Below are 72089 nucleotides of genomic sequence, written 5' to 3' on the forward strand. Positions count from 1 at the left end.
CCAGAGGCCCAGGGCCCCAGCCATGGAGGCTGCGTGGGGGACCCGACTGACCCTCTGACCCGGGGCCCGTGGACACCTTGACAAGCAGGGGAGGCCTGCACGGGACCGACAGACCCCGGTCGCAGGCCCTTGGCAGAGCGGCAGGCCGGAGGACGGGGCCCAGGGCCAGAGCCCCCGGCCCGGGTCCCGGCGGGGCCCCTGGACCCAGCCCGGGCTCCCAGGCCTGGAGGTGAAGGGGAAGCCTCCCCGGGACCGCCAGACCCCATCCCGTGCACCCTGCCACGCGGCAGGACCCAGGACGAAGCCCGGGGTGGGGAGGCCGCCCTCCACGGGGCCCTCAGGGGCCCAGCCAGGGTTCCTGAACCCAGACAAGCAAGGGGAGGCTCCTCGGCCACAACGGAACCCCGTCCCGGGCCTTTGGCAGTGCCGCAGGCCGGGGGACGGGGCCCATGGCCAGAGCCCCAGACCCGGGGCCTGGCGGGGCCCTGGACCCAGCCGGGGCTCCTAGGCCCGGAGGCGCAGGGGAAGCCTCCCCGGGTCCACCAGACCCCGTCCAGGCCACCCTGCAACACGGCAGGACCCAGGACAGAGCCCGCGGAAACTCATTGGGGCAGCCTGCCACACGGCAGGCCTTGGTTCAGACCCAGGGCTGGGGCGGCATCCTGGCCTGTCCAGCTGCCGGCTGAGGACCGCTAGGCCGAGAGGGGTCCCAGAGTACCCTGTCCCTAGTAATCCGGAGGAAGGCTACCCCCCTTTCTGGTAAGCCACGTACTCCGATTGATGGAGGGGACCTTAGGGGCAAACGCGCCCGGCCTCCCGGAGCCCTGGCTGGGATCCGGGAGGCAAATGGGCCCTCATCGGGACTTCCAGGCCGACCCGGCCATCTGGTCGCCTCATTGAAAAGCATTGCACGTGACCAGGTGGCCGAGGGGAAAGGTGCGACCAGATGGCCGTGACCTGAAAGGACTCCCGTCTGCCCGCCCCGAGCCGAGCCATAGCGGTAGGACTCCCGCCTGCCCACCCACGCAGGGCTCAGGGGGCTCTGCTTCCCGGGGGGCTCGGGGACCCCGGCTGGGCCTCAGGCACTTGGAGGACCACTGGAGCTCTCAGGCCCGGGGGAGGACTGCCCGGGACCCGCGGAGCTCGTCCAAGGCACTTTGCCACGCCGCGGGCCGGAGGAGGGAGCACGGACGCCTGGGAGGATGTTGCTCAGGCATAGCCCATCTGGTCCCCGGCAAAGAACCACCAGCCCCAAGGGGTGTTCCGGCTTACCCTGCCCGGAGGAAGGCTACCCACCTTTCTTGTAACCCGTGCGATCTGAGTGACGGAGGGGACCCTAGGCGCGGATGCGCCCAACCTCCTGGAGCCCTGACTGGGATCCGGGAGGCAAATGGACCCTCATCGAAACTTCCAGGCCGGCCCGGCCATCTGGTCACCCCATTGGAAAGCATTGCGCGCGACCTCATGGCCGAGGGGAAAGGAGTGACCAGATGGACGGCACCTAAAAGGACTCCCGTCTGCCCGCCCTGAGCCTTCCCGGTAGGGCTCCCGCGTGCCCTTGCAGGGCTCAGGGGCTGCAGGACACGGACCTGCAGGGCTCGGGGGGGCTGTAGAGCTCAGGAGCTGCAGGGCTTGGGGGCTGCATGGCTTGGGGGCTACAGGGCGCCGGTGCTGCAGGGCTCCGGGGCTGCAGTGCTCAGGGGCTGCAGGGCTCGGGGGGGCTCGGAGACCCCACGCTGGGCCTCAGGCATGGAAGGCCCGCAGGAGCTCCCGGGGCCCGGACGCCCGGGGGACCCATGGAGTCTGTCCCGGGCACTTTGCCTCACCGCAGGCTGGAGGAGGGAGCACCGGACGCCGGGGAGGTGTCGTCCGTGCTTAGCCCATCTGTTCCCTGCCTGAGAACCGCCATCCCCAGGAGGGGCGTCCTGGCATACCCTGCCCCTAGTAATCCGGAGGAAGGCTACCCCCCTTTCTGGTAAACCATGCGCACCGAGTGACGGAGGGGACCCTAGGCCCGGACGCTCCTGACCTCCTGGAGCCCTGGCTGGGATCCAGGAGGTAAATGAGCCCTCATCTGGACTTCCAGGCTGGCCCGGCCATCTGGTCACCCCATTGGAAATCATTGCGCGCGACCAGATGGCCGGGACCAAAAGGACTCCCATCTGTCCAACCCCGAGCCTTCGCACTAGGGTTCCCGCCTGCGCACGCAGGGCTCAGGGGCTCCGCTTCCAGGGGCTCGGGGACCCCGGATGGGACTCAAGCCCGGGGAAGGACCACCGGAGCTCTCGGGGCCCGGACGCCCGGGGCATGACTGCCCGGGAACCATGGATCCCTTCCCGGGTACTGTGCCACACTGCAGCATCAGGAGGGAGCCCCAGACGCCTAGGGAGGTGTTGCCCGGGCATAGCCCATCTGGTCCCCGCCTGAAAACGGCCATCCCCGGGAGGGGTGTCCCAGCATACCCTGCCCCTAGTAATCCGGAGGAAGGCTACCCCCCTTTCTTGTAACCCGCGTGCACCGTGAGGCTCATGGGACCCTAGGCACGAAAGTGCCCGACCTCCTGGAGCCCTGGCTGGGATCCAGGAGGCAAATGAGCCCTCATCGGGACTTCCAGGCCAGCCCGGCCATCTGGTCGCCCCATTGGAAAGCATTGCGCACGACCAGATGGCCGAGGGAAGAGGTGCGACCAGATGGCCAGGACTGAAAGGACTCCCATCTGTCCAACCCCGAGCCTTCGCGCTAGGTTTCCCGCCTGCTCACGCAGGGCTCTGGGCCTGCAGGGCTCGGGGGCTGCAGGGCTCGGGAGCTGTAGAGCTCGGCGGCTGCAGGGCTCGGGGGGCTGCAGAGCTTTGGAGCTTCAGGGATCGGGGCTGCAAGGTTCCGGGGCTGCAGGGCTCCGGGACTGCAGGGCTCCAGGTCTCCAGGGCTCCAGGGCTGCAGGGCTCCGGGGCTGCAGGGCTCCGGGCTGCAGGCCTCCAGGGCTCCAGGGCTGCAGGGCTCCGGGGCTGCAAGGCTCCGGGGCTGCAGGGCTCCGCGGCTCCGGGGCTGCAGGGCTCGGGGGGCTTGGAGACCCCACGCTGGGTATCAGGCATGGGAGGTCTGCAGCAGCTCCCGGGGCCCGGACGCCCGGGGACCCTTGGATCCCGTCCCAGGCACTTTGCCTCACAATGGGCTGGAGGAGGGAGCACCGGACTCCAGGGAGGTGTCGTCCGGGCTTAGCCCATCTGGTCCCCGCCTGAGAACCGCCATCCCCAGGGGGGAGTCCTGGCATACCCTGCCCCTAGTAATCCGGAGGAAGGCTACCCCCCTTTCTTGTAACCCACGCGCACCGCGAGGATCAGGGGACCCTAGGCGCGAACGTGCCTGACCTCCTGGAGCCCTGGCTGGGATCCGGGAGGCTAATGAGTCCTCATCGGGACTTCCAGGCCGGCCCGGCCATCTGGTCGCCCCATTGGAAAGCAGTGCGTGCGACCAGATGGCTGAGGGAAAGGTGCGACCGAAATTACGCCAATCTGCCCGCCCCGAGCCTTCGCGGTGGACTCCCGCCTGCCCTTGCAGGGCTCGGGGGCTGCAGGGCATGGGGCCTGCAGGTCTCGGGGGATGCAGGGCTCGGGAGCTGCAGGGCTCGGGGGCTGCAGGGCTCCGGGGCTGCAGGGCTCCGGGACTGCAGGGCTCCGGGTCTCCGGGGCTCCAGGGCTCCGGGGCTCCGGGGCTGCAGGGCTCTGGAGCTGCAGGACTCCGGGGCTGCAGGGCTTGGGGGGGCTCAGAGACCCCATGCTGGGCCTCAGGCATGGGAGGCCCGCAGGAGCTCTCGGGGCCCAGATGCCCGGGGGACCCATGGATCCCGACCAGGGCACTTTGCCTCGCCGCGGACTGGAGGAGGGAGCACCGGATGTCCCGGGGAAGTGTCGTCCAGGCTTAGCCCATCTGGTCCCCGCCTGAGAACCGCCATCCCCAGGAGGGGCGTCCTGACATACCCTGCCCCTCGTAATCCGGAGGAAGGCTACCCCCCTTTCTGGTAAACCGTGCGCACGGAGGGGACCCTAGGCCAGGATGCACCCGACCTCCTGGAGCCCTGCCTGGGATCGGGGAGGCGAATGAGCCCCCATCGGGACTTCCAGGGCAGCCCGGCCATCTGGTCGCCCCATTGGAAAGCATTGCGTGAGACCAGATGGCCGAGGGAAAGGTGCGACCAGATGGCTGGGACCGAAAGGACTCCCAGCTGCCCGCACCGAGCCATAGCGGTAGGGCTCCCACCTGCCCTTGCAGGGCTCCGGGGCTCTGAACCAGGGACCCTTGTCCGGAGCAGATGGACACTTGGCAGGCCGCAGGACGTGGGCTCCCAGGCCGTGACCGAAACTCAGGAGGCCTGAGGCCGGTCCCTGCTTCTCAACGCAGCCAGGTCGGGGAGATCGGGGAGCCTGCCCAAGCACGAGGGACCCCAGTCCCGGGCACACGGTCCCTCAGGTTGTGCGCTCGTTTTCCACAATTTTTTTCAAAATTGTGCGTAGTTGCGCTAGGCAAAGTCCACCCAGCCCTACTCAGGACGTGCGCTCGTTTTCCACAATTTTTTTCAAAACTCTGCATAGTGGCACTACGCAAAGTCCGCCCAGCCCTAATCCTTACACAATATGATGGCACCGAGGCCATGGGTGTCCAGGACTCTCACTACTCACCATTTCTCAGTGCAAGGCATCCATCAACGTCAACACTATGTGTCTCTATTGAAATAGATACTGTGATACCTAATATGCCTTTGTATTATTTGTTAACTTGTCAAGTCAGTCTACCAGTTTGTGGTTACACTCTTTATACGACTTTCTGATTGTATAGTGATATTTGATCTTTAGTTCTATTGTAGTTTTCTCCATCCCACCTCTAAGCTCCTATGTAGTCAGGTTATTTACTTTATTTTAAATAGGTCAATGTAGTTTTTATGCTGATTCTTGATGGGATCATGTTCACTAATGCTGAATGGTGAATCATATTTCTTTCTACTTATAAATTTAATTTAAGCAGAAAGCATTTATGTTTGTTTATTTCCATTGTGACTGATGTTTCAAATTTCTCGGTCTGTAAATATAGTTTATTTACTGACCTACTTTTCTTTGTTTAAACTTATTTTTTAGACAGTTACTGGTTTGCGACATGTGACTTACCATTATCGAATCACATTATTTAATTTGCATTGTTATGTGCCCGACCACATTTGGCTGGCAGAGCTGGGCTACTGGGCTCCAACCGTGCTGGTTGTGTTTGTTTGCCAAAAGTGTCCTGGGGTCCAGCATACCATGGCTTTATAAACTGGCCGAGTACAATCCCTTCTGCAATTAACTCTCAGAGCAAAGAGGGTAAGCAGTCACAGGGTTCGTACGGAGATACTGTGGAAGGCAAGAGCTTGGAACTCAATAGCCAACCATCGAATACTATATCTAAAAATTGCATTCTTGGAGTATGTAAAGTACTAATACAGTAGTAATCGTTACAACATAATTCAATCCACAAACCCACAGGTCAAAAATCTCCAACGGCCCTATATTTTCTATGGGGAAATCTCTACACATGTAAGTTTACCACCAAGGGTCCCATTACGATCTCGCTAGGTAAACCCTCCGTACGACTCGATCCGGAGGGTTTTCCTAGCGAATTGCCCTCCGCGAGTCCGAGCAACCGATTCCGATGCACACGTATGGTGACAGACTCGATTCGCTCGGACTCCCATTGAACTCTATGGGAGCCTGTATGTCGAAGGCGTACACAGGCTCCCATAGCAAAAATGGGTGGGTGGGGAAAAGTGTGCACCTTGTGGCGGGCACTCCACGGTGCCCACCACACTGTATGCATGGAAAAGTGGGACCCATGGGTACCCCCACGGGACTGGTTCAGAGGGCCCCTGGTGAAGGGGGTCCTGCTACAGCCACCCAAAGTCCAATTCCCACAGCTGTTTCGTCTCGCTGAGACCGAGTCCATATGGTTGTCCGAATCGTTCATCGTACTCGCTCGTTCGGAAGCCGGCTCCATTGCGCGATGATTCGACTGCGAACGAGTTGGACTGACAGGATTGGGTTCGGAAAGGATTCGGTTGACGCAGATGAGATCTTCACATCGTACTTGGTCATTCGGAACAGAGGAAGATTCGGTTGGAAACATGTTATGTTGAGTGAATTTAATACATACAAAGTGAATTTAATACATAGGCTCCGAATCGGATTTGCTCATTCCGAAACCCATCTGGAGGCCTTCCTAACGAGATCGAAGTCGGCCACCTAGTAGTAAATATGGAGGGGTTTGGTGGAGTGGTGAAAAAATGAGCACCCACCTACAAAAGAGTAAACACATCACTATTCGCAAATGGCCCTTTTAATGTTAGTACAGACTTAAAGAAGACAAAACAGAAGTAAATGTACTACAGCTCAAACCTTGGAGTAAGTCAAGCACCAAGCATGGTCAATCACAGGTATTGCAACCCACTCCCATAGAAAATATTGGCCATAAAGTCACCCCATAGGAATAGAAAATAATATTAAAGAAAATGTATTAATTTACCTTAAAAATTATATTTCTCTATATATAATGTTTAATGTTACAAAATTATATAAAATTATTAAATACATATTTCATTATTTTAACATGTTATAATAAATTTAATATAAAAGTTAAATTCAACTTTTAAACTTTTGTTACAAAAATGGAAATATTACTTATTACTGCACTTGGGAACTATTTTTGTTATTATTTAAGAAATATTATGTATAAATTAAATATGTGTATATCAATTTATATCAATTATTTTTTAATACACGTTATTTAATGTGTACTCTGCTACAACGTTTTATCCTATTAGTCCTTCATTAATAATAAATATTTACACACACACATCATGCATACAGAATATCACTGGCAGACGCATCCAGACACTTAGGGCAACGGAATAACCTGTATATCATGCTTTCCTGTCCTAAAATCTGATGGCATTTTTGTTTCATTAATTCCTTATTGGTTTCATGTTTACATAGTATGGTTTGGCCTTTATATTACTTACTCTCTCTGCTTCAGTCAAAACGACTGAAGAATCAGTTGTAATTTAACTCTTATTCTTTGCATAAGTATATTTATTGCCAAAATCTAATCTCTGGTACCCCTTCACAATTGCCTCTTAAACATATAGCTTTAAAGAATAACATATACTGTGTTCCTTTTTAACCAAATTCTTTCTCAAAATTAGTTTTAAAATTCACCAGTTTACTTTCTGTTTTTCAGATTGTTTTATCATGTTGGCCAATCCCCACCAATGCAATATCAATGCAAAATGTTGCTTTATTCCATCACATTAAAACCACAGTCTATCTCTTCTGGTGTGATATGCTTGTTATTGCCTGAGCTGGATGGCAATGTCTTCCTCCCTTCAACAAGAAATACAAACAAGGGCGTGGCATTTTGACTCTTGTTATTCAGCAGTACATGAATGGAGACAGCGCTGTCAAGGGTTATATGAGCACATCTTAATGGAAATAGACATAGGACTGATAGACAAGACCACAACCATAGAGGCCTCTGATTTTTTTCAGGTCGGTGCCTATGAGAGAAGTCCACTGCTGATTTCAAATCATCCTGGTGAGAATAGAGGACTATATAACATTCTCAACTTGCTCCAGGTAAATGGGGTAGGAGAAGAATACCAGACTTCCTTCTCTCTTTCTTCTTCAGTTGTTGGAAGTGAAGAATAAATCATTGACACACTTTCATGCCCACAGTAGAGTTAATGATATTTGCTGCCTACCTTCACCTGCAAAAGAATGATTCATCCACCAATATGAAAATTGTTCAATTTCCTTGTATTTACAACCGGTTATGAATCTTATCCTGATTTTCAATTAATATAACATGGATGTCTGTATAACTTTGAGAGCAAAATCCCATTTTGTGGCAGACCCAGATGTTTCTTCAGCGTTTGCCTTGGTGGTTTGGGAAAAAAACAATGCCAAAGTTAAACAAGCATTGGCATAGGCAAAAGGTCTCGCTTTTTGGGACCTTATAAGTATTTAGTTATGCAGCACAATATCTTTGGTGCAACAACATCAACTGTTGCTGATGTTAGCGGATCAGACAGTTGGACTTTTCTGGACTTGTGCTTTGTCCGCCTCTTTTTCTGTGTTTTAATGGTATGGCTCCTTTATAGCAACACAGTTATTCTGCTCCTCATGGTACATTTTCTTTTACAGAAATCACATGTCGTCACGAAAATTATGAAAAATTAAATCCGGTACCCTCTCACTCTATGTAATTATGCTCTGTCAAACTTATTAACTTTTGTATTACTGAATCTATTTTGTTTTAACCTTTTTTAATTATCAGAGTGTTTCTTATTGTAAAGATTTTAATTAATCGAACAATAAAGTTTTCTATATTTTCGGTAGAATGTGCGCTTATTGAGTGACCTAAGTGGGAAGAATTTGGGTGTTGTATCTGACTCTCGAATTGGTGCTCCAATAGTATCCCAGTCAACTTGTGTCTCTGCTTTATCATGATGTGAAGCAGAGAGTGATATGACTAATAGAGCCAGGTTTGTGTGTACCTAACACACTTGTCATCTTCTGCTCTCCGGTTGTTTGTGCTTTGTTGGCAGGGCGTGGATTTGTGATCTGGTCTAAGTGAAGGGGAGGGGGGGGGGCGATTTCATGCATGGGACCCTGCAACCCATTTGGAATTCCCCCAGCAGTCGAGCTACCAACCGATGGGTGCATTTCCAATCAAAACAAGAGTAATATGTCAATGGGGACCACCCAGAGCAGGTGGAAGACATGGAGTGAAATAAGGGTCTGTGGGATCCACCGACTATCAGCGAAGATGTCACCCACTGGAAGTCATAGTTGCAAAACTACCAAGAATGATAGGCTTCTATGAGCTCCACCCAGGAGTGGTGGAGAGGCAACACTCTAAAAGATGCAACGTTCCAGAAACGACACTCATAATTGTGATTCTATATTGGCTACCTGGGAGTGATAGATGTACATACCACTGGAATGGCAAGTACATTTTAAGTGTTGTTGCAGCTAAACAGCTGCTGTGACATAATTATAGATTGAGTAACAAGGAAATGTAAAAAGTATTCTTCTCTGTGTTTTACACAAGCACAGGAAAAGAACATTGGACAAAGCAGAACGCTCAATTCAAATGTTGTAATTTGATCATAGGAAGAACCCAGCCAAGTGTGTGCAAATTTAACATCTTTTATGTTGTTTGCAATGGTGTGGCTTTTCCTATATTGCCACCTAGTGGATGCTGTAAAATGAGACACAAGCATGAATCTTATCAGATGGAAGTAAAGTGGTTTTGTTTCAATAAGACAGACGAGTTAAACCCATAGAAAAAGGGTAACAGAGAAAGTGAATCCTATATATTAAATCTGTTTAAAGATGCTGTTGTCGACGTGGAAGAAGGCACATAAGAGTTACCACAGTGTGTCCTATTTGACATGCATATGTGATACCTTCACTCTTCTCATTAACAACAAATGTATGCCCTTCATGATTTAAAAAAAAAAAAAAACATGCTAAGCAAAAGGATTTGTGCCAATGAGGGATTTATAATTTAGGTCGAGTTTGGTTTGCAGCGTGTTGTGCATGTCTTTCTGTCAATAAATTATGACTCATACATAATACATCAGTAGTGGTGTTGGGTGAGCCACTGAAAGCTCAAGCCGAGCTTTCAAGTGGCTACTGCCTGCCACCACCCTCTAACCTCAGGCAGCAAGGACTACGGACAACGCATTAACTTTTATTTATTTATTTATATTTTTAAATTTTATTTAAGACTTTTATTACCCCGTGTGAATTCCACAGGGCAGGACACATTTCATACTGATCCATATTTTTTATACATTGTTCATTATTATTTCCTTAAATCTTTAAACAATACATACATAATCATATATTATATACATAACACAATATCTATTAATTATATTCTATCAAGATATACTAATTTGCACAACATTCTTTCCACTTAGTTATGGGCTCCCAAATTTGTCTACCTAATCTCCTTCCCTTTTTCCCCTTCCTTGCATAAATTGCCATCTCCAAATTATAAATCTGTGTTAATCTAGCTAACCATTGATGAAAATTCGGGGGCAGGGGTGTAAGCCATTCCGTAGCGATACACAGTCTCAGAGTTGCCATAGCAATAAATATAAAACAATCATATTCAGGTTGCCTGCCTCTGTCGTTGACTCCTAACAGTATAATCACTGGTGTTAAGCTACACTCAAATCCTAGTGACCTAGAAAAAAAAATCTCAATGTCTCTCTGTATTTTTTGCATATGCGGGCACGTAGCAAAGATATGGACAATATCAGCCTCTAAGCTTCCGCATCTCGGGCAATTAATACCTGTTGTCCCTCCCCATTGCGCTATTCTAGCAGGGGTATAATATAATCTGTATAGGGTTTTGTAATGTTGTGCCTGGAGGGCCGCGGAACATAATATATTCTGTCCCATTTCTAATGAATCAAGAAAAATTTCTTTCCCTACATCCAGCTTATTTGCCCAGTTTTCCGCCCATTTTTCTAGGTCATCCTGCTTAGATTCTATTCAATTCCGAATAGATTCTTTTAATTGTACAGTCAGTTCCTCCCTGAATAATCTCCATAATTGAGTTTTTATTAAATCCTACCGGCCCTCCCTTCTTTGTTACCATATAGCTTCTAACCTGTAAATATTTAAAGAAGTCTCTTAGGTCCAATCCAAATTTTCGTTGTAACTCGAGGAACTGCATTATCCCCTGCCCGTCCAAAATATCACCAATCTAATTTATGCCCTTCCTTCCCCAATCTTTAAACACAAGATCAGAGAAAATATCTTGAGGAAAGGAGGGATTCTGTCCCATTCTTGTATATCGATTATATCTCCCAAGGCCGAATTTTTTTGTAAACGCTTTCCAAATACAGAATGCTGCCTTGACTGTCTTAAATCTGGTTCTTTTAAAATAGGTCGAGTCCATCTGCTTCAAAAACACATTTTCTGATACAGCTCCTAGTGCTAGGCCGTATATAGCAGTTGTACTGAGGGGTCCTTGTCCCTCAGATTCTGCCCCCCCAATAAGACCTGACATATATTGCAGGGCAGCTGCCCAGTAGTAAAGTTTTAGATCGGGTAACGCCCATCCCCCCCTACATCGTGGAAGCGCCATAAATCTCAGTGCCCTCCTCGTCTTACCCTTAGCCCAGGTAAATCTATTTACCAGATTCTCTAAAACTTTAAACCACTTGTCCTCAAACATTAAGGGAATTGCCCTAAATATGTATAAAAATTTCGGGAGGATCAACATTTTAATGATGTTTGTACGGCCCATAATAGAAAGATGTAGATTATGTAGCCTGCCCAGATCTTTTCTCACCTTCAAAATTATTGGAGCGATATTCTTTTCCACAAGAGTCTCTAGGGCAGAGGTGATAGTTACACCCAGGTAAACACCAGAGTCCACCACTCTATGATCCAGGCAATGCGCAAACTGATTCTTAATTATTTGTGTTTTAGAACTATTCAACGCATAGCCCGATAGGCGTCCAAACTTTTTAGCCTCAATCTCAATCTGTTCTATTGCCTCTGTTGGGTTTGGTGTTATAACCGCAACGTCATCGGCATATGCTAGTATCTTGCATTGTCCCAAGCATGTAATTACTGGGGCTATTCTTTCATTTATCTCAAGCCTGCGTATTAGTGGGTCCATATACATCGCAAAGAGCAACGGTGAACAGGGACACCCCTGTCGTGTTCCCCGTTTTATCTTTACCGGAGTAGTAGTGCCATCATTTACTCTGATCGATGCTACGGGATTTATATACAAAGCCTGCAGTGCCCTGACAAATCCTTCCCTAAGCCCTGCTTTCTTTAAAGTATGCCACAAATAGTTCCAGGAGACACGGTCGAAGGCTTTCTCTGCATCTAAGAGCATAGCCGCGACCGGTTCTAATGTAGCTTCTCCAATATCAAATAATGTAACAACTTTCCGCGTATGATGAGTAGTACCCCTACCGGGTATAAAACTATGTTGGTTATCACTGACAAGGGTATGTATTATACTAGCAAATCTCGTAGCTAGTACCTTTGAATATATCTTAGTGTCTGCGTTCATTAAGGTTATCGGCCTATACGAGCCTGGTTCGATAGGTGGTTTCCCTTTCTTTAGGATTATCACAATATCCGCTCCTCCCCATGACGCCGGCATAGAAGTTCCTGTTTGCGCCAACTGCACTGTGGTCAGAAAATCCCTAATTATCTCATTCCACAATACCTTAAAAAATTCAATCGGGATTTGGTCCGGGCCTGCTGCTTTGCCTGAGGGTAAGTTCTGAATAGCTGTTATAACTTCTAGTTTATCTATGGGTATCTCTAAGGTCTCAGCATCACCTTCAATCAATGTTGGTGCTGGTATCTCCCATAAATATTTATCAATTGCCTGATCCTCTTTACCATTAACTTTTAATGTGATTTTGATGCCAGAAAAATTCCCTCTTAGCGGTTGAACTGCACAAAGTGAAACAACAAACCAGTGATTAATCCCGGCTGTTCCTAGGTAAATATTTTATTTCACCGAGCACCCTTTACTTCATTATCACAGATGAGAGCACCTTCAAATGCGTGAGTGCTGTACAAAAACCTGGTTTTTAATTTAATAGACTATAATTTTGCTCCTTGTATAATAAAAATGTAGGCGAAATTTAGGGTACAGATGACACCTGAGTTGCCTCTTAGTCACTAACGGCATTGTCATCAGGGCTGGGAGAGGGGCGGAAATGCTGCTAATGGTTGATACGATCAAACAATGTAATGGTATTCAATTTACGAACCCCAGGGATGGAATGCTGAGTCAGTTTTACCAGGATTCCTACTTGTGACTTTCAACTCACCACAAATGTCAGCAGGGATCATTAAACTCACCGAGCCAGCCAGCCAGCCATCTTGTTGACTTCGAGAGGATGTGATAAGATTTCAAGAAGCGATGTTAATGGAGAAGCCTGTCCATTGGGCTAGTTATCACCTGTAAGATCAGGAGACCAGTTTTAATTCGGTCTTTTGAAGCTGTCAGTGACCACTCCCTCTGTGTCCATCCATTTTATCTGCAAAGCACTTACACGGGGCACACCTTGTACTGCCGCAGGGGCCCCAGCTGAGACCCAGGAGTCCGCCAGTAAAACAAGCTCGCGCGGCAGCAGGGGGAGAGAGGAGGGGGCCTGCGCGATTCACTTGCAGAAGCAAGCGGCTGGCGCCGCGATGATTGATAACATATGGCGCCAGCCGCTTGCTCCTGCAAGTGAATCGCCAAACGTGCACGCTTTGCCATTGAAGGCAATGGAACGCGTGCAAGTTTTTGGCCACAAAGCTGTGCCGATGACTAAAGGTCTCTCCTACGCACTGCATGCGCGCTGCGTAGGCGAGACCTAAAAATACAACACCGGCTAAAATCTTCCAGAAAAACGTCTATGTGCACCGCAGAAACTCTAAATATCAATTATGTAGGACAAGAAAACTTAGATGAACTCAGCCTACTGGCCCCAACCTTGTGCCTGATAATCCCCAAGCTCTAAAGTCTGAGTTATCATTGACTTAGAGCAGACTACGTCAGCAGGATGATTTAAACTGAGTGCTCCTGCTCTATGTTGAGAGCTTACTCCTTAGTTTTAGACTTCCAAGTATTGTTTAAGGCCAGCCTGAGAACAGAGAATAAGTACTGCATCAACAGCCACACCAAGACGCACAAAGGATGTGCAAAAGCTGTGGTTTCTGAATGGTGCCCATGAATGGACAACGCTGACAGTCGGCCACCTCAGACAGGAACTACTTCGATTATGACCTGTCACCGTGTTTTAAAATGTATACGTATGTTACAGACTGCTATTGATATTGCGATTTTAATATTTTTTAAATCTTAACCAATTTTAATCTAAGGGGGCTGCTTTTTAAACTTACTTTTATTCCTTGCTGCTGCACTTAAATCTGTTTCCTCATTTAGGGCACTTCTCACTACCCTGGTCCGCCGCGGCTCAGCCGTTTGCTGCAGAGGGAAGTGATTACTTTACTTTTTCTCCCTACCTATTTTCGGGCCTCTCACTGGGGAGTTTGCGTGCTAGTTCTTTCCGGCCCGGCATATTTTAGGGCATGCTGGGTCAGTCACGCAGCTGACAGTCGGCCACCTCAGACACAAACTACCTCGATTACGAGCTGCTGTTTGCACCGATCACCGTGCTTTAACATTTATACGAATGTTACAGACTGCTATTGATATTGCTATTTTAATATTTTTTAAATCTTAACCAATATTAATCTAAGAGGGCTGCATTTTAAACTTTCTTTTATTCCTTGCTGCTGCACTTAAATCTGGTTCCTCATTTGGGGCACATCTCACTTCCCTGGTCCGCCGCAGTTCAGCCGTTTGCTGCGGAGGGAAGTGAGTACTTTACTTTTTCTCCCTACCTACTTCTGGGCCTCACACTAGGGAGTTCGTACGCTAGTTCTTTCCGGCCCAGCCTATTTTAGGGCCTGCTGGGTCGGACACGCAGCGGCGCGCCAAAGGTAAGCTCGTCTGCGCCTTGAGCCAGGAATTCCGGTCTTTTTTCTGTGAAACAGAGCAAACCTTATAAAGAACAGTTTCTGGGTTTACAGAGGCAGGGAGTCTCTCACTGTCAACACATGGATCTGGAGGCTTCAGCTGGCAATCAGTCATATGTATGTGCCTCTTGCAACTTTCGTATGTCTCAGTTCGGTGTCAGCGATGCCTCCTTGGAGAGTCATGTGCTCCTTCCCCCCCTCTTCTGATCGTTCTTTCTTGGGCTTTCTCATCAATGCAAGATCCCTTATTAAGAACAAAGTAGGCTATATGGATTTTGTTTCTCTCCGCAAGCCGGACTGGGTGGAGGCAATCCCTTCTGGATATGCCCTATCCAGATCTGATAGGGTAGGCAGAATGGGTGGGGGCTTGGGCATTTTGTATAAAGATATCTATTCCTGCCACACCGAGCCACTCACTACGTCTCTTGATCTGTACCAGGCATTATATTTTTTGTTGAAAATTCATTTGGCTGAACGTTTTACTGGTGTTGTGACCTACTGCCACCTGGGACCGAGGGCATACTTTAGCCAGGGTTTTAGCAACCTCATAGAATCTTATCTGGCAAGATCTAATCTTACCCTTCTGGGTGATTTTAATTTTCATCTGGAGAAGACTCTATGTAAGGAAACACAAATTTTCCTAGAAACTATGATTTGTTTTGGGTTATCCCAATTGGTTACAAGCCCTACCTGTATAGCGGGACATATATTAGATAGCATTTTTTCAAACGACTCCCGGAGTATGGTAAATAAATCAATACAACTCTCTTGGTCAGACCATTATTCCATTCCCTTCAATTTCCAGATCCCGGTATCTCATACAGCTCCAAATAATAAAAAGACTTTGGAGAAGAAGAGAAATCTCAGTCGTATCAGTAAGGTGGCTCTTTTTAACACACTTAATAATCATCAATGGCCCCCTTACTCTGATGTTAATTTGGCAGCCACTGAATTTTCCAATTAACTTTTAGGAGCCATGGACAGCCTAGCTCCCCTTAAGAAGCATTACGCAGCTAGCAAAAAAAACCCTCTGCCCTGTGGTTCTCCGATAGGCTGAGAAAACGTAGACAATCGTGCCAATATCAGGAAAGGATCTGGCGCTGAGATTAAGGGAATATAAAAGTGCCATCATAGAGGAAAAAGTATCATTTTATTCCAAGGCCACAGAATCCCTCAGATCTCCTAAGGAGCTTTTTAACTTAATTAAGTCCCTCTCTTCCCCGTCAGTTCCTGTCCACAGGGACATCTCCCAGGACCTCTGTGACAGAATGGCTAGTTTCTTCCGCTCCAAGATCTCGGAAAGCTATTCCTCCCTGGAAACCCTCAACTTTGAGACCCTCAAATCAGTTTCTGCCATGCCCCCCTTTCCTCTAACAATTCTGTAACCCCGGAGGAGGCAGGCAATTTACTTGTCTTCCCCCCGTCACAAGAGGACACGGACCGCCTGTTAGGTGGAATGACGTCTGGTTCCCCGATGGAGCCCTGTCCACTGAAGATTATGAAATTGGGGAGGGAGGTTATTGTACCCTACCTTACCACAATACTTAATCTAGTTATCTCAGCTGGACAGTACCCCACCTCTAGAAAGACTGCGGTGGTCAAAGCACTTTTAAAAAGCCCTCCCTGGATGCTGCTGAACTAAAAAATTACCGCCCCATCTCCTTACTACCAGTCCCAGCAAAATTTCTGTAGAAACAATTGAATTCTCACCTCAGTTATTATCTGGGGGAGCATCAGCTGTTTGATGGCTCGCAGCATGGTTTTAGAAATGACCATAGCACAGAGACAGCGTTAACCGCCGGTATTTACAACATCCACATGCACGTGGACGCTGGTCATACCATGCTATTGATTCTTCTTGACCTCACGGCGGCCTTCGATACTATAATCCCCCTGAGACTGGTGGACTGGCTTAAGGAAATGGGGGTTGGGGGTCTGGCCCTTAAGCTCCTCACCTCATTCCTTAATGTGCGGGCTCAAATAGTAAAGATGGATCAATTCTACTCAGCCCCTAACCATCTGTCTTGTGGAGTCGCTCAGGGCTCCTCATTGAGTCCGACTCTTTTGAACATTTATGTTGTCCCCCCTGGCCAGTGTTGTTAGATCCTTCGGATTGGTGGTGCTGTCTTATGCTGACGACACCCAAATTATGGTGTCTATCACCAACAGCATAGAGGCATATGCCAGCAATTTCAAAAACTACATGCAGGCAGTCTCCTCCTGGATGGTAGAGAACTATCTCAGACTTAACGGGGACAAAACAGAGGTTTTGCTCTTTGGAAGACAACAGCATATCTGGTCCAATGCCTTGTGGCCTGACACGCTTGGCTCCTGCCCTTGCCCAGTGTCCCTTGGAATAAATCTCAGTGTTATAGTGGACAATTCCCTCTCCCTGTGCCCCCAGGTCAACAGAACGGTGTCCACCTGCTTTGGGACCATCAGGATTCTCAGGAAAATATCTCAATTTTTTCTCTTTTACCTCTCGAAGGCAGGCAGTCATCACCTTAGTGTTATCTAGGCTGGATTATTGTAGTGTCCTCTACTTGGACATTAACAAAGGGCTTGTTCATCGTCTGCAGCTGAACCCGAATGCTGCGGCCAGGCTGGCGATGGGCCTTCCTAAATTCCATTCAGTCTCAACTGCTGTCAGTGAGTTGCATTGGCTCCCTTTTAACCTGAGAATTCTGTTTAAAGCTCTATGTCTTACTCACAAGGCTTTCTACAATCAAGGTTTGGAAGGTATTAAAGGGCTCTTCTGACGATATGCTCCGACCAAGCAGCTAAGATCTGCCAGTAAAAATCTGTTGGTAGTCCACAGGTATAAGAGAGCCAGATGGGGGGGCAGGACCTTCTCCATTGCCGCTGTTAGGCTCTGGAATTCCCCCCCTCCTCTATTTCTGGGCAAGTGTCTCACTCCCTTGTCTGCAAGGCCCTGAAGACTTGGCTCTTAACCCAGTCTGTTAGCATGAGCCCTACGTATATCTCTTTCTGATGGCCCTGTTTGTAGTGCCTTGACGCCTCTGGGCAAAGTTTGCGCTTTATAAGGCTAATATTCATTCATTCATTCATATGCATTCATTCATTCTGAAGCTTCCAGCACGGTTAGAAAATCTGAAGAGCATCGCCCTCCCTCCTGACAGTCAAGAGTGTGCTCAGAAATTGCTCTTTACGCTTATGGGACATGTACCCAAAAGCCACTCCCTCTGGGGTCTCCATCCCACCAGCAATGATTCACCAACCCAACGGGAGGCTCTACCAGATTGGCATGATACCAGTAACACCAGGCACCCTATGTGCTAATCACTAGCAGAGCACCAGTGTGCGCTTTAAATGAGCACTGCCTGGTACTCTTTTTTTAACATATTAGTTAAGACAATCTGATTCTACTAAAATGATATGTGCAACCATTGGTCTGTTATTGTGTCATTCATATTTTACTTCAGCTCACTGCAGCATACAGCCAGGGGCAGTGGGTCAACCCACTACAGCTATTGGCAAACTTCACTTTGATCGAGGGTGTTCTGTCCTTTAACAAGCATATCCACACACAAAATAGTATCCTTAAGTGCCATAGACTACAATGACAATGTGTGCTTTTTGAGACTAAAATAATGTTTTGCTTTTAGCTAATGTTTTTCCTAGATTGTTGAGGGCCCATCAGCTACCCCTACAATAAGGTTTTGAAAAAAGCATGTCAAAACAACGCAAGAATTCACAAAACCAAAACACTAATGGCTAATGCTAGATCTATTGGTTTTACCAATGCTTCTTTCCTGAAGAAGGCTTTGATGGTCATCAACTAACCAGACAGACTTTTCATTCAACTACTTCTGTCTCATCTCTAACGCCCCCTCACCTCAGGGCTAACCAGTTCTTTCAAGCCAGAGCTTTCTAAGTTGACAACACAGGAGCTGCCACGTCATCTGTTATTGCACAGACATATGTACAGGTAACACACCTAGGTACACAAAACCCTCAAGATGAAACATAAAACCAACAGTAGGACCAAACCAGACTAAGTCTCAGATGAACACAATAGAAGTAAAGTAACCAGGGGAAGATTTTGTGCAGGCCTGGCCTTGCGCTGGCTGTGCGGTGCTGAGGGGGTGGGAGAGAAGTTGCGTGGTTGAGTGGTAGGGGCGCACAAAAGGGCCTGCACCCGCAGCCTGCCGTGAATGGCTGGACACATTCACGTTGCCCAAAAAAAATAAAATGAATCCCCTTGAAGTTGCTCAGTTGTGGTTAGATACACAAACCATAACTGACACCTTCACCATGCAGGACACATGACCACATGTGCAATATCAAACGGGATTCCATCCGTGATCAATGATGTACGTTGAGATGCCATCAGTGATGTCATCGATGATTATCATTTGAACTGTCATCAATGATGAGGCATTGCAGACATCATAATATCTTTGCATACTGCTGTCTCCTGTCAACTGTGACTTGCCGGAAGTAAACAGAAGTAAACAAAAGTCTGTAATTTGCATGACAAAGCAAAGCAAAAAAGGATGACATCATGGGCTAGTGTGACACGCCCACAATTCCATCAGACGAGGGCAGCTACTGAGATGTCTAAGACTGCCAGCCATCGGGGACATTACCTTGGCCGTGGCACAGAATTCGGGAGTCTTTGAGCTCTTATTACCAGGGATGCTGTGACATTCTTCTTGAAACCCGAGCTATGCCGCTGCCCGCGTCCCACGCAGTGGGACATCAGCAGGGCAGCTCTCTAGTGGCCGCCCGTCGCAGCCTTCCCCCTCCCCCTTCTTCTGCCTCGCGCGCGAGGCCGCGCCCAGGGAGGAGATCTCCCAATGAGTGTGTAGGTGGAGGCGGGCCGTTAGGGGGGCGAGGCTAGCCCCCCCCTACATAGGCGTCCCTCTCGCCCAGTTCCTCCTCTGCTTCCTGCGCGCCGCTCCTGCCCGGACACGCGTATTTACTGCCGTCTGCACCACGTTGCTGCGATCGGGCCCCCCCCCTCGACGTCGTCGTGCTCTTCGGGATACTCAGGATACCATCTATCCGGTGAGTCTTGCTAACCTCCCCCACCCGGCCCTGTCCCTGGGCATGACCAGGTGGACGGGGCCCTGTGGCCTGGATGGCCATGGGTGTGGGGGGCGCAAGCAGCTCCCGCATTCCTGCGGGGCGATGCGGGTGTCGCTGGGGGGGCATCTTCGTGGTGCGACTGCGGGGTGGCAGGGTATCGGGGAGGTCCTTTGCAGGACGGGGCGGCAGGTTGCGAGTGTGTTGTTCGGGCCGTTGTACGGGTGTTGCGGCCATCTTGTCTAGGCTTTGTGTTTATGGTCCGATGTTAGTCTTTCGTTCCCCGGCGCGCAACAGTTAGCGCTTCACCAGGCGGGCGGAGCCTCGGGCGTGTCCCCCAGTACCGCATCGTTGAGAAGGTTGCATCCGGGACTGGTGGGAAATGGGGGCTATGGCGCGAGTCGGGCCCCTGCAGGGCCGCAGGAGGACTCTGGGGTAGAGTGCGGGCTGGGAGAGGAATGTGATCCGCCGGCATAAAAAACTGCCGACTTTGGCGCAGGAAACCAGGTTCGTGCCCTCGAGGTCGCGGCCACATTACGGTGCGCATGGAAGTGCTCCAATACCTCCGGGTCGAGTTCGCGCCATAAAAAATATGCAAACATTTGCCCCCGCTTTACGGTGCTCATGCAAGCGCTCCAATATCTCCGGGTCAAGTTCGCGGCATAATAAATATGCTAACATTTGCCCCCGCTTTACGGTGCTCAGGTAAGCGCTCAATACCTTCGGGTCGAGTCCGCGCCAGATAAAGATGCAAACATTTTCCCCCGCTTTACAGTGCTCATGTAAAGCGCCCCAATACCTTCGGGTCGAGTTCGCGCTATATAAATACCAATCAATTTGTCCTGCTGGCGCGCAAATTCCTACCGCCCCCTGCATCCTCTCCTGTCGTGCAGTACACCCACGGTAGGTCCGCGCGTCCTTGCTGCCCACGTCTGATTGTAACATGCCGGGTGTATTAGGTGGCACGGGCTTCTCCGGTGGCGGCAACGCACCGAGGCTGCCGGGCAGCGCTCCTCGCATTCACCCGATAGTTAAGGAACGGGTCTTTTGAGGAAATGCGCGATTCAAACCAGACTGCGTGGACGCTACTGACATGCATGGTGGGCACAGTTATAATTCGCGCGCTCGCACACACGGCTGCCCACAAGGACGAAGACTCACCTAACACGCGTGCCCCACACTAGTACACGTCACACAAGCATTCTGCTGCCCCATTAAAGCAGGTTCTGCTGATACCAGTGCGCGGTACTAGCACAGGCACACACAGCTGCCCCAAATACGCAGACACCTCGGAGGCGCGCGCACAGTTCCCAAACATGTACTACTGCCCTGTGTGCACAGTACTAGCACACACTGCTGCCCCCAATATATAGACACCACTAACACGCGTGCACTGAGATGGTATATTGCTGCCAGCCTCACACATTATTGCACAGTTGCAGGCGGTAATAATTGTATTTATAAAGCACTTGTGGGCGATACGGGTATTCGTCTTTTGCCCATTAAGCACCAGCCATGTCCGGCCCGAGACCGCGCGCTGTTTTCGCTCCACTTCAGATTTCCGCTGATGTTTACAACGTTACTGATATATAGTTGAGGTAGCAGAGAACGTGCCTGACACATCATAAATGCGCAACATATGTGCTGTGTTCGATACCCTCCAATCCTTCCTGAGTTCAAGCACAAGGTTTTCCTGGCTGTGCCAGGGCAAGGGGCTGGGGTAGGTCATTTACGGTGATTATCTGGCCCTTCACAGATGCTGTTGTCGTAGTGCCATAAGAGGGCAGATTTCCAACTTGGTTGGACATAGGCAACGCGGCGCATGAGTGTGTTGGGTTACCAGCTATGTGGTTATGGGTATATTTAGTGCATTGCTTCTCCCATCGTTCTAACTCCGTTCCTTTCCCCATCTACAGATCCGGTGAGGGACATCCCGCAAACGTAGGGCCAGGGACCAAGGGGAAGGCGCAAGGGGGACGCGCGCTAGCTGTGACTTCGGAGTAGCCCACCCGCAATGGAGAATATCGGGACACCGGGTCCACTGTTCTCCCAAGAGACGTCGGTCGAGGAGACGCAGTCGAGCGCACCGCAAGAAGGGGTGTGGGCGGACTTTATGGCGTTCGCCCGTGAGAAGGGCACGGCGTGGGCCCAAGGTTTCCTTGAGGGTCGCAGGTTGGAGGATTCGGGCGTGGTCGTAACCCCCCCCATCCGAGGGCGTCCAAGGCCTTTCGGGGTCAGAGCCCTGGAGGTCCACCAGGGGGCGTAAGCCCACATCTGAAGACATGCCTGCTGTAACCTATTGTTGTTGTTGGTGCATCTTCCTCATTACTGTCCTGTCCCTTGCTGCTCAGCCATGAGTGATGTCACTTGGAATGTTGTGTGTGTGGGACTGGAGGAGTTGGCAGTTGGAAGAGATGGGCTGAGCAGCAGGGAGGCTGCTCCTGGTGGGGCTCATATAGGGACTTAGCAGAGGCCTTACAGGAGTTTTACTTGGACTTTGTAACTTAAGGAATAAACCTATAACCTGTTCTAAGTGACCTGTCTACGAGACATCTTTGATTATTACACTGGCGACGACTGGAAAGAACTTACGTGTGTGCTTCTATGGACTATGGTTTCTGACGCTTAAAGGATTTTTCAAGAGAAAAGGAAGGAACTTCAAGTGAATTTAAGTGCGGGTTTTTGAGGAACCTGTGTGTTACTGGAGGAAAATACTAGTACTGGAACTGAGGATGTGTATAAGGAAATTTAACTGGAACTGGAACTAGCTGTGCATTTTAGATAGTTAACATTTAAGAGCCCCACCAGTGACCTTTTCACCGGTCGCCCTACTGTTCAATTGCTAGTTCCTGTTGCCTGCCTACGAGAACCCTGAGGATCGATGGGGTGTTTGACAGCTTTAATCTGAGACAAGGCTGAGGACTAGCGTGAAAATCGGCAGCGTAAAAATCACAAGAGTTGAAGAGTTGGATGTCATTCTCCCGCTGCGAGTGCCTGGTTTAAAGTTGCGGCTTTTGTGCAGTGATTCCTGCTATGTGATGTGACATAAGACACGGAGACATGAACACGGAGGTGCACCCTGGTGAGGCGTACATCTTCTTCAAATGCAACCTTGTCCGGTGGTTTACTATTTATTCTAGAGGCTGCTGAGGTGACAATGCTTATAATGTGAACCTCGGTGCTCCAGTGGAAAGTGTGCGACGCGTTGTGAAGTAAATCAGCACTGCTGGTGTGAGTATTGTATTTCGGATTGACACTGCCTATGCCTTTGAGGTATTTACAGCAACAAATTGTGTGACCCTGGGCACATTTGAGGTCTTGCAACTTTGGGCGGTTTAACCGTTTACCTCAAGTTCAAATTCAGAAGTATCGGCGTGTGTCTTTTACCTTAGTCTTTGTGTGGCGCGTGGCTCCTGTAGGATCTTTGAGTGACGTCAATTGCAGTACGGAGCTCTTTGGCTGCTTATGAACGCATTGCAGTTTGGATGTGCTGTGAGCCTTCCGGCACGACGTGATGGGCGTGGCGCCATTTTGTGTTTACATTCGTGGAGCTGACGGAACATGTTTCTCAGAGCTAACTGCATGAATAGTGTACATACACTATCCTGGTACTATACATTGTACAAGCTGAAAATGCTCATATTTTACCAACCACGCATCGTCTTCTCGGTGCAGGAAAAGATTTTGGATACCTTTTCGAGCAGTATTACAACCGTGGAAATGTACTTTCTTCACGTCGTGGGATCCTCGTGTATTCGTTTTTTTTTTTTTTTTGATCTAGTTTGGTTTGATGTAGTCATGCTTCACGATCTACGGGCAGGGTGACATCTGGGTCCATGTTCAGATATTTATGGGACATTTTGCAACAGCTCTACGGTAAGACTGTTCTTGTGCTCACTTAGAAGCAGCTGTGGTTGTAATATTCAGTGCAATAGAGTATTCTTGTTTACGTAGATTGTGTACTAATGTTATATGATGCCACAGTTTTGCTTGTGCTGGAATTACTAAGTTCTAAACTACTAATGCCATTTCTGGAGTTGAGTTTTTTTTTGTTTTTTTTAGGGAGGTATTGCCCCTATAGGGAGGTGTTTTTTTTTCCCCCCTATTACAGTATTTGAAATTTTGGAGTTTCATAGGGAAAGTTTTTCCTTATTACAGTGTTCTGAGTCTCATAGGGAGGTGTGTTTTCCCTATTACAATATTAGATGAGTCTTTGGGAGGTGTTTTCCCCTATAGGGAGGTGTTTTTCCCCTATTACAGTGTTCAGAGTATCATAGGGAGGTGTATTTTCCCTATTACAGTGGTCAGAGTATCATAGGGAGGTGTTTTTCCCCTATTACAGTGTTCAGAGTATCATAGGGAGGTGTATTTTCCCTATTACAGTGGTCAGAGTATCATAGGGAGGTGTATTTTCCCTATTACAAGTTCAGTGAGTCTTTGGGAGGTGTTTTCCCCTATAGGGAGGTGTTTTTCCCCTATTACAGTGTTCAGAGTATCATAGGGAGGTGTTTTTCCCCTATTAGAGTGTTCAGAGTATCATAGGGAGGTGTTTTTCCCCTATTACAGTGTTCAGAGTATCATAGGGAGGTGTATTTTCCCTATTACAGTGGTCAGAGTATCATAGGGAGGTGTATTTTCCCTATTACAAGTTCAGTGAGTCTTTGGGAGGTGTTTTCCCCTATAGGGAGGTGTTTTTTTTTTTCCCCTATTACTAAGTTTTGGAGTCATAGGGAGGTGCGTTTCCCTATTACAATATTCGATGAGTCTTTGGGAGGTGTTTTCCCTATTACAATGCTCTGTATGTCTTAGGGAGGGGTATTCCTCTGTGGGGAGGTGTGTTTACCCTATTATTGTTAATTTGTTGGTGGTGAGTACCCATCTAATTAGTTTCCCTAGGGAGGGGGATGGGGCTCATTGTATTTTCTAGCGAGTATTTTCTAATTTGGGTGCCTTATGTATTTTCAATTGCTTGTTGTATCTCTTTATGAATTCTTTCAAGATGTGTATTTTTGTTTATGCAAACGAAGTTATTTTGTGCCATCCTGACTAAATGCATTTATATCTTTTGCTTAGTTTTTCTAAGGAAGGGAGATGTGCTGTAACCTATTGTTGTTGTTGGTGCATCTTCCTCATTACTGTCCTGTCCCTTGCTGCTCAGCCATGAGTGATGTCACTTGGAATGTTGTGTGTGTGGGACTGGAGGAGTTGGCAGTTGGAAGAGATGGGCTGAGCAGCAGGGAGGCTGCTCCTGGTGGGGCTCATATAGGGACTTAGCAGAGGCCTTACAGGAGTTTTACTTGGACTTTGTAACTTAAGGAATAAACCTATAACCTGTTCTAAGTGACCTGTCTACGAGACATCTTTGATTATTACAATGCCCGAGGCCCCGCCGGCCAGGAAACGACAAGCGACCGCACCACGTACCGTCCTCCCAGCAGTTGCAACATCACCGGTGCACGACTCTGCCACAGGAATCACTGACATGGCCCAGATGGGCAAAGCCATGGACCACATGCTTAGGCTCATGTCCGTCTTTCAGAGCCGCTTGGACGCATTAGCTGCACCGCCACAGTTGCCCACAGCGTCGGGGCCCGCACCAGCCCAGGCACCCGTGCTCCAAGTCTGGGCCGGGCAGAGTACGGCCGTGGAACAGCGTAATGGTGAGCCTGGGGGAGCCCCGGGGTTCTCACCTCCAGGGAACACAGGTCTCACCGCAAGTACTGCAGCGAGTACATCCACGTCTGGCGCGTTGGCTTCCCTACCACCCCCACCGGCGACTGGTACGCCCACCACCTCCGTTGCTGCTGAGTCTACGCCCACCGTGGCATCAGGGTGTGCTGTGTCAGGAGGGGAGGGCATGGGCCAGGTTCTTAGACCCCTTGTCACCCAAGCGCCATTGGCATCAGGCCGCTGCTCCCTGGCATGGTTGGTACCGCAGGCCGCTAAAGAAGGCATATGGAGGCGAGAGTATATAGACATTCTAACATTACTTATGCACGGGTCGGCAGGGGTGGACACAAGAAAGATGGGGCGTAAGGAAGAGGAAAGGGTCAGATATCAGCGATGGCCGGACAAGACGATCGAGAATTGGACGTCTGCATTTAATATATTGGCGGCTGTAGTAGTGCAAACATTTCCTGAACAGAGCGAGGCCCTAATGCAGTATGCCAGCACGATCCAAGAAGAGGCGAGGCTCTCTGGGGGGTTGGGTTGGTTCTATTACGACCAGGATTTCAGAAAAAGAATGGCCATATGCCCGGACCTGGGGTGGGATCAGAAGGAGATTCAACTTTGGGTAGAACACATGTGCCGACCCACTCGGGATAAGAAGGATCAGGCATATAAGGGACAAGGGGAGGCAGACGACAGAAAGAGGGATCATTTTCCCAGGCGCCCCTTTAAGCAGCCTTTTCGGGGGGGCAGGGGGCGGGGGCAGCGGCAGGGCAAGCGCTTCAATTCAGGCACATGCCGCCTTTACAACGGGGGAAACTGCACCTGGGGGTGGTCATGCAAATTCTCACACAGCTGCAGCAAGTGCGGCGCACAACACCCTGCTACTGCTTGCCCCCCCAGCCAGGGCGCGCCACAGCCTGCTGCACCCAACAGGACAGACTCCCAACGGCAATGAGACCACACATGTACCACCCCCCCCGTCATTCCTCCCCACCAACGCCACCGCCCCCTGCTTTCCTGGGTTCACTGCAAAGCGCCCCAGCCCCGCGAAGGGTCCTTCCCCCATCATCCTGGAAAATATCCTCCCGCTAATTAGGCGTTATCCACTGGTGCAGGACAGGGCCCTACTGGCGGGTGGGTTCATTGATGGTTTTAGGATTCCCTACAAGGGGCCACTGGAGTCCAGGGATGCACAGAACCTGAAGTCAGCAAGGGACATGCCCGGGGGTGGTGGACCAAAAGGTACGAAAGGAGTTGTCGGCAGGAAGGGTAGCTGGGTCGTTTAGCAGCCCGCCCATGGACCATTTCCTGGTGTCACCGCTGGGAGTGGTACCAAAAAAACAACAGGGCGCCTACCGCCTAATTCACCACCTATCATACCCCGAGGGAAATTCTGTGAACCACTGGCTGGACGAGGGGATTTGTTCCGTGGCATACTGCTCCCTGGACATGGCCATTGACATGGTCAGGAGAGTAGGGAAGGGGGCGTGGTTGGCAAAGGCAGACATTGAATCCACATTCCGCCTGCTGCCGGTGCATCCAGCTAGTCAGCATCTGCTAGGCTTCAAGTGGGCGGGACAGTTCTTCTATGATCGCTGCATGCCGATGGGTTGCGCTGTCTCCTGCGCCTACTTCGAAGCCTTCAGCTCGTTCCTTCAGTGGGCCTTGGGGGACCTTCACGGGATCACGCAGGTGACCCACTACCTGGATGGCTTCCTATTCTTTGGTCCGGATGGGACAGACGAGTGTGCGGTAGGCTTGAGTCGCTTTGAGGAGCTGGCAGAGTTTCTAGGAGTTCCCCTTGCCCCAGGTAAGACCGAGGGGCCGGCTCAGGTCTTGACCTTTTTAGGCGTGGAGCTAGACACGGTAAAAGGCGAATCGTGGCTCCCCGCCGATAAGGTACTGGGCTTGTTGCAGGACATCCAGGCGCTGTTGGGCAAGGACAAAGCGACCCATGAGGCTGTCCAGAGCTTGATGGGCAAATTGAACTTTGCAGCCAGAGTGATTCCAGCGTGCAGGGTATTCTCAAGGAGGCTGGCAGGGGCCACGGCAAATGTAACTCAGAAGCACCATTTTGTACGATTGACCGCCGGCTTGAAGGCTGACCTCGCAATGTGGGCAGAATTCCTCATTGGTTTTAATGGGACGGTGATTTGGAGGGCCCCGTGGATAGCCAGCCAGGAGCTTTGCTTGTTTTCTGATGCGTCTGGAAGGGAAGGTTTTGGGGTGATCCTGGGGGAAGAGTGGTGCGCTATGAGGTGGCCCAATGCGTAGCGTAGAAAGAAGGTGACACAGAACATTGCAGTGTTGGAACTCTTTCCAATTCTTGTAGCGCTGCATCTCTGGCGGGCCACACTGAGCAACATGAAGGTGGTCTTCTGGTCAGACAACATGGCGGTGGTGCACGCCATCAACGGCCTTACTGCCTCGTGCCCGCTAGTCCTGAGTCTGCTGAGGGAGTTAGTCAAAGAGGGTCTGCGCAACAACATTGAGTTTAGGGTGCGGCACATCGCGGGTGTACGGAATGTGGCAGCTGACGCTCTTTCTCGCTTTCAGTGGCTCCGGTTTCGAGAGGCCTGGCCGCGGGCAAGGGCGGAGATGACACCATTCCCGGATCACCTGTGGCGCTTGCTTCAGTGGGGGAAAGACTGAGGAAGATGGGGGAGAGGTCCCTGGCACCAGCGACGCGGAGGAAGTACGACTCACAGTTAGCAACGTTCAGAGCAGTAGGGGAGGCGCTGGGTTGCTTAGCCTTGGGGACCGAGGATCAGGTAGAGGCCTTTGTGGTGTGGGCCAAGGAGAACGGCAGATCACACTCATGGATTTGTGGTCACCTGGCAGCAGTGCGCCATGACGCCAGGTTAGATGGGAGTGTCGACCCAACGGGGTCATCCAAGATTAGGGCGGCCCTGAAGGGCTGGGCCAGGGAGGAGGTTAGACAACCTGACACCAGGGCACCCATTGAATTCATGGACCTTCAGTTCCTCCTGGACACGGTACCTCTGATTACTTTCTCCCCGTTCGAAGCAAGGCTGTTTTCAACGGCATTCTGCCTGGCATTCTTTGGCGCATTTAGGGTTAGCGAGCTAGTGGCAAAATCTAAGGCTGACCTGTCTGACACAGCGCTGGGGATTGCGGATGTGGCCCTTAATGTATCGCTGGAGCTCCGCATTCGCAGATCCAAGACAGACCAGGCGGGGAGGGGGAAGACATTTGTTCTACAGACCCTAGGGGACAACAGGTACTGCCCGGTTCACATGGTCAGGGAATACCTGGCCTTACGCCCAGCGTCCCCGGGTCCCTTCCTGATTCATGCAGATGGATCCCCCCTCACCAGGTTTCAGTTCGACCGTATTCTGGGTGCCACCCTGGCCAAGGCTGGCCTATCAGGGAGTGGGCGCAGATTCTCCTCGCACTCCTTCAGAATTGGCGCTGCCACTTCAGCGGCAAAAGCCGGCCTGGGCCCAGAGGGTGTAAAAGGGGTGGGGCGTTGGGAGTCCGATTGTTTTAAGAGGTATGTTCGCCCTTGATGCTGCATGTGCAGCTCCGACTTTTCCCACCCTGGGTTTTTTCCTTTTGGATGAACGTATCTAATTTTGTGTGTAATAAAGATACAACTACCTAAAAGCTGCTTCATCGTTTCATTGACAGGTCACCAGGTTTGGTTGATGGGACACTCCTACATCACGAGGCTGGAACGCTGGGCAGCACACAGGAACTGGTCGCAGAATTTTGCTAATACACAGTTTGTGTGGTTGGGCTCCCCGGGGATGAAATGGAGTGAAGCCCGGGGCATAATTGAACAGCGTCTGGCTGCTGTGGGGGTTCAGCCCTCGATTATTATCTTACACCTAGGGGGAAATGACCTGGTTTCCAGGGGAAGGAGGGCCCTGCTCATGTCCATGCAAACTGACTTGCCAGCCATTAGCCAGGCTGGGGGGTCATGCGAAGTCTGGTGGTCGGAAATTGTACCCCGCAGGATTTGGAGGGGGGCCAGGTCCCCGGCAGCAGTAGAGCGGTCATGTAGAAGGGTCAATAGGTCCATGCAAAAATTCATGGAGCGCAGGGGCATGGGCTTCATCAGACATGCATTGATCCAAGAGAAGGTGGAGGGGTACTACGAGAAGGATGGGGTGCACTTGTCCAGGGTAGGGATGGACATGTTCCTGCTCGACGTGCAAGAGGTGCTAGCTAGCAAAGGACATCAGTAACACCTATGGAGGGAAGGGGGGGCTCTGGCAGCGACGGTAGCCTCCCCAGAGCTGTGGCGGAGTTACAGGGCGATCTGGAGGCAGACGGGTACAGTAAGGGTACCTCTGCGACAGGCGGTACAGTAAGGGTACCCCTGTCCGGCACAGTAAGGGTGCCCGAGCCAAGGTCCAGGAGCCGAAGGGGGTTCTGGGAAGACCGCGACGGCGCCCCGTTAGTCCTTCGGGCGGTTGGGGGGCCTGACCAACCGGGGGTCTGCCACAACACGCTCCGCCCCTGTCAGAAGGGGCGGGAGTAGGAGACAGATCACGTGACCCAGTGGATGATCTGAAAATAAATATGTGCCGCACTGCCGGGCATCGACCCACCGTGCGTGCTGGCTCACCAGGCGGGCGGAGCAGCAAGGGGCTGCTTGCCCTGGATCGCCCGTAAGATAACCCATTTATCGTCATACTTATGCTGTATGAAATAAACCTGCAGCAGTTCTTCACCCACAATGAAAGTGTCAGTGTAATCCTTGGGTGACGTCTGTGCATGCGTGTTGAATGAAGCGGATGACGGTGTGGTCACTATGCCGCTGCCCGCGTCCCACGCAGTGGGACATCAGCAGGGCAGCTCTCTAGTGGCCGCCCGTCGCAGCCTTCCCCCTCCCCCTTCTTCTGCCTCGCGCGCGAGGCCGCGCCCAGGGAGGAGATCTCCCAATGAGTGTGTAGGTGGAGGCGGGCCGTTAGGGGGGCGAGGCTAGCCCCCCCCTACATAGGCGTCCCTCTCGCCCAGTTCCTCCTCTGCTTCCTGCGCGCCGCTCCTGCCCGGACACGCGTATTCCCACCCATTCCGCTTACCCTGCGTGGTAGAGACAGCGCGTTATTGGAATGTTTTAATGTTTTTCTTTTGCGTTGCAGGCGGAGTTACAGGGCGATCTGGAGGCAGACGGGTACAGTAAGGGTACCTCTGCGACAGGCGGTACAGTAAGGGTACCCCTGTCCGGCACAGTAAGGGTGCCCAAGCCAAGGTCCAGGAGCCGAAGGGGGTTCTGGGAAGACCGCGACGGCGCCCCGTTAGTCCTTCGGGCGGTTGGGGGGCCTGACCAACCGGGGGTGTGCCACAACACGCTCCGCCCCTGTCAGAAGGGGCGGGAGTAGGAGACAGATCACGTGACCCAGTGGATGATCTGAAAATAAATATGTGCCGCACTGCCGGGCATCGACCCACCGTGCGTGCTGGCTCACCAGGCGGGCGGAGCAGCGAGGGGCTGCTTGCCCTGGATCGCCCGTAAGATAACCCATTTATCGTCATACTTATGTTGTATGAAATAAACCTGCAGCAGTTCTTCACCCACAATGACAGTGTCAGTGTAATCCTTGGGTGACGTCTGTGCATGCGTGTTGAATGAAGCGGATGACGGTGTGGTCACTATAGCTCAGAGACATTTGTCTCAGTTATGCCGAATAGGATGTGGGATCCAGTGGTGAGAGGCCTGTGGTAGTTCAGAGGACACGTTGCTTTCCTCTTGGGGACAGGGTTTGTGTTCAGCAGCCACAGTTCCTGGGTGAAATCTGGGAAGAAATGAGGAATAACCAGCTTCATTGGACGAGGCTTACCGATTCCCAAAAGTACTTCCTCACTGGAAGGCGACCTCCCTGGGATCCACTTGAATTCCCAAGTAAATCTGACTCCCCAGTTACTGGTCCCTTGTAAGAGGCCCTTTAGCTTATTTTCAGCTGCACTAAGGTAAGCTTGTAGAGGAAACATTCTGCATACATTTTACGGCATTGAGTTAAGATTCCAATATTCAGGCGCGTGAATCACACTGCACTGGTCGTCTGCGTCATGTCAATTCTTCTAGTGTGAACAGGAGCGCACAAAAAGGGTAAGAAACAGGAACAAACTTTGCAGAACTTCACCAAAATATTTTTGCAGTTTTATACAGCTGAAATGTGACCCGAAGATACTGCAGCGCTTTATATCAGCTCTAAGTAAATTAAACAAGAACGGATTCTAATTTTTTAGGCACTGAAAAATTGAGTGATTTGCCCAGAATCGCAGGATTTTGAGCCGACACTGAGCCATTGTTCCCCAGCTTGAAAGTCAGCAGCTCTAGCTGGAATGCTGCGTCCTTCCCCCAGCTTCACCCACGAGGAGGAGTGCTGTGCAGTTCCTAGAGATCATTGCACAGCTCAGCTCTTTCAGTAAACCACGGAACTGTGTTGTCAGACAGACAGACGTTTTAACGCATGGGCAAAGTGGACTCCCTAGCCCCCCCTCCCCGGGAAAGTGATCTTTCTTTCTCTCTCTCACCTCTGTCTATTTCTGGATGTCACCCTCTCTCTCCCATGTCTACTTATCTGCACCTCTCACTGTCCCTCTCTCTCTATACCCAGTGTAACCCCAAGCAATGTTGGGTCCCTGGAGAAAGTATATTTCAGCTGTTTTTATGTGAGTCCATATATGAAAGCCTAACTATAATTCAATTTTTTTTTTTAAGCATATGGGTTTGAATTAGTAAAAATGTGGAATGAAATTCAAAGTTCTTCCAAACAAAGGGTTCCAAAATATGTCAGGGGCTGCAGAGATTCTTAAGGTGACATTGTGTTAGAGCTCGTGCCGATGAAGAATAAAGCAAATTCTTGGAATCCTCTCAGTGTACGTGATCTCTTGAGGATTCTGGGAGAGGAGCGGCCTTGCCCGCTCACGCCGTGGCCCGCGTGTCGTTCATGGATGAGCTGTCAATCTTCCCAGGCACGCGGTTTTGCTGACCATCAGCACATCGGCCTCCTTGGCCATGGATCAATAATGTAGAAATGCAGGGCTCTCTGGGAGTTGACAATTAGTTATTGATTGATGTGGGCTCCTTCGATACTTAATGGCCAGCTCAGGAGGTTTCGCATTAAGTAGGCCGGCACACCAAATCTATAAATAATATGAAGCAGGCGGTGTAGTGAGGTACCGCGCCATGATTGCTGCATGATGCCGTTCCTAGAGCCCATGCAATGGCCACAACCTGCTCTCCTGCGTTCACTTAGCCTTTGTAAAGAAACTGACTGCGTTAGCACAGTTTACCCAACACTAATGAGCAGAGGGGGACTCATCTTTTGGACAGTTAGAGGGCAGGGACCATTATCCTTTATCCACCACCGGGGGGGGGGGGGTGATTTCTCCATTGTCTGTTAGCTCTACATCAAATCTTCTGTGCATCAGACATTTGCACCACTCAAACTCAAAGAACACACCGTGTAATGTAGCATCACTCAAAATGTATGTATGTATGTATGTGGTATTTGTATAGTGCACACCTTGCCAAAAGGCAGCAGACTGCTCAACAAGGTCAAAGATAAGCATACGCTCAGGGCCCGGTTCACAAAGGTAAACTTAGACCTGAAGTCTAAGTTTACAGCTGAAGTCTAACTTTAGACCTGAAGTCTAAACTTAGACTTCAGGTCTAAACTTAGACTTCAGGGCTAAGCTTACCATTGTGAATCGGGATCTTAGACTTCAGGTCGAAAGTTAGACTTCAGGTCTAAACGTAGACTTCAGTGCTAAGCTTACCATTGTGAATCGGGATCTTAGACTTCAGGTCCAAACTTAGAATTCAGGCCTACGTTTACCTTTGTGAATTGGGTCCACAATGAGTACCTCCCGTGGGGAGGTAGCTGGGTTCTGGGAGTGGAGGTGTACTGTTACACCATGTGATGTAGTGTTCTTTAAAGAGGAACATAAACAACTTGTCTCTGGATATACTGCATGTACTCATCATGAAATTGTTGAAAGATGATGTTTGCCCCAAGTCGAGACAGCAAATGAATTGTTATTTTGGCACAAATACCATAAAAGAGCAGATTAAGAACACAATACATAAATATATATATATATATATAAAAATAAAACAATGAAAACAGAGGTACAAAAACTCCATTACAAAGAGATGTTAGCCAAACTTGACTTAGAGCATTACCTTCTTCTATTCATGAAAACCATAAGGCCAATTAGGCACGAAACATAACATACACAACCATGGTAATAAGATTAAAAACAGTATCAGCTAACAGTTAGGTTATAAAGGAGCAGCTCTGGATAAAACGTAGACCAGTAACTTGAAATATTGTTCTGTCTAAGCCTCCACATACATATTAGAAATTGAGAGACAGGGAACACAATGAATTGACTGGTATCACTTCTTAAAATTCTAAATGCAGTCCTTAGATTCCTAGTTCCTACATTACGACAAACTGGTAAAACCCATTTCTTTCTAATACCTCAGTATTTTGGACATAAAAAAACAATGTGCTCAACCGTTTCAGCCACCTTTGGACAGAATGGGCAGAACATGTGAGACAATTCCATTTAGATGTGAAGGTGTGAATTGGAAAAATCCCCAAGTGGAATTTAATATATAAAGACTTAGAATGGGGAGGCTCAATCTCATCCAGATATGCTTCCAAGCAATAATCCACTTTATACTCTAGGAAAGAATCAGTGAGAGAGCCAGGCCTAAGAAAATACAAGGTTTAATTGTCTATATGTCGCCAATAGGCACCTTTTAGCTCTGTTCTAGAAACCAAACCAACATCTGTAGGGGAAAGCCACAAATTCTTGAACTCTTTGTGCCTCAGCCGATCTTTCAGTGACTGAAGTCATCTAATATTACAGGCCCCGGGCAGCCTCAGTACATCTTCTAAGGCCATACGAAACAGTGTGAGCTCAAGAGTCTTCCAAAGTCTCCTCCAATACAGAAGTGGTCTTAGCCCAGCTGTGTCATTAATGCGTGACGCCGTAATCTAGGCGAAAGGGGAGAAGCGGGGTACTAACAATTAGACAGCATAGATTCCATTGTGAAACGATTTTCTATAACTTCTAGGGACACAAGACCATTTAACAGAATGCGTCCTGGCTTTGGTCTGCGCGTGGGTTTGTATCCCATCCTCGCCCCTAAATCGTGTTATGAACAACACGAGACACAAGGAAACGAGAAAGGCTTTATTCACTGGTATCCAATGATACGGACTGCACGCGACCTCACCTGCCTCCCATCCCGGCTCCAACCTCCTTCTCAACCCTGGTGTTCCACCTACCACGAACCCATGTTCCACCCACCAGATTGCACACAGGAATGGTTGTAAGAGTGGAGAACATAACATGGTATTCACTGATACGGACAGCACATGACCTTGTCTGCCTCCCGTCCCGGCTCCAACTGCCTTCTCAACCCTGGTGATCCACCCACCAGATTCCCCACGGTGACCCTGGCAAGAGCGGAGAACATATCAGTGAGGTTAGTGCCCAGGGTGAATCAAGTGACTTGGCGTTTGGTGAAAGTTGGGGGTTGATGTGTTGAGCCAGGTTTGTGCTATTGTTTTCTAATTCTGTCTTGGTTGGGTGGAGCTCCCGGTAGCCGGACGTCCATGCCTGGAAGATGTGTAGTCAGCGTTTTAGGCATGGGATGTCTGGAGTTGAGGACACTTTCGCATAGAGATGTGTGTTGTCAGCATACTGGTGAATGTTGATGCTGTTATCTGTGAATAGAGCCCGAAAGGGCTCCATGTAGAGGTTGAAGATGACAGGGGACAGTCTGAAGCCCCAGAGACTCCGCAGGCGATAGGGATCGTTTAGGACCTTGTGCCTCAATGTATTTTAATGAAAGTGTACGGGATGAAGCAACTATACAGCTGTCTTTCCAGTACTTCATAGTTGCACAATGTCTCAGAACATAAAGTTCATCTCACACAACAAATATTGATTGTCTCCACCATACACAATACAAAGGAGCTGCATGCATCAAGTGAAACTCCTATGAAGTACAATTTGAGATGCTGTAACCTTAGCAGTATCCTTCATCTAATTCCATGAACTGTAACCATGAATGCAGTTCAATGTTGAATGGCCCATGACCATTGCAAGGGTGATATTATTCTTATATATCCTTTAAATGTCACACATGCGTGATGTGCTTGATGTAACAGCGCTTCACATTCTGCAGTGTTCTTTTTCTGTCTATGTCGAACGAATACAAGAAGACTATAACACCAAATCCTCTGATCCCCACACTCGCAAGCTGATTTTTCAAGCTGTTGCCTTAGCTAGGCTGGACTACTGTAATGCGCTGTTCCTTGGTTCCAACAAGTTTGTGACCAAAAGGTTACAGCGCAGCCAGAATGCCGCAGCCCGCACACTGTCTGCCCTCCAGTTACTGCTTGGTCTCCGGCCTTCTACGCCGACTTCACTGGTTGCCTATAGAGCAGAGAATCCAATTTAAAGTGCTTTGCTTCACTCACAAGATTCTCTCTGGCTCGGGCCCCGTGATTCTGAGCGATCTATGCCTTCCCTATATTCCGACACGTGCTCTATGCTCGGCCAATCTCCACGTGGCGCGAGTTCTGCGATTTTGCAGATCCAGGGCCGGAGGTCGTTCATTTAAAGTGATTCCACCGGTCCTCTGGAATTCCTTGCCTCTTTCCATCAGAAGCATACACACCCCCTGTCCTTTAGAAGGGCGGTGAAAACCTGGCTCTTTCGCTGACCGTGAGTTTCCTCTCTCACCCTCCTCTCTCTGCTGCCAGCGCTGGGACGTCCCATTGCCGGGACTGCCATGCCCTTAACAAACTTTATAACATAACATAACATACCATCCTGCAAGGATTTATCAGTGCTGGGGTCTGTGTTGTCGCCCTCCTGAGGCTGCACATTACCACTTGCCTCATACATAGATATAGTAAACCTTGTCCATACACACCGGATCTAGGGCTCTCATTAATGGTACATGGCCTAAATATATGATTCATATACACTCCTTGAGGACAGGGTACTACAGTGATGAAGCAGTAGTTGGCATCACAGATTTCCATTAAGATTACCAACTCTGTGTGTATTCTGTTGGTATGTGTGCTATATCAACATGTAACACTAATGTAATGTACATACAGTCGAATTTACATAGGACTTCTTGGAAGTTGGCAATAGTATTTCTTGCTGCACAACTCTGTACACACACTCCAGCAGTGGACTTACAGAAATAACAAATGAAAGCTTTGTGCGCAAAAATTGATTGAAGCTAGTTTGCAGGTCTTTATGTTGCACTAGCTCTTGTGCCAAACTTCAGAACACCTTAGTACATTTGAGCCCAAGTTTTTAAACTTCCAGTATTTGCCTCTTCAGATACTGCTATTAAAACGAGCCCCCTTACAGCGACTCTACAGTGTAATGTCGTGGGCCCTGGGCCCACATGCTATGTGAGTAAGGCACATGGACTTATAGGTATAGCACTGGTACCTGGCCCAGGGCACGTGCGCCCGGCCCCTTTTATTGGCAGGGTCACCTGACCGGGGACGCCTATGATGGATGGGTGTGGTGAGCTGGAAGCCAGCCCTCAGGGAGTGGCTGGCGGCACAGTCCTTGGCAAAACACTAGACCGAGTCCAGCAGGACTCTGCATACAGGACCTCGCACTAACCTGCACTGAAGTGATTTCACGCCCCACTTTAAGCCTTAGGCAGTAGCCTTTCTGTCTCTGGTTCTGCGCATGCGCCGGTTCCATTCAAAAACAGCATGACATATTTATTTACTCGCTCGCGGTAATAAACTCCTCAGCCTGCTTCTTTTAAAGGGGAGAGTCTCCACTTCCTGACCTTATCCGTATAACTCAGGCTCTTAATCCCTCCACGAGGTTTGTTTGCTTCTCAGTGGATGTTTTCAATTTCACTAATAGCCTTTCGCATGCACGGCGCCCAAATGTATCTCTCAAATGCACGCCTGACGATTCTGCTGCCACGTGCACCCCTGCCTCTGTGAATGCAGGATAATGCATGCCCTGAGTGTGCAGTCTGGCATTCGGCACTCGTGCATAGAGCCCATTGTCAGGAAGGAGCATGCGTAAATCATTGTGTCTGTCATGCAGCACTCGCGGATAGAGCCCATTGTCATAAGCATGCGTAAATAACAGTGTCTGTTACTGCACTCGTGCATAGAGCCCGTTGTCAGGAGCATGTGTAACTCCTATAGTGTCTGTCATTCAGCACTCGTGGATAGAGCCCATGGTCTGGGGCATGCGTAAATAACAGTGTCTGTCATTCAGCACTCGTGCATCGAGCCCATTGTCAGGAGCATGCGTAAATAACAGTGTCTGTCATTTAGCACCCGTGCATGCAGCCCATTGTCAGGAGCATGTGTAAATCACAGTGTCTGTCATTCAGCACTCGTGCATAGAGCCCATGGTCTGGGGCATGCGTAAATAACAGTGTCTGTCATTCAGCACTCGTGCATAGAGCCCGTTGTCAGGAGCATGCGTAAATCACAGTGTTGGCCTATGCAGAGTCTGGGTAGCATCAACGTGCCTGGCTCTTGTTATGTCCTATGCTGGACGGGGAAGGACAGCGGGCAGGTAGGCGGGCAGCATGCGCTCCGGAATCGGGGAGGAAAGATAAACACACACCTACGCTTTGAACTGCGCTTCGGTGCACTGACCCGGATCATCCGGTCCAGCCCCCATTTATTTTACTAAGCCCTTCCGGGTCACAGCCGGGACCACCCTCGCGTAAACAGGGGGGTGTTCCCTTTGAACATAACATTCCTCCTTTATCATGGCACAATAAAACAAACACAACACCGGTTGGAAGGATGCTCCAGTCCAGAGCGAGAGAGAGAGAGAGAGAGAGAGAGAGAGAGAGAGAGAGAGAGAGATAGAGAGAGAGAGAGAGAGAGAGAGAGAGAATTTCTTTTCCTTAGTCCATTACAAAACCTCTCAGTCGAGACGACACCGCTGGATTGGCTCGGAGATGATATCTGTGTCCACCTCGACCTTCGCTCCCATCTCTACGGCCTTCAGCTCCAGCCGCCCCTGGTGAATGTTCCACAACTGCCCCAGGCAGTGGGGGGACTGGCCCAGGTGAAACACTCTCCTCGTCGAGAGCGTCGCCCGTCGGTTCGCCACCCTCAGACTCTGGCACCATCTCACTTGGTTGTGCCGGACACCGGTACTTTTTGAATTGGGAGATGTTCCTGGTGACTGTCTCGTGACCCCTCTGGGCAGTGACCATCGTGCCCTTGACTGTCTGGATCACCCAGGGCTCCGGTTCAAACGGAAGGGAGAACTTCCCTCGTGGATGTCGATTCTTCACCAGCACCAGGTCACCGGCCACCAACGCCTTGCTCCTGGCATGGCGCCTCTGGGACATTCGGTCATTTTTAGCCCGCCTCTGTCGGAGGCGTTCGGATACTTGACGATACGCAGGCAAGGATGGTGTCACCTGAGGAAACACATCATTCAGCACCCGTTGATTACACAAAAACCCAGGGCTGGCCATGGTGGTCGAGTGAGGCGTAAGTCTGTATTCTTTTACGAAATTGTACAGGGCACACTCCATGTTCTGTTCTCGAGACATTGCTATCCGGAGCACTTTGTTTAGGGTGCGCATGAAACGCTCGGCCTCACCATTAGCCTGTGGCCACCGGGGTGTGATCTTCACATGACGGACACCTCTTGATCGGAGGTATTCAGAGAACTCATGGCTGGCGAATGGCGGACCATTGTCTGTGCGTAGCTCCTTGATTAGCCCATGGCTGGCCATAATTTTCTCGAAACGAGGTATGGTATTGCTCGCAGTAATGGAGTCCAGTATCTCAACCTCGGGGTATTTTGAAAAGTCATCAATGACGACAAGCATGTGTCGGCCATCCGGTAGGCTCCCAAAATCGGCACTCACCCGGTGCCACGGGTGAGGAGGTATGTCTTCCGTCAGGATTGGGGGCGGCGGATCCGCTGGGCCTACCGCTTGGCAGAGCGCACAGGACCGGACAGTCCTCTCCACCACACTGTCCAGATCAGGGAACCACACCTTGCTCCTCAGACGCGACTTTGTCTTGACCACCCCTTGGTGCGCGATGTGAGCTAAGTCCACCACTCGCTGCTGTAATGACCTGGGAATAACCAGACGCGTGCCTCTCATCAGACATCCCTCGGGGGACACGGCCAATTCGGACCGGACGTTGTGAAGAGCTCTTAACGCCAATTGTGCATCATCTGTGCGGTGTGTCAGGTTCTCCAACAGGGAGTGCCACCTTCCTGATCCAATCGCTGATATCACTATCTCCCAGCAGTCATCCCGTTTGGTCGCCTCCAGGATGTCCTCGAGCCTGATAGGCAGGGGCCGAGAGCGTTCCACCACCAGCCTGACATACTCCTCCGTCTCCTGCGCTTCAGACTCCTCTTCTCGGGTAACTGGCCGGGCATGTCTGGATAGGAAGTCCGCCGGGTTTTGTGTCCCCGGGCGGTAGACCACTTTGAATTGATATTCCTGCAGCTGCAGGATCCACTTTTCGATTCTTGGGGGTGGTTTCGACGACACGCCCATGAAGAGAGGAATCAGCGGTTTGTGGTCAGTGTGAACCGTGAATGGCTGCCCATATAGGTAGAGGTGGAAATGACGACACCCCCAGTGTATTGCAATCGCCTCCTTTTCGATGTGGGAGTATCTTTGCTCAGTTTCCGTCAGAGCCCGGCTCGCGTAGGCTACCGGGGCCCATTCACCGTCCGGTTGCTTCTGGGACAATACGGCACCCAAACCGATGGGACTGGCATCCACCGACAGTTCGGACTCCCGGGTGGGGTCAAAGTACGCTAGTGTGGTTTCGGCGGACAAAGCGTGTTTAGTGTCCTGAAAAGCCTTCTCTTGAATGGGGCCCCATTCCCATGTTGCGGCGTTCTTCGTGAGGTCCCGTAGGGGCGCTGTTAGATTCGTGAGGTTCCGGATGAATCGACCACAGTAGGTGACCATGCCCAGGAAGCTTCTCACTCCGGTGACTGTGGTCGGGGCCGGTGCCGTCTGGATGTCACGAACTTTTGCAGGGTCGGGAGACACTCCTTGTTGTGAGAAGTGATATCCAAAGAACGCTATCTCCTTTTTTAGGAATTCGCACTTCTCGCGATGCAACGTGAGGCCACTGTCCTGGAGTCTCCGGAACACGCATCGTAGGCGGTTCATGTGTTCCTCCAGAGTCGGCGCATGTACAAGAATGTCATCACTGACATTTATGACTCCACTGAGGCCAGCCAACACCCCTCTGATGGTATCCTGAAACACTTCCGCCGCGCTGGACACCCCAAAACTGAGGCGCTTGTAGCGGCGCAGGCCCACATGGGTGGAGAAAGTGGTTATGGCCCTTGACTCGGGATCCAGCAGGAGTTGATGGTAGCCCGCCCGAAGGTCCATCTTCGAGAACCAGCGCGATCCGCTGACCTCCGCAACAATGTCGTCGACTGTGGGTGTCAGATGGCGTTCCCGCTTGATGGCGTGGTTCGGCAAGCGCATGTCCACGCATATCCGGACTTCACCTGGTTGTTTTGGTTTTCGGGCTATCACAATGGGGGAAACCCAAGGTGTCGGTCCTTCCACTCTCTCAATGATGTCAGCGGCCTCCAATTTTCTTAGTTCCTCTTCGACCTTGGGCCGCAGATGAAACGCTACTCTCCGATGCTTGAGAGCAACTGGTTGTACTGATTGGTCTATGTGCAGCCGTACCAGGTGGTCCTTTAGGCATCCAATTCCGTCGAACAGGTCTCGAAATTCTTCCACCAATGACTCGACATCCTCCAGGTGCACAGCGAATGCAAAAACCACCAGTTGCAGATGTTCCGCCGTACGACAGCCCAACAGCATTCCCGTACCCTCCTTGGTGACGTACACTTTGGTGCGGACGGAGTTGGCCTCGTGGGCGATGTCGGTGGTGAAGACGCCTACCACAGTGAGTGGTGTGCCGGAGCCATAAGCAAACACCTGTATGGACGTTGGCTTCAGGACGGGCTGAGTCGGGAAGGATCTCAGCATGGACTGGGCCATTATGTTTATGGACGCACCTGTGTCAATCAGCACCGGCGTCAGATGCTCTGCAATCTTGACGTTACACTTCGGTGCCCTTCGTCTCGGACATCCATCAGGCTGTAGGGCGTGAATTACATGGACCGTGCCTTCGTCCTCATCGTCGTCCATATCGTCTTCCTCAGCTTCGGGTGGAGGGGCATCCACCGCATTGATCTGCCGACTTTGTTGCCGCTGACGTCCCGCCGAGCGGCACACTTTGGCTAGATGGTTCAGACGACGACACGCCGAACACCTTTTCCCTTGCGCAGGGCATGGACCTTGGTGTGGGTACGGTCCTCCGCACATGTAGCAGGAACGAGACGAGGGTGGAGGTTTTCCGTGTTCCGGCTTCTTTGTAGACGCTTTCTTCGAGGTAGTCGCCACCACCGCGTTTACTGGCTCTGTTTTCACTTGACGTTGGAGGGCCGTCTCCATATGTGCGGCGCGCACTTTGGACAACTCCTTAGACCGGCCCATGGTGAGAATGTCTGCCATGGAGATTCCGGGCAGTTCGAGGACCCTTTCTCTCAGCTTAACGGACGAACAGCCTTGGATGAACTGCGCCCGCAGCTCGTCATCTGTGTCCGGTAGGGTACAGGTGCTTGCCAGTTCTTTCAGACGAGCATAGAAGGTGTCAACTGATTCCTCCGGTTGTTGCCTAGCTTGTCGTAAGAGAAAACGTTCGTAATCTGGATTCGCTAGGGGCTCAAAATGTGCGGTCAGAGCCGCCTTGAGCGTAGCATAGGTGTGGGGAGGGCCGGTTTCCACCACGGATTTGGCCAGTCGGTGAACTGCAGAACCACCCAGATGCAGGAGCATGGGCCGATGTCGTTCAGGCTTGAGGCCGACTGCGGCAAAATAATTCTCCAGGCGCTCCAGCCACTCTTTCCACTTGGCCACCTGGGCGGACGGCGGGCCGTCCACTATGAACGCTTCCACCGGGGGCACCGTCGTCATCTTTACGCCGACAGGGCGGGAGGTCCAATTCAGCAGGTGTAGGCAGACCTGGACGCGACAGAGGATGCGCTTCAGGGGTGGACGCAGTCAAGACAGCCAAAACCCTGCACTTCCGGCGCAGGCCGCGGCAAATTGCGGCCCACAGGCACCCAGCATCCAGGCCTCAGGGACTGGGCGTCGAGCGTCGGAGAGCACGCCCCACGTGGCAATAGGAGGTGGCAGGTTAGACCCCCTGGGCAAGAATCAGCAGACACGAACACCCCTCCGTCTCCCAGCAGCCTATGCGCCACACCGATGTCGCCACCGCAGTCAGCAAACCACTGCAGAGACACGCACAGGAACTAACCGGGAAGATGAGGCTGTAGGGGGGGGCGTCCTTCAGTGCAGCACCGCCAGGACTCAGGCACATGCGATGGGGCAGCCAGGCAGCAGGCCGGTCGATGAGAGCGCTCCCACGTGCGCTTGATGCACGACAGCAGCTCCGATGCGGGCCGAGGAGGAAGATAGCACAGCACCGGGAGCTGGGAGAATGTAGAGAGGCGGCAGGGACAGGCCGCGTAGACGCACGCACGTGCGAGGAGCAGCGCTCCGTGTGGCAGCCGCCACCGGAGCGGGTCAGGCAGCGAGGATCCAGCCGTCGTGGGTCGAGAGTCCGGAAAGACCCCCTCGTCGCCAGTTGTTATGTCCTATGCTGGACGGGGAAGGACAGCGGGCAGGTAGGCGGGCAGCATGCGCTCCGGAATCGGGGAGGAAAGATAAACACACACCTACGCTTTGAACTGCGCTTCGGTGCACTGACCCGGATCATCCGGTCCAGCCCCCATTTATTTTACTAAGCCCTTCCGGGTCACAGCCGGGACCACCCTCGCGTAAACAGGGGGGTGTTCCCTTTGAACATAACAGCTCTGTGCTGCATATATGATTCTTCACAGCTCTGCCTCATCAGCAAAGATGAAAGCATTACTGCTCGGCGTTAATAACTACACTTTTATGTTCATAATTTATCTGCTCTTTAATCTTACTTAACTGCGTTTTTGATGTTCTCTGTAAAGGATTAAGTTTCTCTTGAGTTCTTGTCCGAGCTATATAAATATTTCAATAAATACATTATTAACGACGGATATAATGTGAATTAAAAATTAAAACATATATGATCTAATTCTCCACCCACTGGAAGTGTCCTACACACCTACTGCAGCCTTGAAGCTGTACCATGACTTTGTGTCTACTTATGTATAATTTAGTCCAGTTTTGAGTCCATTTGAAGAGTTGATCTTCAGTCCACATGTGATGAAATTGAAACATACACTGGGTGCCGCAATATATTAATTCTCTGCATTGTTTCAAGTTTCCAGTTTCAGATTTTTATGCTTCTTATCCAAAAATGTCAGGAGATTGTTTTGACACATTATATTCGCATACATAAATGAGTACTCAATAAAAAAACAACTTCTGCCTGTTCAAAAACTGTGCTATGTTCTCTTAAATAGTGAACTTCAAAATATTGCCACAAATTGTTGTTCATGAATATAAAGGAAGAATTTGCCTTTCGGTAACACCGCCTCTCTTTGACAAGCGAGAGAGCACCTCTTCTGTACATCCATCAGACTGTGGCTACTGGGCCACTGTTCACATATGGAAGCAGATATCTTTACTCCTTGGAGGTGTTGGGCCATTTTTAAAAATAGACATCAATTTTTCTAATGTGATAGTTTTACAAAGCTTGTGCTAATGTTTGCCAAAGTTTTATAAAGTTGTTAGGAAGACATGGGCACCAGGAAAAAGACATATATATTAACTACACACCAGTAGCGTAAAATAACAGATTCTTGACATTATCTGCGGGCACGTCCTATCATATGCAGCCACAAGTCTGAATCCTACCAAAGCCAACTCAGCTTTTCATTTTTCAAAGGTCGGTAAAATCAAGTTGGCTAGCACCTGTTCTGGATAGTGGTGAAAACAGCAGTTTTTCTCCATGAAGAGCTAAAAGGACGTGTTATTATTATTATTTTGACCCTCTGATGGAGGAAGATGGGGTAGTCAATTCAATTAAAATCTTTAGTCGATCTTAAAAAAGCAGAAGATCATAAAATTACATCAAATTTCATTGGTTAAAAATGGTTCAATAAAAGAAATGATCCCGAACAATATATCGTACCAGCTATTACATCCATATATGCATCATCTTTGGCACAATGGTAAAACAATTGACAGAGATAAAATTAAGTAGGCAAGTTACAGGTCCATTTGTCTTCTTTTTTCATGCATGCCCATAAGAAAGCTGCTAAAGAGAAGCATACCAAAGTGTTTGGAAGTGATTTTAAAAAGTACAATGCTACACGACAACATCTAAAATGATGAACTTTACATAGAGGGCTGAAGCCCCAGTTTTGGCGTGGTCAATCTTTTTCATAGGAACTAGGAGTTTTGCTCCCAATCTTTTTGCGAACGATTTTAACGCCATTAGGCTTCTTTCCATGCACATTGCTCTTCTCTCCACCAAACTAGACCATGATTGGAGTTGATGATGTGGAACTTCATTTTCTTGGAATCATGTCTGAACCAGTTGGTGGAGTTATTTTTGGGTAAAGCAATTATACAATTACTGGACAATCTCAGTCTCCTTGCCCCCAAGGAGATATTTGTAAATTGTAAAATTTGTGACTTTCTGCTGATGTTAATAAAGTCTGTTTACTGAACTCTGTTGAAGCCGATTCTTGCTTTGGTATCTGCTCATATGGTAATGACTGTGACAAGGGGCTCTAACGCGGAGGTATTGACTGGTTACTTACCGGTAATATTCATTACTCCAAGTCGTAGACCTCCCCGTCCGCATCCTTCCCTCCCTGTGTGGCTTCTTGTGCTTGGGGGTACAGGATGTGCTTCTTTGGGTCAAAGGTTAAATGCCACAGAATGTGGGATTGGCCTGGAGGCTAGGGATGGGCTAGGGAGTTTTGCTTGGATGTTATGTGGAGGAGCTATTGCTCATATGGTAATGACTGTGATGGGGGGTATGACGAGGAGGTAATTAGTAGTTTCCAACTTGAAGGATTTTGTGCAAGATTTTTGAGATTTTAGTTTAAAAAAGACAGAAGTGGTTGTGCATACCTCCGGAGGTGGGGGCAGTGTTTGTGATGATGTATGAGTTGGAGACCTCCGTGAAGATACTCACTAGGTCTAGGGTAGGGTGGACGAGGCATGACATACACATGTTAAAAAGGAAGCAAAAGAGTGGTTGCACAGAGGCCAATGAAATTGACTTGATTATTATATTAAGGTTGCTAGGAATATTTCATCGCATTAACTTTACAAGAAGTGTTGATGTGAGATGTGCCCAACTAGCCTCACATGTCATACATGAAGCAGCAGGCTTATGGTACTTCAGAATTGTGGTTGCAAGACATCTCCTGTATAGACAGAAAGCATACACTTCCAGATCACTTTGAAGGACATGGTAGAGCTTAAATGATAGAATCTGACCACCTACCGGTCAAGGAGATCCTGAAGTCATAGAGGGGGCTGCTTAGGTGATGCTGTCAAAGATTTACAGGTGTTATAGCTTCAGCCAGCACAAGGTGCAGATGTAATTCTAATCAGGGTTGCAGTTCACACAGTGGCCAGCACAAGTGGTGTACTGTAGGATGCAGGATGCAGTATCGTCCCTCTTACCTCAACTTTGAGCCGGTGCTTTGGTGTTGAGCATTTTGCTGAAACAGTTGAAAACATTATGGCTGCTACTTTGAAAGGGCTTAGGGGTGCAAAGTAGCGGCATCTTGGATGTACCACATTGGACATCTGCGATAGGACGTAGTAATCATTTAATGAAGGTTTCCCTGAAGTAATAGTATGATGAAGATCACTACAGATGTCAGTTATATACACAACTTATTTATTAGGGCAGTCTTCATGCCACCTCCTCTTCATGCCCCCAACCGACTTATGTATATTTTGAAAACCCCACACCACCTTCCATTATAGAACTTCTATTATGGAATTCCTCTACTATTCTATATTCTAATTTCATCATCACATATCTCGCCCCTCCTCCCTTTTAAATAAAGAACGAGAAAAAGAAGGGAAAAAAAGGAAATACTAAAACATCAACAGTTATGTCATTAGAAAACGAAAGTAGTAGTGTGACAATTGACATGAATTCAGACTCATACAATAAAGAAGATGGTACAGGGAAAATATTGAGTACAATTTTCATAAGACCATTACCTTTTGACTTGTCAGAACAAGAAAATGTTGCTCAAAGGTGCGAAAAATGGACAAGAAGATTTCAACATTTTTTAAAAGCAACATGTAAGAACCACACTGACGAGCAAGCAAGAGATCTACTGCTCAATCTTGTGGGAGATGATGTGGAAGATTTAATTGTTACGTTTCCAGGAAAAGAACGTAATACTTAAAAAGGGCTCATGAATTGCTTAAATGATAGATTTGACCCACACCACTTTCCATTATAGAACTACTATTATGGAATTCCTCTACTTATCCATATTCTAGTTACATCATCACATATCTCCCCTTGAGCAACATTTAGTTCTGACAAGTCAAAAAGTAATGGTCTTCTGAAAATTGTACTCAATATTTTCCTGTGCCATCTTCTTTCATTCTATGCATCTGAATTCATGTCAATTGTTACATTACTACTTTCGTTTTCTAATGACATAACTGTTGATGTTTTGGTATGTATTTCCTTTTCTTTTTCTTTAAAAAAAATAATAATTCAGTATTTATTGTTCTTGTTCTTGCTTATCGATGTAAAATAATGTAATCTTCTTTATGTGCCTGGCTTTAAAATGGCGGCCGTTGTGCTTCACAGGAGTTTGCCTGACTCTCTAAAATGGTTGTCGACAGGTTAGGCATGCATACAAAGTATTTTTTTAAAACAAACCTGTTAAACTTGTCTAAAATTTCTAATATCTAGAATATTTGCTCTCGCTTTGGGTATGTGCACGCATAATTTCATGTCTGTTCGTATTTACGTTCAATTTGACTGTGCCTGACTTTGCTTGACTGTCTAAGATGACCACCTCACACGTCGCGCATGCGCACATATGATTATCCATTTTCCAGTTTGTTTAAAGAAAAAATTAATTTTCATACACGTTCGGCATCGCGGTGTATGCGCATCACTCACCGCTTGCTCCGCTTGTTGAGAGTATTGGAGAAGCAGACGTGATGAAGTGCTCAGATTTCTTCAATCACGACGGCAAAGTGTCCCGATTTCTTCAATCTCAATGGCACTTGTGAGTTTAAATGTGCTTCAAATGCTTCACATGAGTTCTTCCGATCGTCGCCAATATGATAAAGATCACAACAGATATCAATATACAACTTATTTATCAGGGTATCCTTCATGCAAACTCCTTTTCATGCCCCCAACCGACTTATGTATATTTTCAAAACCCCACACCAACTTCAATCCGTATTTGTAAAGCACAAACTACTCACCCTTACGGGTCTCAAGGAACTGGGGGCCATTGTGGAAATTAAGTGAGCTATTGCCCAGAGTCACATGGTGCTGACCTGCCGCCAGAGTCAGGGATCGAACCATAAACCCTGTACTCTGAAGTCAGCTGCCCTGGCCGCTGCACCAAAGCTCTCCACTATAGAACTTCTACTGTGGAATTCCTTTACTATTCCATATTCTAGTTACATCATCACAAATAGCTGTGCAGAAGCGCTGGTGAAAGGTGAAAACAAAACTGAACAAAAGTAACTTTTGCACATCTCAACCTTTAAAATTCACCCAGACTGCTAGTGACTTAACGAGGACGAACCATGTGCTTCTTGCATCCTTGAGATGGAGCATAATGAGGTGGCCATTGCATCATTAGGGGGTTATAATTGATGAAATTAACTCTAATCTTATAGGAAGCAAAATGCGTAAGACTAGTTTGATATGCAATCAAATTTAATGAGGCTCGTAGGGAAGGTGTTTGTACACAGCACTATTTATGGCACTCTAGGCAGCAAGATGTGATTCAGTTTAAAGTATGTTCTGCATATGTTCATCATTAGTCAACACACAAGTGTTAAGACAGAAAAACACGTCTGTTGCAGTTTCACCAAAGCACTTTTTAAATGTAAGTAAGATGGTACGATAACTTATAGAAAGTTGACCAAAGATAACAAAGAACAAGAACGACAAACCAATAGAAACTAAACAAGGTGAAAGAAAGGCAATAATATGTGTGACATAAACAGTAGTAATCATACACAATGAATATAATGCAAGCTACCGCAAGGAGGCTCAATGTGCACTTCTATGTTGCTATGGGTATTAGGAACGGTCTGTAGGCAGACAATGATTGGTATGGTAGATGCAAAGACCTTAGATGATCTACACAAGGGGATCCATATAACAGCTCAGCATCCCACAGCCAATCAACAAAGATGCCTAGAAACCTTCATCCACCTGGTAGATCTAGGTCTAGTCACCTATTCCTGGAGTCAGGAACAAAGCCTCACATAGACAATTGAGCTGCTCTCAATCCTGAATTAGAACATTGGAATGTAGGAAGCTCCATTGAAAACATTGGAGAGCTCCAGGCTTATAATGCCTGGTAGAAGCTTGGAGCTCCCACATTCCAATGTTTGACTTTGGTCACAGCTGTTGCTGTGAACACATGCCTCTCGGAACCCGTAGGTATTTAAGCCCACTCCGGCTCCGAGATGCGTTTCTTTTTACTATTTCTAGCATTTTGCCCTCTAGGGGTGGAATGTTCTAATAGCCTTAGACCTCTCAGTAGCAGGCTCTACCATCTGTTAAAGGCCCGCTCCCTTGTTAAAGGCCCTCATCTTGGCCCTTCAATGCTGGAGTGGGCTACAGCGGGCTCTAAGGCTATAATGAAGCAGCAGAGCGCCATTGGGCAGGGGAAGTAGTGGATGCCCGTGCCCTTAGGAGCCCCCAGCCACTACAAGCATGCGCAGATGAGCTTGGGAGTAAAGAGAACTTCCATGTTGATAGACGTTTGCTTGCCGAGGGGATCCCTTCCACTGACATTCATACAGCGCAACCCTGTGTCTTCCCTTGCGCCGGCTCTATAAAAGACGTCTAGCACCAATGCTGACACCCTTGTGCCATGGTGCAATGATGTCTGCGTTGCAGGAATGAGTTTTTATGTGCAGAAAGGGACACCTTCCTGCAAATAAACAATCATAAATGGCAATTTGCTCCTTCTATGTGTGCTGCAGAATGCAGCACACATAAAAAGAGCAAAAAAACAATCAAAATAAAAGTATTTCTCCTTGTTTCACCATTCCAATTCCTGCTCTTGCATGGAGTTAGTTTTTTGGCACTGCCTCAGATTTACAGATTGGGGCCTTATTTACAAGAAAGTGCCTCAGCACGGCACTGCAAGCCCTTTGGCTGTGGCACTTTCAAAGCACAGGGAAGCGACATATTTACAATAATATGTTGTATTCCTGTGCTCTTCCCTGCTCTGGCACACAATGGGCTGCCATACACTGACGCGGGTACCCTTGCACCATGGTGCAAGGATGCCTTAGACATGGGGATGATTGTTTATGTTCTGGAAGGGACACCTTCCTGTACTTAAACAATCCCCAGAGGTGATTTCCTTGTTCGATGTGTGCTGCAGAATTACTTTTCCATGACCACCATTTAACCAAAACTGTTTCGTTAAAGCAGCTGTTGTAATAATGATTCGGCTGTTTCGTTTGATAACACCTAATATAAAAATATATATCACACAAATCAATTGATTTGTGAAATGTTTTGATTTTCAGGTACGTGCCAGAATTGAATCTAATTTTCAAAGTAGCTAATTGGCCTTAGAAGCAATTGGAAATAAACCATTTATTTCAACACTGAATAAAATTCACGCAGTTCCAGTCAACCGTATAGGTTAATAGACATAAAACATATATTTGAGAAGATTAAACGTAAGATAGTTATGTAGCGCTATATGACACTTAGGGCTGTTCGCTGCACTATACAAAAGAACAAAGAACATAAGTGAAAGAATCCCTGCCTGCTGGAGCAGTCCAATAACAGGATAGTAAGGATGAACCTGCAGCCAACCTAGATTCTGCAGGAGAAAGTTATTGACAAAAACAAGCAAGACAAAGTGGCAATCTAACTAGAAAACAAAGGGAGGTCTGACTCACAAAGCAATGTGTGGAAGTCAGTCCAAGTGCAAATGTCCTAATAGCAAGCGTAACCTCATGCTGGTAACCTATACCATTGATTGTACTACTGAATATTGAGGCTATGAACATTGTGGCGCTAGAATATCAAGGACAAAATGTTGAAAACAAAATGTAGAAAGGTAACTGCATTATGAGAAATCATGGATTTATTATTCCAAACTTTAGGTATACATACCTTGAAGATATGTATGTTGTCAAGGTAAAGATATAGGGAGTTAGGTACTGAAAATCAACTTACTAACCTTTCGAAATGTTAGATTCAATATTTTGCCCTCCATATTTTCCTTCATCGATATTCTGGATTCGATATTTAAGGTGCACCCCATAACATTTGGTTTGAAAGTTGCATAAAGATTTGCTCCCATGTAATGTTTGTGTGAGTAAATCACCAATTGCGGGAAATGAATAGACGTTACAGGCTCAGAGAATAACTCAGGTCTGGGAATGTTGTCAGTCTTGATTCTGACTAATAACTAACGCTAACAACTCCAGCTTAGCTTTTGGTGGGACTTAGATTACCCCAAGCAGTGCCTAATTTGTGTTGGTGCTGGGCATCGGTACTCATTTTTGGAGACCAGGACTTATTTTTCATCACCAGATTTTGACCCAAAGCAAGAGAAACGGACGGGAAAGATTGGAAAATAGGGAGGGAAAAGGGAGGAGTGAAAAAAAGAACCTGCAAGAATTAGATAAGGAGGCAGGAAGTGTAAACGATGGAAGTCAGAGACACAAGATGGAATTGAGACAAGGCATTCACAGTATTCAGCAACCCACATATGGTAGCACTGGCGAGGGTCTCCATGGGCATCTGCACCTAAGTTTAACTAATTAAATAATTAGTGTGGAGGGGCAGTATCTGGTATTTAGGATGGCTCAATACAATAAAAAGGAATCAAAGTGGTCACTAGTAGCGTGGTGCCTGAACTGCCCAATGTGCTATTTACCACCATTTTTACGTATCATACATTTACAGTAAATCTAACCCCTTCAACTTTCAGCACTCTCCGTACTGTTTTTAGATTGGAATTCGAATAGTATATTGAACCCCTCCAAAGTCAAACACTTTACCTGCTTTTGATTACTTTGGATGAGCAATCAGAAATCCAACCCCTCCAAAGTCTAACATTTTTCCTACATTTGCTTAAATTTGAGTTACATTGATTAACATAACTCCTCTGAAGTCTATCAATTTTCTAGTGTTGTTTATTTTTGATTGTTGTTAGACTTTTAATATGGCATATCTTTATTCTTTTATGTTTATATTATTTCTGAAGTTGTAATTTTTTTTGTTTAACTTGTACTTTTTTAATATTCTTTTTTCATTAATTATGATTAGGTCTGGGTGAAAGCTTAATTATGCCGGTGTAATTTTTGTAATTTCATTTAACAGAATTCATGCAAAATTACTGTGATTATGCCATTAAGTCAGATGTACCATTCAGGTAATGTTTGAATGTGAGTGGGATTTCAGGGACATATTTTTAACTCAAGCATTTTAATTTAAAACTACAAATCCAAATGCGAACAGCAGTGTATTGCAGTGTATTGAACACAAGTTATATGTCCTATAATGTAAATGGTCAACAAACATTTCGGGTAGATTTTTTACCCGACCAGACTGTTCAGGAAATTTTTTAGTGCAAAACTACAAATCTAAGGGCCTGAATACGAGTTTAACGGTCCGACCATAGCGCCAACAGTTGGAATTACGAATTGACTTCCTATGGACTGTCAATGGTTTTTCATATTGATCAATGTCTGTGTGTATATTTTGACTGCATATGTGTAGAATGTACAAACATGCATGATATATGTGGAAAAATATGACCTACCCATTTCCGGAGTCTGGCTCATAAGTCGGCAGTCCAGTCAACGGGTATATGGTACAAAATTAACGTACTTGTATATCGGCGGAAACAGCATTGTATTCTTCAGGGTGAATGTGCTGCTGTGAAGGGGTGGGCCTTGAGAAAGGGATCCATGTCGAATTCTGATGGTAGGAACAGGAAAGAGGTGAGATGCATCCCAAATCCTTTAATTCTGCTGCCTTGAAGCTGGCGGTCCCTTCGCCGGGTTTGTCTCGTTGGAGAGCCAACTTGTAATACGGATGATGATGAACTTCTCTGTACCACCCTTTTGCAGCTGAATTCTCGTGACTGCACTGTGGCGGTCTGCAGTGGTCTGTGGATGGCGGGCGCTGTCGGAGGTTCACAGTCAGTCTTTGCTAAAGCAATCCAACAATCTCGTAATATGGCAGTACGACCGCCAAAGATGGCTGTGGTCAGACCGCAACGGATTCAGGACCGTCTAACTTGTAATCAGGCCCTGAATGTGAGCAGTAGTGTTTTAAACACCAGCAACTAATAATCAACTTGAAATTATATGTTCCAGTAAAATGTTTACTAGAACAGACTGTTTGGGAAATTTTGTGAGTGTGAGATGCATTTTGCCTAATTGGGCATCAATTTGCAGTAATTTGTCATGAGTGATGTCACTGACGATGTCATGAGTGATGTAATATGTGACGTCATCAGCTGTGCATTGCGGGGGCGCGAGTTATAGTTAGTTCAACTAACTATAATGGCCGAATTTCTCTGGTGCTGTACGAGTGAAATGTCCAACTACTATAACGTCCCTGAAACCTGTGTTTTTTATCATTGAATATCAAAGGTTTTCTAAATACTAATTACTAACTATAACGTCCGTGAAGCCTATGTTTTTTTTAATGAATTTCAAAGGTTTTTTAAATGCTAATTTCTAACAATAAGTTAGCAGTCGCCTTTGCAGAGTGGTGCAGAATGAGGTCTGGGCCTCCGACCAGCGCTCAGGAATTCCGCTGTGTTGGACTTACACGAGGTACCAGGAGAACTTCTCGGCCCCCAAAGCCCCTCAGGAGTAAAGTGGAATTCATACCCAACCCCTAATGTGCCAGGAGGCGCATTTGCAGAGTGGTGGAGAAAGGGGGCGTGGCATCCGAAGAACTCTTAGCAATCCCACTGTGTGGAACCCACTGGAGGTAACAGGAGGAGTAGTTGGCCCCTAAGGACAACCTTGGGGGTCAACTACCCCTCCTATTACCTCTAGTAAGTCCCACACAGCAGCATTGGAAAGTTCTCATAGCAGGCCATGCCCCCTTTGCCACCAGTCTGAAAACAATCTCCCTGCCACGCTCATGGATGGGGAATCCCCTGAGCTGCTGAGGGTCCTTTGGGGCCAACTAGCCTACCTGATACCTCCAGTAAGCCCCTGATAGTGGGATTGCTGAGAGGTGGGCCCAGGCCACACACCCTTTTTGCACTACTCTGCAAACCCACCTGCACTGCTGCTTGGTGGATGAAGTCCACTTTAGACCTGAGGTCATCTGGACACCAGAGGACCTCATCGCCCCACCAGCTGCGTGCCAAGAGGCACGTTTGAGCGTGGTGTAAAACCGGGCGTGGCCTCAGACCACCTCTCAGCAATCCCACTGTGTGAAGCTTACTGGAGGTACCTGGAAGGCTAGTTGGACCCTAAGGACCCTTAGGATTCAAGGGGACTTAATCCCCCAATTCAAAACGTGCCAGGAGAGATGCCGGCGTCTGTTTTTTAAAAATTATTCTTAGAAGGGGTGCTGTGTGGCCCCCCTTTTCTTAATATTTTGTGGGACCTGAGGACCCCATCCCCCAGGGCCTGACCCATTTAAAAAATGAATAAATAAAAAAATGGGAAGGGGGCCGAATTTTGCCCTGGGGACCCCATCCTCCGGGTCATGGCATTATTATTATTATTTTTTAAATATTTATATGGGAGGTGGGCCGTGTGGCCCCCCTACTTGCCTCTTTTGGCCCCGGGGACCCCATCCTCTGGGGCCTGGCCTTGTTTTTTTTAACATCATTCATATGGGAGGGGGCGGCGTGGCCGCCTTCCCTTGGCCACTTTTTGCCCCGGGGACCACATCCCCCGAGGCCTTATTTACTATTTTTAAATAAAATAATATCAAAAGGCAGGGGGGATGCGGGGCCCCCCCCCATCCTTGGGCTCTTTTGGCCCCGGGGACCCCATCACCCCGAGCCTGGTCTTGTTTTTTTTAACATTATTCATATGGGAGGGAGCAGCATGGCCGCCTTCCCTTGGCCACTTTTTGCCCCGGGGACCCCATCCCCCGAGGCCTGGCCTTATTTACTATTATTAAATAAAATAATATCAAAAGGGAGGGGGGATGCGTGCCCCCCCATCTTTGGGCTCTTTTGGACCCCATCGCCCGGGGCCTGGCCTTGTTTTTTTTTTTTACATTATTCATATGGAGAAGGGCTGCGTGGCCCCTTTCCCTGGTCCACTATTGGCCACGGGGACCCCATCCCCTGGGGCCTGGCCTCAACGTTGAGGACCGCGGGGGGAGCCCCAATGCCCCCGCGGTCCCAGCCAGCTCCCCACCTCCTGCGTGAGCCAGCATTGCATTTCGACAAGGGGAGCTGCTGACATGCAGCTCCCCTTGTCCAAAAGCAATACTGCTTTGCTTCGTGGAAGTAAGAGCAGGTTTTCTGCTTTCGCTTCCATGAAGCAAAGCAGAGTTTGAAATGACAGGGCGGGAGCAGTTTTTTCAGTGAATATATATACACACACACATGCATGCACGCACACACACACGTTGACCGAAACGCATCAGAACGGAGGCTTGTGAGAAATAAAGAACTTTCATGCCAATTTACCCACTGGGGTTCGTGACTCGTGCTTGGTGTTTATATATATATTTATTTATATATTTATTTATATATTTAAATATTCTTACCTTTCTTTGGGTGATATTCTGTTCAATGATAGTTTTTACACTATATTTTGGTAGTTTGCAGAAAAGTATGTGAACTCGATAATTTTGTAGACTGGGGGCCTGATTCACAGAACTAACTTAAGACAAAATCCTAAACTTACTACCATTTTGGTATTCACAGAAGGCACTTACTCATTTTGGTATTCACAGAAGGCACTTACTCATTTCGGTATTCACAGAAGTTAGGAGTCCTAAGTTTAGGACTCCTAAATGCCTTCTGTGAATACCGAAAGCCTTAAAATTAGGATTTTTCTCAGTTTAGTAGTAGTATAGTTAGGACTCCTAACTTTAGGACTCCTAAATGCCTTCTGTGAATACCGAAAGTCTTAAAATAAGAATTTTTCTCAATTTAGTAGTAGTAAAGTTAGGACTCCTAAGTTTAGGACTCCTAAATGCCTTCTGTGAATACCGAAAGCCTTAAAATTAGGATTTTTCTCAGTTTAGTAGTAGTATAGTTAGGACTCCTAACTTTAGGACTCCTAAATGCCTTCTGTGAATACCGAAAGTCTTAAAATCAGGATTTTTCTCAATTTAGTAGTAGTAAAGTTAGGAGTCCTAACTTTAGGACTCCTAAATGCCTTCTGTGAATACCGAAAGCCTTAAAATTAGGATTTTTCTCAGTTTAGTAGTAGTAAAGTTAGGAGTCCTAACTTTTGGACTCCTAAACTGAGAAAAATCCTAATTTTAAGACTTTCGGTATTCACAGAAGGCATTTAGGAGTCCTAAAGTTAGGACTCCTCACTTCTGTGAATACCGAAGTGAGTAAGTGCATTCTGTGAATACGAAAATGGTAGTGAGTTTAGGATTTTGTCTTAAGTTAGTTCTGTGAATCGGGCCCAATATTTTTAACTCAATATTCTCCTACCACAATATTGTTGTTCGTGATATTTTTTCATACAACCAACAGAGACATAACCAGTCCTTATGAGAAACTAAATACATGTGTGGTAAGATCACAGAATCGCAGCATTCGTATTAAGGCCAAAACACCCATTCCTTCCGGTACCTGGCTGGGACACTCATTCCTTCCGGGACCTAGCTGAGATACTCATTCCTTCCGGCACCTGGCTGAGATACTCAGTCCGCAAACTTGCAATATCATATCATACAGGACACAGCACCATTAAAGGATTGCATGGGAGGCCCCAAGTCTTCAATTGACAAGTTGTTTCACAGTCATCCAGCTGCACAGAAGGCATTGTGAAAAAGAGCACAGTAAAATGCAGGCATGGCCAAAAGCCCTAAGCAGGTAAGGGGAGAGTAATATGCAGGGCCGGACTGGGAACCAAAACCAGCCCTGGCAAAGTGCTCGGCCGCCCCCTCCCTCTGGGGATTGAGGGTGCGGCCGAGCTCTTTGCCAGGGCCGATCTTCGGCCGATTTTTTTACCGGGCCGATTTTGCAGCTACGCTGCAAAAACGGCCCTGTAACAAAAACAGTCCCCAGGGGCCCAAAACCGGCCACAACCTGTGCGGCCGACCAGGGGATTGGCCGGTGCCCACTACGGCCAGTCCGGCCCTGGTAATATGAAGGCATGGCCAAAAGCCCTCATCAGCTAAGGGGACAGTAATATGCATGCATGGATTTCAGCTCCATTTTTGCATATTTTAGCTTGTTGACTTGACTTCACCATTTTAAAGCAAGAGCCTCGGTCAGGGGCGTAACACAGGCCCCCGCAGCCCCAGCGGTGCGGGGGTAGCCCCGAGCACAGAGGGCCTCCTCAGCCCCGTACTAAGGCCTGAGAGCTCCATCTTAAATACTGAGTGGGGGCCCCTTCATGTAGCTTAAAGGGGGGCCCCCTCAACTTTCGTTACGCCAGTGGCCTCGGTCAGTTCGATTGACAATTGCCTATGATCTTTAGCTGTGCTGCCCACTGTTTCGCAACAAACGCTAGTTAGGCTTTATACTTCCTGACGTGCTGTGTTTTATTTTCAACAATGCCTATAACTCATTCCGAATTGGATTGCATCGCAGTCCTATTTTAGGAGTCGGAAAGACTCTGAGAAAGGAATTTTACAGTCGCAAACCATCAAGTGTTTGGAACCATAAAAATACTTAGTACTGGGGGCCTTAGGTACCAAGGGGCATATTCACAAGTGGATATTGCCAACAGAACGTCACATATAGCTATGCCCTTCTCCATATTTACAAACCGGCGTTAAGCCACTTTTTGTGGATTAACGCCGTCTTGTAAAGAAGGCCACTTTACATGCATCACTTTGCGTGAAAGGGGTGTGCAGGGTGTTGCTTCGGGCGTTCCACCGCAACACCCATTGCTTTTGAAGCTGCCCCGGATTTACAAGGAGGTGTAAATCTGAGGGAGGGCCAAAAACTAACACCATGCAAGAGCAGACGTTAGAATGGCGAAACGAGGAGAAATACGTTTTTGCTTTTTCTATATGTGCTGCATTCTGCAGCACACATCAAAAGAGCAAAATGTCGTTAATGATTGTTTATGTGCAGGAAGGAAGACCTTCCTGCACATAAACAATAATTTCCTGCGATGCATGCACCGTGGCACTATGGTGCAAGGGTGCCTGAATTGGCGCTAGGCAGCTAAATGTATCGCTGTCACTAGGGGAAACACAGGGGTGCACCGTATTCATGTGAATACGGTGAATCCTTGCATTTTGAATGTAAGAGGGCGGCACTGACAAATTTAGCGCAGCTCCACGCTCCGACATTTTCTTGTAAATATACCCCTAAGTTTTACGAGGGACGAAACACTCGTACGAATAGGAGTAAAGCACCAGAACCACATTGAAGCTATTGAGTGACGTGACAGAATGGGATCAGATGTGGCATCCAGTCTCATAGGGAACATACGAGGAGTTGACGAATATAGCGATGATGACCAAGGTAGGCCCATTTATTAGATAGACAAGATTGGCTCTGTCTCAGAATTTTTTGTGTTGGTTTTATCTGTTACCAACTATTTCTTAACCCACATTAAGTGTGAATGAACTGGGGGCCTCAAAGTGATACATTTTGAAAACCATTCATCTTATTCTTTTTCATCTAAAGTGTTCCATTTCCTTCTTGTAGTACCTTACGAACCGCCTGGACATGAGCAAAGCGTTTACACAATGTAGTTTCCTTTATATTGTTTTTAATTTCTGACTGGGTAGAATTTATGTCTTATATAATCCACCAAATCAAATATTCAATTAGGATTAATTTAACCACCCACAAGTAAGCAGTGTTTCAGAAATGTAAAAACGCGTTTCCATTCACAGCACACTCAAACACCACCCCCACACAAAAAAGTTTCCTTATTATTAAGATTATTCAAAAAACAACCCCTGCATGTAACCTGTGTACTAAAATAAAAATACAGATGTTGTTCTCCCATCTCTGCCATTTCAACTGCCCTCTAAACCTCTCTTTCCAAAGGCTACGTAAATCCTGTTTGAGGGGCAAATATTTGCGCCTGAACAGGATTCTAAGTAAGGCATTAAGGGGCTTATTTATCAGAGCCCTGCATCACTTTTGTACCACGTAAAGTGGTACATGCATGACACAGGTCTCTCATAAAGATTTATGAAGCCACACAAAGCCACCCTGCATGGGCTTTAGCGTCCTCATAAATCATGAGTAAGGCGACGCAGCGCAAATTGCTGCGTCGCCCTACTCAGCGCCCAGGAAGCATTCCATGGGCACTGCGGTGAGTTTTCACATGCGACACCCATGGAATTTGACACTGGCCCAGATTTACCAAATGATGTAAACCAGAAGAAGAACCAAAACCTGCACGCCTCCGATGGTGTTCTTGTGCAGGAAGGTGCTCCTTCCTACTCAAAAACAATCCTGCCTGCAATGGTGCAGGGGTGCAAGGGTGCCTACGTTGGGGATTGGCTGTCGAAATGGCACCAGTGCAGGGAGAAAGGAGAGAAGTGCACCGTATTGCTTTCACTTTGGTATAGGGCAACGCAGCAAGGAAAAGTGCCTTCCCGTGCGGCTCTTCACGAAAATGCCATAAATGAGGCCCTAAGTGTGTGTTTACTCACATGATTCTTGCAAATTATGCACCCAAATAGAATCAGATGTTGAGCTTGCGCACAATGGAATGGCGAATAACACACTGTTATCACCCATTCTAAAACCTCACAATATTGGTATTTACAGAATATGTGATGTTTGCTTAGAATTGTAACCCAGTGTAGTGATGACCGTGCTTGCCACTGTCTGCCTACACTCTTTTAGTGATGAGAGCTTCTACTCTATACTGTAAAATGTTTCCATCTGCCTTTTATTTCTACTCCTCCCCTGCTCTCTTTTGAGCACTTATCTTTGAAAACCATCTAATGCTACAGTAATAAAATGTACAATCCCTCTATTCCATATAAGATTATATACTCTATGACGATATAGGGTTCTAACCCTTGCTTCTGTTAGAAATTATTGATTTAATTCCCCTACTTTGCGCCCTTAATTTGCATAAAGGTTTCTGGCGTTCTGAAGCACTCTGACTTCCAGCTGCACTGTTTCCTTTATTGAAAAAAATGGAATAAATACATAAGAAATAAATAGATGATCTTTCCTTGACTTGGCATGTAATTGAAGTTTAATGCTGCGCTGCTGAGGTTTATAAAACCAACTACCTTGTGCCATGTATTGCTGCTTCTCTGGCCCTTTTTGGACTCAAAGGGGCAAGACGACAGTGGGATTGTAAGAGAGTCCGGTCATAGCCTCAACGTGTGACCCTGCGCTCTCAATTAATCAATCAGGGATTTGTAAAGCGCACTACTCACCCGTGAGGGTCTCAAGGCGCTGGGGAGGAGAGAGGGGTTTGGGCAGCTCCGTCTCATCCGAAGAGCCAGGTCTTGAGGCTCCTCCTGAATGCCTGCAGAGTGGGGGTTCGTCTGATGCTGAGGGGGTGTTTGTTCCAGGTCTTGGCCGCGATGTAGGAGAAAGCTCTTTCTCCCGTTCTCTCTCTGCTCTGCGGGGCCAGAGCTTAGCCAGGTGTGTGGTGAGTGTTGTATACATATTCTACTGTGTGGTTTGGCATCTTGTTCATGGCGCGTGGTGTCCACGGGCATTCTTGTATCTTGCTCGTGGAGACCACGCGGAGTGTTGTGTTTTGAACACTGGGGCTCGGGTGGTGGTGAGCGTTAGGGGGAACGTTAAGGCATTAATGTTTGTACACGGAGCTGTGAAGATGAATAAACTTCTACTCCAGTTGAACTTTGCCGTTTACTCATTATTCCTGTAATTGATGGGACTAAAGGACTTTTCTTACAGTGAGTACAGAAAGTAAATGCACAGACTCACTGGATTTAGATTTACTTTTCTATCTGCCTGGGAAGCAGAGAAAGAGAAGACTAGGGCAACACTTGCTTATGTAAGTCACAGGAAGACTCGGGGTATTTTTACTCCTTGCTCTTGCTTTGAATTATTAAAAACAGCCTTTAAAGAGAGTAAGGAGATCTGTTTTGTGGTTTTTTTATTCCTGGGATCTGGAAATGAATGAATAATTCATAGTTCAGAGAGCATAAAGTAAATGTGAATGTAGAATTCCAACACGGAGTCCAACCATGGGTGGTCAACGACCAGGGCTTCCACATGACCAGTGGCATGTTCAGCAATGCCACACTCTCGAATCCTGTACAACGCAGCCCAGATTTACGATTGTGCTTAAGCGCTGCATCGGGTTTGTGGCACAGCCCCAACATAACATCCATTTGGGCATTTTCTAAGCCAGTATCGTGGTTTACTAAATACAACGTAATGCAGCACCGTACGTGCCACTGCTTTGCTTTTCTTTGGCATTGGGTAGGGTTCCATAGGTGGGGCATTGGTGTTCCAGGGCATCCACCCATGTATTTTAGTGCAAACTCAGATCTAAAAAGAGTCATAGACCTGGCTTTGTGTCATAATGGTGTGCCTTCCCGACAGTCGTAACAATGAGAAATAGCTTTATTTCTTCTCTTTATTGCCTCTTTCTATGTGTGATTTTTCCTCAACGTGCATAGAAAAAGAAAATGACCTCTAAGGATTGTTTTTATGCGGGCAGGTGTCTGTTCCTGCCTGTAAAGCAGGCGCCCTGGCAGCATGGTTCAGTGGTGCCCATGCCAGTGCTACAGCGAGCACTGCCACAGAGAAGGGCCCCACATCTTTGTAGATATGGCACACTTTCTGCTCTTTCCATTTCAAGCAGTGCTGCAAGGTGCCTTAATACGCTGCATTGCATGAAATGTTAATACATCTGCCCCCGCATTTGTATCTGTACTATAGGAAGTTTGCTAATCCGTTCTACATTATTTTACTGCTTCTTTAATAAGAAGTAGAGCAAACAAATGTGGCCCCTTACTATATCTTCGGCAAGGGACATCATTGAAAGATCCTCTGTAATTCCAATAACACCAATGACAAGAGTTGCAGACTCTATTGTAAGTAGGAGAGCCAGATATGCACTGCAGATGCCAGGATTCAGATGAATGCAGCTGACATTTCTAGACTAAACTTTGGCCTGAATTAAGAAATTACCGGGTAATCAGGTGTGTATTCGCGACTCCCCGGTAAATCTTTATTTCTAAGTGACCCCACTTGTATCCCTCATTTTGTCCTCACCTGTTGGTACCGGTATGCCCAGTATCAGTAACTCTAGGGATGAGGGAAATAGCTTTAACAATAACGTGGGACTCCAAGTGAAGCCCAAAGATTTTTATTGGGTAGTGGGATAGGAACGTCCCCCGATGGTTTTACAGACATGCACGCCTGCCCGGAGGAGCTCAACTGAAGTTTTCACTGGTATCTTGATTTTTGGGTTTCCAGTGCTTATAACAATCATGCACATGTGGGGAGACCTAAACTGTGAGTGACTGAAATTCTTTATTGTTCAATTTATTAAAATCATTACAATATGCTTCATTTTCATATGTAAAAGTGGAAAAGAAAAATAAGGTAAAGAAAAGAAAAAAAAGATAAAAGTTCGATTTTAAGTTAGTTTCCGACGTACAAGATTCTTGCTGGATTATCTGGGTGTGCTCAGATCTATAAAATCAAAAAAACGATAGTCAAGGCTAAAACTAAAGTGCTAGTGGGTACGAATAACAGCTTGAACGGTGGCCCCAATTCACTTGCCCTTTGAGAGGGCCCTTTGACACAGAGGATTAATGTCCTTTAATGGTGTTAAACGTTCTGAACTGAGAGCATCGCTCTGTGGTCTGGAATGGTACACCCAGTGCGCCTTCCTAGAATCAGGGACTACTGTCAATGTCCAGCACAGAATCAGGGAGCAGTGGTGGCAGCCTAATGATTTTCTGATCTGTAGCACAGTACAGGCTTTTTACCCTTTTGTTACCATGACCGGCCCAGACCATTCTTCGACATCCCTAAGAGATGAGTTTATATGGCGATTTCTAGTGTTCCTACATATTAAATACAAGTGTGTGCCTTCGAGGAAGTGGGAACCATTTTGGATCACTCTTGGTAAAGCATGAGACAAGATGGAGGATGAGGGGTATACTGCTGCAATTCCCTGAAGTTTGAGTTCAGAGTCCCCCAGTTAGCCTGAGGGTGGACACAGGGCTGCTCTAGTTAATCAGCAGTGGCCTTTTTAACAGAAGCCTGGCGATTGCCTTTTCCTGGTTCACAACTTTTGGCTTGATGCAGAGTGTGGGGTCCTGGAGACAGTGGACTCTTTTGTTGTGATCATCTAGGCATTGATTGTCCCTTGGTCTATCCCAGGAGTAGCAGAACTGACACCACCCATACTTTGAGCTGAACCACGTCACAGATAGCAATATCATATGACCTTTGACCCGGAAACTTCCCAGGAATTGATGCCACTTGAAATAATCCCTGATGATATCAAATAATTGTTAGTGCTGAAGTGCTATAATACCTAATTTGTTCATCTACCAACACAACAAAGACAAATGTGTGATGACAGACCTTTGAAAGCGGAGGGGCATTGTACTTGCCATTAATTGTTGTGTGCAAGCCAAGTGCATCATCAGCCTGATTCTTCCATTGGAATACTTAATGCTGTGCCAAACCAATGCAGCCTGATGCTCCCCTGCAGTTGCCCCCAATTTTTCAAAATGTGCTATGGTTGCCCAAATGTCAAACATTAAATCTCTGGGCCAGCATTTTGTCCTTGGTGTTCCCAATGCAATGGGTGCAACCATTAAGCCAAAAATGCATACCATATGCTAGTGCCAGAATGTTGCTATTAATACTGTAAGTATGCAATGGGACACCCTTATGTCAAACATGACAGTTTGTCATGGCTGTGCCACTCCCATTTGCTACAGTTGTCACCCTTATGCCAAGAATTGCCTCCAGTGTTTTAGCACCAGCTTTCTGCCACAGGAGGCTTCATGTCAAGACTTTCCTCAAAAATGCCATGCCAGTATTGTACCACAGATACCCCATTTGCCAGGGTTTACCTCTAGCATGCCAGTATCCATAGCTTACCGTGGTTGGCAAATATGCCAAGAATTGCGTCCAGTATGCCAGCGCCAATATTTTGCTGTGGGTACTACTTATAAGCCAAGATTTACATTCAGTTTGGCTGGAGTGGCAAGCATAGCACCACATTCTCACCCACGTTAACTTGTGTTCACTTACAGTCATTCTCGCTCACTCACTCTCACTCATTCATTATCACTCCCTTACTCTTTCACTCCCTCCTTTGTACTCACTAATTCTTATTCTGGCTCGCCAATATTGTGTAACTCACTTCCACTCACTTGCAATCACTGTAATTCTCATTCCTTATCTTCACTCTTTCTCATTCATTCGCACTCTCAAGCACTTCTACTTTCTCACTTGCACTCACTTTTACTCTCAATCATTTTCACTTGTTACTAACATTAACTCACTAATTTCAACCACACTCACTGTCTCTCGCTGCCAATCATTCACACACACAAACATATAAATATATATATATTCTATTATGTTGATGAGTGCATTGTCATCTGACCTACGCTTGCGGGTATGTGCTGTATGTGCCCCATTTGACTGGTTATTGATCGCAGGACGAGGGATGCTGTCAGATTTTTAATCATGTAAATAACTCCAGTGGAGTAAAAAGAGGCAGCCCTCTGGGGCATTATGTATTGGAGAACAATATGGTCATCACTGTACTTACTTATCATGAGTTGCACCGATTTAAAGACAAATTTACTTTTAAAACACTTGTTTTTTGTCACACAAATTTGTGAGTACATGTCTTATGAGTACTGGAATACCAAATGTTTGACTGCATACGCTGGAATGGCCATAGTAGTACTGAGTATTTCACGATTGTTCCAGTCCTCGTTCAGTTGCCACATGCTATCCTCCAATGGGAAGCATTCAGGATGTATTTAAAAGACCTGAAATTGTCAGCCTTCAATTTAGCCAACATTGAGACCGGCATTGTCACTGAAATGCGTCTGTTTGGCAATTATTAAATCACTGATGTGGAACCCACTGGAGTGCTCCAGATTGTTCTTCTTGAACTATGAGTTTTATATATATATATATACGAATATATATATACATATATATATATATGTATATATATATATTCACTGAAAAAGCCATAGGTTTCAGGGGCGTTATAGTTAGCTGAACATTTCCCTCGTACAAAACCCTAGAAATTTCCCCGTTATAGTTAGTACAGCTAACTATAACTCGCGCCCCCGCAATGCACTGCTGATGATGTCACATATTACATCACTCATGACATGGTGAGTGACATCACTGATGTTTTGTACGAGGGAAATGTCCAGCTAACGATAACGCCCCTGAAACCTATGGTTTTGTCAGTGAATTTCTAAGGTTTTTTAAATGCTAATTCCTAACTATAACATACCTGAAACCTATGGTTTTTTAAGTGAATTTCAAAGGTTTTTTAAATTCTAATTCCTATCTATAACTTATCTCTAAAGCTATGATGTTTAATGATTTTCATAGGATTTCTAAATCTTTATATTTCAGTTTGTCAATTCCTTTAATTATGTTTTTTTATATTGTTTTTTCAACATTTTTTTAACTTTTCTTTTTCAATTAATTCTTTTAAAAATTAAAAAATATGATTTGTTTTTAATGATTTTTTTTAAATGTGTAAATTGTTTAAAACTATTTTTTATATATTTTTTATATTTTTTAAACTATATTTTTAATACTTTGGTTTTTTTTTTGTTCCAATTTTTTTGGGATTTGCGCACCCTATGCACACCTTTCTCGATCCCTGAGCGGAACACAGTTGCCATTTTACGATTGTAGTGTAGGATCCGCGTACGGTATGCGTTGGGTACGTATTTTCGTGTGCGATTGCTATGCGATCGGTACGCGACTCCAAGCCCATACGCGACACGTATGGAGCACGTAACGCGTCGCTCGCGCCCTTCCGCGAAACTTCATGTGCGTGGTTTTTTTTTCCTTGGAGTCGCGCACCCAATGCGATAGGAGCCGCGCACCCAACGCGGGAGAACCCGTGCACCCAACGCGTTAGGATGCGCGACTCCTAATTTTACCGAAAAAAAATAAATAGCCCCTATCACTAATTTTTATTATCCCCGGGGACCCCATCACCCGGGGTTTATTAAAAAACATTGGGGACCGCGGGGGGAGCCCCAACGCCCCCACGGTCCCAGCCGGCTCCCCGCGTCCTTCGGTAGCCGGCATTGCTTTTCTACATGGGGAGCTGCTAACATGCAGCTCCCGGTGTGGAAAAGCAATATCATTTGGATTTTGAAAGAGAGAGGAGGTTTCCCTGCTCTCTCTTTCAAAATCCACACAAAGTTTGCTATCGGAGGGTGGGAGACTCCCGCCCTCTCATAGCAAACAACAGTGTCCTGGGGGTGGGCACCCCAGGACACTGTAGGAGCCGGCCCTGGGGGGTGGCAGTCCCCAGGGCCCTCAAGGGCACCAGGAGGGGGGCCACGCAGCCCCCCTCCCCGTTCATTTGTAAAGATTTTGCCCCCGGGATTTGGCCAATTATTAACGAAGCGCGGAAGCCTGCGCTTCAGGGTTTGTTTTTTTTCCAGCCGGATCCGCGCACCCTGCGCGCATTTCGCCAATTTGTTTTTTTTTTAAAAGGGGGCACCAAGGGGTCCTTCTGGCACCCCCTAAGCAACACTAGAGGGTCAGCGTATTTATACCCTGCCCCCTTTACATCTTTCACAGACTTATTTCCCTTACTTAATCAGCCTCGCTTCTACCGAGGCACAAAATGGCTGCCAGCAGTTCCTGGTTTCGAATGTAGACAGACACTTGACAGCCAATTAGCATTCAGCGCGTGATCAGGAGGGTGCACGCTCGGTTCGCAGAGGGTGTGCTTAGGGTGCGCATAGGGTGCGCTGATCCTCCGAGGCCATAGATATATCTATCTTTTTTACTCTAATTTTCTCAGGAACTCCTGAATGGATTTACACCATGTATGCAAAAGGCACGAGTCTCAACTGAGGACTACCTCTTTGCCAAATTTGGTGTAATTCTGTTCAGCAGTTCGGGCTGTAGCTGTGTCAACAGGTCCTATGGGAAATTGCATGGGAAAAACGCGTTTTGGGACGCCCCTTTTTTCTCGGCCCCCGCTTAATGAATCACCACAAAACTTTCAGGATAGGCGCGGCCCGGAGCTGGCCAAACGTTTGGAAAATTTCGCGAAGATTCGCCAACCGGCGCCAGACTTATTGGGAATAGAATGTTGCAGATTTCCTATAGAAAATAGGTCCTAACTATAACTACCTACTGGCGACTAATGTGTATATATATGTATGTATGTTGAAGAAAAGATACTCACACAGCAGCAGTAAGTTCAGGAATTTATTTTCCAGCCTCCACTCTCGGACACAGAAACATTAGAATGATGAAGCGCTTAACAATCTAAGGCAAGCTCCAGGAAGAGGGAAAAACCAAGGGAGATGAAAGGGGAGTTAGGACGGGGGCATAAACAAGTCCAATAACTTAAAACTCTCAGGAACATGAGGAAGAGAATGTAAAACAACATTAGATATAACACATCTACCACCTCCCAGAATCGATAATAATAATACATTGTGCTTGGGATAAGAGTTCCAGGAAACAGCTAACAGAAGTTTCAATAAAGATACCAGAGAAAACAACCTGAAAACATGCAGAATTATCCATTCATGTTGTAGTCCTGATGCCAACCTGGAACCCTGCAGATTCTTTGGTTATCAGAGCCTCTGGGGGAAGAGCTCTGGTGAGAACCGGAGAATAATTGAATTCCCTGGGCTCCTGTATTGGTGGTCGGAGGAGCTTTGACTAACCTATCCATGCTACATGTTTGGCTGTTGTCCATAATGGCAATATACTGTTTAATGGCCGCAATCTACATGGGTTTGGAAACTTTGGAGACACTATCCCCCAATCTGGGGCTCTTGACACATACCAAGTCGCCAACCACCCATTGAAGAAATTTATGCCATGTTTGATATCACAATATGACTTGTATTTGGCTTGATGTGCAGTGACTTTCGAGCTAGTGTCTTTGGTATTGATCTGTACCCCAACACCTCCTCCCAACCAATCAGGAAAAACTTTAGTGCACGGTTTTCTTCCCTTAAGGGCTAAGAACGGTGAAACTCCTGTGACCTGGTTCGGAGTGGTGGGGTAAGCCCACAACATTTCTTAAATGGCTTGTTCAACTGGAATCATGTTGGTGCATGCTAACTGAATACACCCCTTTATCATCCTATTCATTCTCTCTACCAGCCTATTATCCCTCAGACAATAAAGAGATGTTTTGAGATGAGTAATGTCCAAGTTCGTGAAAAACTCTGATGTGGCCACAGATGTGAAGTGTACTCCATTGTCCATGACAATAGCTGACGGAATTCCTTCGATAGCAAAGGTGTCCCTCAGGAACTGTATTAACGAGTCAGTGGTAATTTGATTCACCATTTTTGTGACAGTCCAGTGGGAGTAGTAAGCTATTAAGACAAATGCAATGCGCTTAGGTACATATTTTCGGTTTATGGGACCAATGATGTCTAATGCAAGCTTCTCCCATGGATTGGATGGCACAGATACCGGTGACAGTGGAACCTTGTGAGTCAACTTAGATTTATCACTGTTTGCACTGATGCTGCAATCTTTGGCTTTGTTTTCTACTATGGAGTCTATACTGGGAAACCAATAATGTTCCCTGAGTTTGGCTTTTGTTTAACACCTGCCAAGGTGACCTTCACGTACCAGGTCTACAATTTTAGTGCGCAAAAGTTCAGGTGGAATAAATTTGACATTTCTTAGTAAGAAATCTTGGCTTATGCTGCGTTTGTGGCAAACTTCCCATAATTTTGTAATGTCATCAGAAACAGATGCTTTCGTAGTGGGCCACTCCTGTAAAGTATATATTCGGAGTTATTGCATGGTTTCATCTTTGATCATGCATTCACCCCATTCTTGAAGTGAGATGGTTGAGTAATTGACTTGTAGGATGAGTGTTCAGTAGTACTGAATTGTTCTTCCTTGTTCATTGGTGCTCTGGAGAGGAAATCTGCTGCAGAATTCAAGTTGCCTAGAACATACTCCACTTTGAAACAAAATCTTTCTAACCCCAACACCCACCTGGCAATGTGAGGGGTACTGCTACAAGAGCCTTCGGGATTGAACATGAATATCAGTGGTTTATGGTCAGTGCATATGCAGATCTATATGTCCCATAGGAAGAACTTGAAATGTCTGACATCCCAAAAACAGACAGGGGCTTCTCTTTCCACAACAGGCTTCTTTTTGGACTTGGTGAGAGTGCGCAATGCAAATGCCACAACTTTCTCTTTACCTTCTTTGATTTGGGAGAGGGTGGCTCTCAATCCTTTGTTACTGGCATCTGTAGTCAGAAATGCTTTGCGACTAGGTTCGAAGTTGCACAAGTAGAGAGCAGTAAGGATGGCGTCCTTTATTTTCATGAAGGATGTTTGGTGATCTTCAGTCCATTGATAACGTGCATGGTTCTTTATAGGATCTCTAAGATTGGAAGTCATGTCTGCAAAATTCTTCACATTCTTTGCTATGTACTCAGCTAGTTCCAGGAATGACTTCAGCTCCTCCATATTTTCTGGAGCAGATGCATCTTTAACGGATTCTAGGAGGCAAATTATGGGCTTAAAACCATCTTTTGAAATACTATGCCCTAGATATTGTACTGTATTAACACCTAACTGGCACTCCACTATTCACATCAACTTCATATCTTAATGTCCGTTCTGTGACTGTGAGTAGTTTGATACAGATAAAAGCTGTCTACAGTAGGGCATTCCTTTTCCAACAGACATTGAGGGGCATATTTATCAAAGTTTCACACAACGCAGTAAGCCACCTTGCTCCACTGAGGTGCATGAAAGGGAAAGGACAGGTGAGCGTCGCATTTTAACACTATATGGCGCTTTCCTGTCCTTTCCTTGTGCTGGTGCCCTTTTGGCAGCCTAGCACCAATGCAGGCACCCTTGCGCCATGGTGCAAGGGTGCATGTGTTGTTGGCAGGATAGTAACTTCTCCTCTCTTTAAAAAAAAAAAAACCTCAAGTGTGAGTCTTGCAGGAGCTCTAGGACCTAATCAACCTGACACAAAACACTAATAACATAAATTGTTGTCTTTCTTTTTACCAGAACAGGCGGTGTAAAGTTGAAACTCCACCACAAGAAAGCTTCATCAAACGCGTGGTCAGTAATGAGTAAGGATTTAATCACCTCAGCCATCAACTCATAGATTACAACTGCCAAACAGAATTCTGACATGTTTCACAAATAACATTCTACTTAGAACTTATACAGGCTGATAATTCTTAAACCTTAAAGTGACAATGTCACACATCTTCCCCCCTTTACAATAATAAACAGTAAACATCTCTACATAAACAGAATGATATACAAAGCAAAGAAAAGGAATCACACATAGTCTTTCATGTATTCTGGAAGTCTCCGCAACCTCTGACTCCTTTCTCTAACGCCAGTAACTGTCCTAGGAGACCTAACTGAGGTGGAAACAGACGAACTCGCCAAAGAACATGACGAGTCGTTAGAAACCCCCTGCTCATTGAAAGAAGACAAATTGTGATTAACAGTCACAACACGATTTTTGTTCCAAATCCGGCCATCATCAGTTTTAACAGCATTTTTGAACAATTTGACTATTGACTTGCACCTAGAAAACTTAGAACCAGGTTGGCATCCAACCGGAGCTCTTATTTTCACCAAGTCCCCCACTTTTACCTCTTTAGACTGTACAGATTTCCTCCTATCAAAATAAACTTTCCTCTCTACCTGTTTATCTAGTTCCCTCTCTCTCCAGGACAAAAGGGAGTTTTAGTTAGATGACAGGCTGATAATTCTTAAACCTTAAAGTGACAATGTCACAGGCGGCTCTGAAAAGAGCCATTATTTTGGGTGTTTTTGATTTTCAAACTGGAAAACAGAAGTAAAGAGATTTCAATAAAAATGAGAGATTGTGAACTGGAACAAAAACTATGAGCAAAACAAAATCTAATGCCTAGAAGGACATTTGTGGGCTTGTGTCAACTTGTCATGCACTGCTGCATTTTCTTCTGAAGAACAAATGATCCTGCTATATATATATATATACAAAAAAGGTGGTAGAGAGGGTGTGGCCTTTTATGTGGGACCGCTCTCTTGGATGGCAGGTGTTCTCTCTTGGATGACAGGTGTGTGTAATAGAGTGAGGGGGGACTGGCCTCTCCGCTGAGATCTCTCTCTTGGATAACAGGTGTGTGTAGTAGGGTGTAGGAATGGAATGGCCATTCTGCTCTAACCTCTCTCTTGTATTGCAGCTGTGCATAACAGGGTTTGAGCAGGGACTGGCCTCGCCACTAAGATGTCTTTCTTCAATGATGGGTGTGCATAGTAGGGTGTAGAGAGAGACTAGCCTCTCCACTGAGACCTGCCTCTTGGATGGCAGGTGTCCCTAATAGAGTGTGAGGATGGGTTGGTCTTTCGACTGACAGTTGTCCCCAGGGCATTGGGTGTACATAGTAGAGTGTGGGGAAGGACTGACCTCTCCACTAATACCCCTCCACAGAGTAATAAGTATATGTAGCAGTGTGTGAATGGACTAGTCTCTCCTCTGAGTCCTCTCTTTTAGATGACAGATGTGCACAGTAGGGTGTAGAGAGGTAACGGCCTCTCTGCTGAGACATGTCTCTTGGATGACAGGTGTGCTTAGCAGGGTGTACAGATAGACTAGCCTCTCTGTTGAGACCTCTCTCTGAGATGACGTGTGTGCGTACAAGGGTGTGTGGAGGTACTGGCCTCTCTTCTGACAGTTTTCCCCAGTCCATCAGGTGTATGTAGTAGGGTATGTGGAGGGACTAACCTCTCCACAAACTTCCCTACACAGGGTGAAAGGCATGCACAGTAATGTGTGGGGAGGAACTAGTCTCTCCACTGAGACCTCTCTCTTGGATGACGGGTGTGCGTAGTAGGATGTGGAAAGGGATCGACCTCTCCACTGAGACCTCTCTCTCAGATAGGTGTGTGAGTAGGGTATGTGGATGAACTGGCTTCTCCACTGAGACCCCCTCTCTTGAATGACGGGTGTGAACAGTTGAGTGTGGTGAGGGACCTCTCACTGAGACCTTTCTCTCAGATCACAGGTGTATGTAGTAGGGTATGCGAAGGACTGACCTCTCCGCTGAGGCCCCTCTCTTGGATGATGGGTGTGCGTAGTAGGGTTTGGGGAGGGGCTGGCCCCTCTGGTTAGATCTCTCTCTTCATTGATGAGTGTGCATAGTAGGGTGTGGAGAGAGACTGGCCTCTCAGTTGAGACCACTCCCCAAAGTTA

Source organism: Triturus cristatus, chromosome 7, assembly GCF_964204655.1.
Source record: "Triturus cristatus chromosome 7, aTriCri1.1, whole genome shotgun sequence".
Classification (NCBI taxonomy): Eukaryota; Metazoa; Chordata; class Amphibia; order Caudata; family Salamandridae; genus Triturus; species Triturus cristatus.